This window comes from Diachasma alloeum, unplaced genomic scaffold (assembly GCF_001412515.2).
Source record: "Diachasma alloeum isolate Michigan unplaced genomic scaffold, Dall2.0 Dall_scaffold_01564, whole genome shotgun sequence".
Classification (NCBI taxonomy): Eukaryota; Metazoa; Arthropoda; class Insecta; order Hymenoptera; family Braconidae; genus Diachasma; species Diachasma alloeum.
The window spans coordinates 4,948-61,492 of NW_021681660.1; the positions used below are offsets into that span (position 1 = coordinate 4,948).

The 56,545-nt window shown below is 39.0% G+C and overlaps 1 long non-coding RNA gene across 1 annotated transcript; it reads left to right on the top strand.

The window, feature by feature from the left end:
• The first annotated feature begins 20,496 nt into the window (after positions 1-20,496).
• LOC107046603 lies at positions 20,497-47,948 on the top strand. The gene is made up of 3 exons (XR_001461581.1): positions 20,497-20,568; positions 20,645-20,794; positions 46,332-47,948. It is a non-coding gene; the product is annotated as an uncharacterized LOC107046603 (long non-coding RNA).
• Positions 47,949-56,545: the final 8,597 nt, after the last annotated feature.

Below are 56,545 nucleotides of genomic sequence, written 5' to 3' on the forward strand. Positions count from 1 at the left end.
AGAGAGAGAGAGAGAGAGCAATATCGTTGCGCTCTTTTGTCTCGTAGAATGGTGGGGCGGGCACACACACATATGCTGCATATCACATGGATGTGCGCCCGCTTAAAAATCACTCCCCATTGGCCCACCCTTAATTGCCAATAACTTTTTAGGGGTGAGTCTGATCAAAAAGTGCAAGAGGACTTTTCTGCTCAGAATCACCCCCTGATCCTAGGGTGTTCAGATGTACATGTACTTCTGAAACACCCTGTATATAGCACCAATCTCGAGAAGAGGAATATTAATTTTAAAAAGTTACTCAAAAATCCCGAACGGGAAATTGTGAAATAAAATATGAATTAGAGAGTCTCTCCAGGCCTAAGTTCACAGATTCAGGCATGTGTGACATCCGTCGAAAAATGCTTTATAATCCATTTTTCCTAAATAATTTTCTCTATGGAATAACCATTATTTCATCATTTTTAGGAACGCATATCTGTAAAGAGAGTCAAATGCGAAGATCCCAAAGGTTCCTTGTAGGAATAGAGAAGGTGGAATAATAGATTGAAAAGGGTAATCCAATCAAATGTAGAGACGATACCCATAAAAATTATCCATGTAGAATTAAATCACGAATGAATGAATTAATATTTTCTTGTTTTAAAATTGTGGAAACTATCAAATATTACAATTTAATAAATTAGAAAGGCATGAGATGTCTGTGAATCTCATTACCGGTTGGCAATAGAAAAATCAATAACACCTCTGAAAATGTATGAGAATGTGAATGGGGTGAAACCTACGTTTTGGGGCTAACCCGGAACCTCACCGTTTAAGAGGTTTCGCGGGTGACTAAGCTGCACAGTGACCATATAGCGGAAGTGTGATGCTATGACCCAATTAGGGGAAAAACGCCTAAAAATAACCACAAGTTATGATACGTCAATTAGGGGAAGCAGATGGTTGACTATTCCCTTCACAAAATTTGGAAGAACTACGCATGTCCAAACGGAAAATGAGGAGGCCTAATGTCACCTAATCACCAATCAACGAGCTCCATCGAGGGATAGGAGAAACGTCACCACCAATCCCCGAATAATATTCAAAGAAATCCAATAATTAGGCGGATACCTGCAGAAGACAATGGTAAAAACAGGGGGAAGCTTCTAGAACCTTCCACCCCTGATGACACACTTTCGATTCAATATAAAAAGGGACCCGCGACGCGGAAAAAGTCAATTCCACTACACGTTCCAGTTCTTCATCAACCCTTCAGTTGGCTACTTTCATCGATTCTACAAGTGCGATAGTCACAAGTTTAGAATTAGCAGAGACGCCCGTTCTCTGAGTTAGATAAATTCATTCAGTCCTAAAGTGGGGACCCAAGTAATTTTGAAGTAACAATCAAATGTAGAGTTTTTCGTAACTTTACTTATTTAAAATATTCTACGACTTTTTGTCAATGAATAGAATCTTTCATGATTCTTTGATAATTTATATTGCCAACTGAAAATATCGGAACTCAATTAACATCTTGGAACACAAATAATTATTATTCATTCATTCAAAGTAATTAAAACGAAATTATTGTAAACGAATAACTTTAGAATTAGGAAACGACAAACCTGTACAAGCACAACGAGAAGAAGGTCACGTAAGTTGTACGACCATCATTATAATTGTAAACTCACCAAAATTTCAGAATATAATTGTTCAGATTTAAAATTCTTTTATTTAAAACTAACGCCTTGTGTTTCCAGCCAAGACACTTTCCCATTGATAATACTGGGGAATAATTAACTTCAATTCAAGGGGACCTTATTATTCAACTCTCTAGTGATTTGTTTTCTAACATTTGCCAATTAAAATTTATTTCAAAAGTTTTCATACTTTTCATGTCATTTTCACATGACAACCAATGTCATAGTCGAGATTTCATCATTCCCGACATAACATTTCTTGGGGGCTCGTCCAAAGCTAAAACGCCTCAATCACCATATTGAGTTAATTTTCAAGTTGTTTCTAGACCAAAAGATAAAAAATCACAAATATATAAAAATAAAAAAAATTCTTGAAATTCCGTTCATCGCGAATACGAATAATTTTGCGCTGAAATACTTGATATTTGATAAAAATGTGTATAAATGTCAGGAAAACCTTTTTCATTTTTCGGGAAAAGTAAAACAAAGTATCGTACTGATATACCTCCCCGTGCTTCTCCTCCTAAAGCGCAAGGTGTTTCCAAAATTGAATCGAAAAAANCGAGGGATAGGAGAAACGTCACCACCAATCCCCGAATAATATTCAAAGAAATCCAATAATTAGGCGGATACCTGCAGAAGACAATGGTAAAAACNTCCAAAATTGAATCGAAAAAAGAATCTGTCGAGAAACCGCAAAATCCTGCCGCGTTAAGTGGAGCCGCCAATTATTTGATGAATTAGCATCAACTTCGCATGGGAAAGAACAATCGAAATGGAGAGAAGTGGTAAAAACAAATGAAAATTTTAATCTAGTCACACCAACTTCTAAATCGTCAACTTCCGACGAACGTAAAAATACTCCTTATACTCTTGTATATAAAAAACCACCTGGAGTAACTCAAAGTTTAAATGATCTTCAAAGAAAACCAACAACAGGGAATTTGAATGTCCGTGCAGGAAGCGGATCAAATTTACAGAAATTGAGAAACGAAGCCCAATTAAATTTACGAAAATTGAGAAGCAACGCAGGTGAATTGTTAGGTCCTTATACTCCCCCAAAGCGAAAATCTGTTAAAATAAAATATTATCCTGAAACAAGTCGAAGTTTAAATGATCTTTCGAAAATACCAGCAACAGGGAAGTTGAATGTCCGTTCAAGAAGCGAAGCTCAATTAAATTTACTCTATGATTTACCAGAAAGTGAAGTAGGAAGCGACGCGGGTGAATTGGTGGGCGCATATACACCACCAAAGCAAACGTCAAAAAAATTTAAAAAAGCATCAGGGCAAAATTTGACGACCGATTCGGGTTTAGGCGTTTCAACGCACGAAGGTATAATCGACGACGATTCCGAAATTGATGATAGTGAGGAATCGGATGATGAATTGAATGAAATAGTGATAGAAGAAATAGATCAAACATTAACGGGAGAAGAATTAGACGAAACGTTAAAAAATCGAAATCCAGAAAACCTTGAAATTCCAAATTTAAACGATACTAATCAACATATTCCGATAAATATTGTAGAAAATAACGAAGCAAATATGGTTGATACTTTGAGTGCAAATGAATTAATATCTTTAAAAGATGCTGTTTCATGCATCCCAGTTTTCAAAGGAGAACCGGGTGAATTATTCGATTTCATTAAAAATTGCGAGGAAGCAAAGGAAATGTTACCTGCCGCCGCAGAAGAAAATATTACGAAATTAATTCAAAGAAAGTGTTTGAGTCAATCGGTCAAAGATTCATTAAATGGTGAAAAATATACTTAAATTAAAGATTTAATAAACGCATTAAAAGCAATTTATACTCCCACAAAAACTGAATGGCAACTACAAGGAGAATTAGGCAAAATGTTCCAAAAATCAGAAGAAAAAATGTCGTTAATTTTTCAAGCAGATTAAGGAAAAAAGGTCAAGAAATTATAGAAGCTTATAAAATCAATAATCCTGCTGCGATAGCGGCCCAACTTACTGAATACGAAATGAAAATTAAAGATAATATCAAACAGTGCTTCATACAAGGCTTGAAGCCAGAAATCGATCAACGCATGCCAGCGTGTGCTACACTAAAAGATGCATATGATAGGGCTATCATCATTGAAAGAAAGTTAATAGTAAAAAAAGATTTGCGTGGTGAAGACCAAACAAGGAAAACCGACGTGAAACGATCGATTCTAAATCAGTAAAATTTGTAAATGATGGAAATCATAAAATTCACAATCATAATGATCGAAATAATTCAAGAAATTTTCAAAATCCAAATTTTAAACCTATTCCTGGAATGATTTGTCAAATTTGCAAAAAGAGCGGACACTCCGCGAAAACGTGTTTCATTCGTATGAACAATCCAAATAATAGAAATAACGAACCTTGTCAAATTTGCAAAAAAAGGAATCACACGACTAATAATTGTTTCTTGCGAAATAGAAATTCTCAACAAAATCAAATAAAATGTCAATTATGTGACAAAATCGGNCTAACCAACCACAGTTTCGAGATAATTCAAGTCTAACTTGCCGCTATTGTAAGAAAGTAGGGCATGTATTGGAAAATTGTCGTATTTTAGCAGCGAAAAATTCGGGAAACCAACGAACATCTTTCCAACCGGGCGCGAGGAAAGATGGTTTAACTCAGCGTCCAGTAACAACAGTTCAGGAATCGGAGTTGAGCGACGATTCCCACTAATTTCCGTACATTTCAAAAATAATCACGACATTCCATTCATTAAAATTGGATATACGAAAAATCGTAAAGAAATGAGATTAATGCTAGATTCAGGAGCTTCTCCAAATTTACTTAAAGCAGAATATGTAGATGCGGATATAATCATTGATAAATCGAACGTAATTGAATTACATGGTATTTCTAAAATTCCAGTTATGACATTGGGTAGTATGAATTTAGATGTCTTGGGAAAAGTGGCACCATTCCACGTAGTACCTAATGACATACCAGTTCCTTATGCGGGATTATTAGGCTCAAGTTTCTTCAAAACTACGGGAGCAAAAATTGATTACGAAAATAAGTCTCTAACAATCTGTATTATTTTGCTTCAACACTGCATTCAATTTTCGAATTCTCTGGAATTGTAGGTTCCAGATATCTGCCTTCTACAGAACAGTATTTGCAAAAAATTACTACACGCCGAGGTATTCTTCATGTAGTTAGTTATTAATTTTGAAGGAAAATTGTCACGTAGGAGGTTTGGTGGTGATATAAATAATTCTTTGGTAAACACTGCACAAACACTTAAAAAACTTCGAATATATTTACACAATAAATGGCAATAGTTCACGATATAAAGGGGTAGAGAGACCTCCGTCGAGGTGTTCGTCTGTGAGAGTCGCGCAGATAGTAACTTACGAAAATGAATTTTGGCGACAAGTTGCAATATGATAATCGGAAGGGATGAAAAATTGTGGAAAGAGAAAAATAGACATCTGAATTCTCTAATGATTGGAGGAAATCATTAGGATGGGAGGGACTATGCCCTAATGGAGTGGAAAAACTCGACAGGTCATAAAGGACATGGAGAGGGATATTTCTGGCGCCTGTTGGGCCTGTGCCCCAATTGAGAATGTCTGGAAAGGGAATATTTGGGGGGTGTCTGAAGGTCGAGTAATAATTGTGCTAAGCAGGAGGAAAGATGATTATTGCACTGGATAATAGATTATTTAGGAAAGCGAGCTATAAAGCAATTTTGAGTATAGAGTGTACTTTCAATAAAAGGGATTAGGACGGTTAAACGAAGTGGAAATATCCTTACGAGTTGAGAGAATTGAGGATTATTTCAGTAAATCGATTTAAATTCTAAAGAAAATGCAGTGAACACATTAAAAATGAGCAATATTCTAGAAATATTTGGAGAGATTTCATGTTTATATTATTCTCTGAACGGCACGACTAAAATAATTAAGATTTCTACGAATTTTTTGGGGGAAAAATACTTGAGTTATGAATGGAAAATTTTAGAGATAATTGAAAGTGAATTTAAGAAGAAAAAACTTGTTTTTGACACGCAACACAATCAATAATATAAAATATTCTTTTGAGAAAAGCGAAAAATTTGATGATGACATTACTTATATACCAGCTCGAAGCGAAGCAACATTCTTCATAAAAATTAAAAATCCAGAAATTAAAGAGGGATATATACCTCGTTTGAAAATTTGTGAAGGAGTTTACGCAGGCGAATGTCTCGTGCGTAACTCTAACGGTCGTGCTTATATGCAAGTTTATAATAGAACGCACGATGAAATAAAAATAAAAATATCGACTCTAAAAATCCGTGAATATGAGAAAATACAAAAATCCTCAAATCAAAATATCAATTTTGAAAATAATGAAGAGAATATTGAAAAATTTAAGAATAAACCTAGAATTTCACGTACAGTGATGAAAATCGTAAATCATCTGAAAGAAGTAGAAGTTTCTGATAGATTCGGAAAAATAAAAGAATTATTAAGATTGGATAATTTAGGAGAAAATGAAAGAAATCATGTCGAAAAATTGATTAAAAAGTACAGCGATAGATTTTATATACCTGGTGAACCACTAGAATCAACTAAAGTTTACCAGCATAGAATTCTAATCACATCTGATATTCCAGTTACAACTAAACAATACAGAATGCCACAGTCTTTAAAAATAGAAGTTGATAAGCAAATTAAAGAATCTCTTGTAAAATGAATGAGTTGTAATTGATTTCAGACAATTGAATGAAAAAACAGTAACTGATGCTTATCCCCTTCCAAATATTACGGATATTCTTGATTAATTAGGAGGCTCTGTATATTTCTCAGTTTTTGACTTAGCGTCTGGATACCATCAAATTGAAATGAATCCGAAAGACAGTTGTAAGACAGCGTTTTCCATACCTAGAGGTCATTGCGAATTTAATCGAATGCCTTTTGGGTTGAAAAATGCACTAGCAACTTTTCAAAGGTTAATGGACACAGTCTTGACTGGATTACAGGGTATATCAATGTTCGTATACCTTGATGATATTATAGTATTTGCAAGGAATCTAGAAAAGCACGAAAAAAGAATTGATGAATTAATGCAACGTTTGAGAAAAGCTAACTTGCAATTACAATCCGATAAATGCGAATTTTTGCGTTCAGAAGTAAATTACTTAGGACACATATTTATATATATATTTATAAGGAAATCATAAAATGAATTTTTTTTTATTATTGATTAGATCTGTTATCAGCCCATTAACCTATCGACATGAAAACGCTTCCTCTCCACCTCCGCGCACCCTAAATTATGTCCAAAATCCTAAAAAAGCATTGGAAAAATAAATTTTTTCTCATGTAGTTCAGTGGGTCTGTTATCTATCCACTAACGAATCGACATGAAAACGCTTCCTCACTACCACCCTTGCATCACGGATTATTGTCAAAATCCAGAAACGAAATTACAAAATGGAATATTTTCCTTTATCTCCAAATTTTCCACAACAAGACTGGGGCTTCATGCCACGTTTGATTTTTGGTGGCTCTGAAAAGGGCCGATTGCAATTTTATTCATGCTGGCAGTTGCTGAAAATGGCCTCCTCCAACAGACACGCTTGCAAGCATGAATTCGTCTGAGGACTTCCACCCGCACACGCTGGAGCTTTTCAGCATCAACATTGGCTATGGCTGCATGCAGCCGTGCCACCAATTCTTCCACGGTCTCTGGTTCTGTTTTGTAGACTTGTTTCTTTAGATAACCCCAAAGGAAGAAGTCTAGCGGCGTCAAATCAGGAGATCTAATATCAATGAAACTATGGAGCGGGCCATAGCGACCGAACCAACGTCCAGGGAATTGTTGATTCAAGTAGGTGGTGACTTCTCGAGCATAGTACTGTGGTGCTCTATCCTGCTGGAACCAGCGAGGTCTATCTCCGAGTGGTACAGCGTCCAGTATCTCTGGGAGCGTCTGCTCGACAAATGCGGGGTACTGCTGACCCTAAGAGAAACGAGAATGTGAAAAAAGAAATATTTCACTGGTTGAGTGTCGTAGGTGTGTCGGTGTGGGGAGAATAAATATTTACGTTCACGTAATCCGGAAGTTGTGAAACAAATATCCGATCACCGATTATTCCTGCCCACACGTTCATTTTCCACCGTGACTGAAAACTTTTTTCCCTCACTAGGTGAGGATTTTCTTTAGCATAATAATGCATATTATGCTGATTGAAAATGCCTTCCCTAGTGAACAGACATTCGTCTGTCCACATGATTTGGGCCAAAAAGTGTTCATTCTGGTAATACAAGGCCAGAAACTCTTGAAAGTAGCGCAGACGCTGCTCTGCATCTCCTGGCTCGAGTTTCTGAACGCTTGTGTAGTAATACGAGTGGAGAGAATTGTCCCTCAGGTTGCGATTGCCGATGGACGCCGAGCAGCCGGCTGCTTTTTTGAGCTCCCGACAGCTCGTTGTTGGTTCTTCCTCAATGTGCTCCAAGATCTCTTCCTCGACGTCAGGATGACATCGAGGTCTCCCTCCACCACCTTGTGGCAGCATATGATTCTCTTGCATGCGAGCATCGACAGCCTGAATTACATGAGACGGATGTCGTCGATTGGGCCATTTCTGACAGTACCTTCTTGCTGCTGAGATGCATGTCGACGTATTCATTCACTGTGTAATTCTCCATTTTTAACTTCACGTCTAACTCCGACGAATAATCAAACACTACTAAAGCTCCGAAACACAATATTCATCTCTTATTTTCTGTATTTATCGCTAGGGAAACCACCGAGGACTTCCAAGAACTCCCAGTGTTTACATAACAAGAGAACAAGAGACGACGTAAATAGAATGAATAAAAGTATCACAATATTGGTCATTTTAATTTACATCGTCTCTTTTTTTCTTTCGTACGTCAACATTGAAGGTTTGTGATGGTTCTCGAAGGCTCCTCCAATGATAAATAAAGGGAATAATAGGTAAATATTGTGTTTGAACAAGGAAGAGTCATCTTGATTTTTCGCAGGAATCGGATGTGAAATACAAAATGAAGAATTACACAGTGAACGAATACGTCCATATAATAAATGTGATGATATCTCATCTATGATAAATGCAAATGTAATGGAGCAGTGGCAACATAAAGTTATGGTGTGAGATATCCCAATGGACGACACCGTCGATGCTCGCATGCGAGAAAACGCCATGGTGTCCCAAGATTACAGAGGGAGAGTTCAACGTCATGTTGACGTTGAGGAAGCGATGAGTAAGACCCGACGACGGGCTGTTGAAGGCTCAAGAAAGCAATTTTTCAACTGCCGTAGACAGTTGTGAGCATTCGGAGAATTATTTCCACCCCTACCACCACACAAAAGCCCAGATCGACTCGAGCGAGGAGATGCAGAACAGCGTCTCACCTACTATCCAGAATTCCTGTCCTTGTATGACCAGCATGAAAATTCCTTCGCTAAATTTGCGTGGACAGACAAGCACATGAGAGCAGGCATTTCCAGTCGCCATAATTTGCATAATTATAAAATAATCCTTACTTCAAAATCCTTACTTGCTGATGGCAAAGAATGTTCAGACATATCGTAATGTGAACGTGTGAGACAGAATAGCGATTGATCGAGTATTTCGTTCTCAACTTCCGAATTGTGTCAATGAGAATATTTATTTTGTACACACCCACGAACATACGTCATACGACCGGAAAAATGTTCTTATCTCTCTTTTTTCTCAGTCAAAAAATGTATTCATCATGTAGATGTTTCTGGAAACACTGGACGATGGAGCAACAAATCCATGCTTAACACTTGAGTGGTCGCACCTCTCCACCGAATGTAGTTGGTTGCACGGCGGGATCTCCCCAGCCCGTGTAATTCTGACAGCGGCGTTGCCGGATCCATGTTTTCCCTCAATCTGAAGCGCGTCACGCCAGCTGAGAATGAAACGAGAGCCGGCAACGTCGCGCGTCAAATTTCTACCACGGGACTGGTCGTGCAATGAGCGTTACGTAGCAATTCTCGGACTTCGCTTCATTGCGAAATTCATTATAATTAATTCGACGACTTGAACACGACAAAATGATGATTAATGCCACAATAATATATTCATCAATTGAGGAATAGTTGAATTGTCGTTTCTTAAAACAGGTCAGTTTAGCATTTATCTGAAAAGTTCAATGCCTTTTTAGGATTTTGGAAATTATTTGTGGTGCGCGGGGCGGTGAGAAAGGGTTTTCGTGTCGATAGGTTGATGGGCTAATAACATACCTAATAAACCACATAAAAAAAAACAAAAATGAAAAAAAGTAATATTTCATTTTGCAATTTCCTTTTAGAATTTTAAAAATGATTTTGAGTGCGAGGGGGCGGTGAGGAAGCGTTTTTTCCTTCGTAGTTTGATGGAGTGACCTCCTCTACTGGGTTCCCGCTTTGTCGTAGTGAGGGGGCTCGGTCGCGGGCAGTGGAGGTCTTAAGGACTACCGCTGCCCGCGGTCGCTAAGAGGAGTCCACCCAATCCATGTGTGTGAGCGGCGTAAGCCATGGCCTCGGCCATACTGTGCCTAAGGATGCGTGGCACAGGGGGAGTTGTGTCGCTAACAGTGCCTCTCAGAAACCTGGGCGACATCTGAGAGTAGTCTTGGGTGTAACCCACCCGAGACAAGCCAAGCCCTGGGCAATCGCGGCAATGCACCAGGTGAAAACGCTTAACCGCGGTACTCGTGGGACTAAAATGGAAACCAATTTAAAAAATCTTAATATTGAAAAAGCAACTTCGGGTGGGGCCAGCGATGGCGAACACACGAAGTCTGACAAGGCTGACCAGTCTGGTACCGATGTGAATCGGGTCAGACTGAGTGGAGCCGAGAGAAGACGTCGCAAGAGAGCGAAGCTGCATCAAACCTCGGGGGCGATTGCAACCTTGACGGATGCAGCAGCGAAGGTCGATGAGGGAAGGGGGGAGGGGGCTACGAGGAAGGCAATAAAACGCCTTCCATCAGAGCGTACTACGCCAAGCCCCTCAGTCAGACCGAAAGAAAAGAGAATGAGAACGCAGGATCAGGGCACATATGCTCAGAACACTACGAGCTCATTCAAGTTTGCAGTTATGCCGGAGTCATATCCGGATCAGAAACTGGGCACTGAAGAGGTAACGGAGGTGAAGAAACTCCTGAAGAGGGCCATTCTGGCGTTACCTGACGGGGTGAAAGCACCCACCTTCAACGGTGTCTGGGAAAGAGAAGGTGTGGCAATGGTGTGCTGCACTGATGAGGAAACGGGAAATTGGCTGAAAAGCCTTTTCCCCGAAAACAAAATAGCTGGACTTACTGTACGTGTGGTCGCAGCCTCGGAGCTTCCCAAGAAGCACAGGGTTGTACTACACGTGGAAGACCCAGATCTAACCGCTCAAGAAGCACTGTGCTTCCTTGAGAAACAAAATGCAGGACTGCAGGCCAGAGAGTGGGTTGTCGCTCGGGGCAGTGAGAGTAGGGACGCGAAAAGTGCCCACTTCGTTGCGCTGATAGACGACCGATCACTCTCTGTTCTGAAAGCCTGCAACTTCAGACTGCACTGCGGGATTCAAAAAGCTACTGTCAAGCTGCTTGCGAAAGACCGTGGTGAAAGTCAGAAGAAGGGTACATAGAGGTACCAGGAAAGTAGTCATCATTATGGCTGCAACCCGGGTGCACATTGTACAGATAAATTTGCACCACAGCAAAGCAGCCTCGGCTACTCTAGTCAGGCTGTTAGCTGGGATGCAGACTGTCATAGCAATGATCCAGGAACCATGGATAGTGGACAATGCTATTAAGGGCCTCAGTGGTTGTGGCAGAATCTATCACGCAAACACTCAGGAGAAAATTAGATCTTGCATTGTTATTAAAGGACTAGACTCTTTCTTCTGTTCACAGGCTAGTGAGGGAGACCTGGCTGTGGCACAAGTGGATCTGGGCCTGGGACAAGGCGAGGAAATGAGCCTGGTTGTAGGGTCAGTTTACATGCCCTATGACTCGGCTGAACCACCTCCTTCGAAAAAAGTAAAGGACCTATGCAACCATGTGAAGGAAAGGGGACTTGAACTCCTGCTAGGTTGTGATGCCAACTCGCACCATGTAGCATGGGGGAGCACCGGCATTAACGGCAGGGGGGAAAGCCTCCAGGAATTCATAATGGGGGCCGGTCTAAACATCCTTAATAGGGGGTCAGAACCTACCTTCATAGATCGGAGACGACAGGAGGTCATAGATATCACTCTGGGGACGGATAGAGTGGCAGACATGATTGGGGACTGGAGGGTCTCAAAGGACCTCTCAGCGTCCGATCATCAAACCATAAGAATGTCCATCCACACAGTGAAAGAAACGGAATGGGTGAGAAACCCAAGACGAACAAACTGGGGAAATTACCGAGAGAGTCTATCTGACAATCTCAGGGATATCATCCTCAGATTTAACAACAAAAAGCAGCTGGAGGAGGCTTCGATTGCCCTAAACCAGGCCATCATGGACTCCTTCGAGACAAACTGCAAGCTTATCCCGAAAGGGCAGCCCACTGAGACTCCTTGGTGGTCAGAGAGGCTCGGTGGGCTGAGGGGCAAAGCTAGAAAAGCTTTTAACAAAGCTAAGAACATGAGAGCGGGCCCCCGTAAGGAAGACGCATGGAAAACTTACAGAGGCTTGCTCGCAGATTACAACAAGGCAATAAAGGCAGCCAAAGAGGACTGCTGGAGGGCTTTCACAAGCAATGTGGAGAGTCAATCGGAGACCTCTAGGCTGGCAAAAATCCTTGGAACAAACAAGACTCCATATCTAGGGAGCCTACAGGCACCAGATGGCAGCCACACGGAAACCATGGGAGAGACTCTGAAACTCCTAATGAACACCCACTTTCCAGGCTTCATACAGGCCCAGGAGAGAGATAAAGAAACAATGCAAAATCAGAGGGATGTCTACGAAACCCATGATTGGGCATTGGCAAATAAAGTAGTGCAGCCCTGGGGGGTCAAGTGGGCCATCAAAACCTTTGAACCCTTCAAGGCACCGGGACCAGACGGGATCTACCCAGCCCTATTACAGGAAGGGATAGAGACTATCACGGGACCCCTAACCAAGATACTCAGAGCTAGTATAGCCCTGAAACATGTCCCTAGTGTGTGGAATGAGACTAGGATAGTATTCATTCCCAAGCCGGGAAAAACCGGTTATATAAAACCAAAAGACTTCCGTCCTATAAGCCTCACATCCTTCATCCTGAAGACCCTGGAGAGGCTGGTGGATAGACACATCAAGGCCGGGCCCTTGGCTGACAGACCCCTCTCCCCCTGTCAATATGCATACAGAGAGGGACGATCAACAGATACCGCCTTACATCACCTGGTGGGACTGATTGAGGGACAACTGGCGGTCAAGGGTTTTGCCATAGGCGCCTTTCTGGATATTGAGGGGGCTTTTGATAGCACTTCGAATCCGGCTATAGAAAAAGCCATGGAAGAACGACAGGTGTCCAAGACTATCATTGCTTGGACACAAAACATGCTGAAAAGCAGAAGACTGTCGGCAGGACATGGGAGGGTATGTGTGGAGGGACGTCCGACTAGGGGCTGTCCGCAGGGGGGAGTTCTCTCGCCCCTGCTATGGAACCTGGTTGTAGATGGACTTCTAAATCAACTAAGTGAGGCCGGCTTCCACGTCATCGGTTTCGCCGATGATGTGGCAGTTGTTGTGAAAGGCGGATTTCTGAGGGTGCTAAGGGACCTGATGGCAACAGCCTTCAATATCATTGAGGACTGGTGCAGGGTAACTGGCCTATCGGTAAATCCAGCCAAAACAACAATCCTGGTTTTCACCAGAAATTATAAACTGGAAAAGATCCAACCTCTGAAGCTAAATGGCTCGGAGATTAACTACACCAGCAGAGTGAAATATCTGGGTGTCCTCCTGGATAATAAACTCAGCTGGAAAGAACATATCTGTACTCAGAGAAATAAAGTGTTTGCCTCTATGTGGGCATGCAGGAGAGCTGTGGGCAGGACATGGGGACTCAATCCTAAAATGATGCTCTGGCTCTACCAAATAGTTCTACTTCCGAGACTGTTATACGCTGCGGTCGTCTGGTGGCCGAGGGTGAGTAAGACGGAAACAAGGAACCTGTTGAAAAGCCTACAGGGAACCTTCCTGAGGGCTGCAACAGGAGCCATGAAATCGACACCTACTGAGGCGCTAGAAATAGCACTCAGTATCCCACCCCTCGACCTTAGGGTTGTGAGTTGTGCTACCACAACTGCATATAGACTAAGGTGCCAACTAGAATGGAAGATGACGGGCCAAGGCCATACAAGGCTTAGCCTAATCAATGATCGACCCTTCATAGGTAAGACGGATAGGATTCCTAGGAAGTATCATATCAGGAAAACTTTCAGAACGCGTATACCACCCAGACAGGAGTGGCTAGACTCGAAACGTAAACCAGGACCAAGAGAGGACTACTGGTTTACGGACGGCTCTGGCTTCAATGAAAGTTTTGGGGCAGGTATCTACCGTCTGAAAGATGGCTTCGGAGAGAGTTTTCCGCTGGGCCATCATTCAACCGTCTTTCAAGCAGAGATGCTGGGCATACTTAAGTGTGCAGAGTATCTGAACGCGAGAGACACAAAAAAGATGAAAATATTCATCTGCAGTGACAGCCAGGCGGCGATACACGCCCTGGAAAAACCCACTACAGAGTCACAGGTGGTGTGGGAATGCATGCAGGCATTGGACACACTGGGTAAAAACAACCGGGTCACCGTAACCTGGGTGCCAGGTCACCATGGGATTCTGGGTAATGAAGAGGCAGATAAGCTGGCCAAGGAGGGTACAGAAAGTGTGCCCTGGGCATGCCTGCTTGCCATGCCCTTCGCAGTGGGAAAAACTCTTATTAAAGATCATTTCCAGCGGGATCATGTCAGGCGTTGGGAGAAAGTTGCGACCTGCAGACAAGCGAAACTGCTTATGAGAGGGCAACTAAGAGTTAGGACCAGAAAGCTTCTGGAGTTGCACAGAGGGGATCTGAGGGTAGCAGTAGGGCTCCTTACGGGTCATACAGCTCTCAGAGCTCATCTGTTCAAGATGAAACTTGCAGAACAAGAAGACTGCAGACTGTGCGGAGGCGATAAGGAGGGCGTCATCCACATTTTATGTGAATGCCCCCTATTAGCACTCCGTCGCTATAAAATCTGGGGCCAGGCTTTCCTGAAACCAGAGGACTTACAACAAGCGGCTGTCACCAGCCTTATTAGCCTAGTGAGAAACACAGGGCTGGGGCTGTGTGACTGACCGAAACTAAGGCGGAAGTTACAAAAGATCGTATGATTTAGGTGACTGTGGGCGCTTTAAGTGACCAGCCGCACTTTTTCTATTCTATTCTTCTATTCTATTGATGGAGTGATAACATATCTAATCAACCACATGAAAAAAAAACAAAAATAACAAAAAAAAATTTATTTTATAATTTCCTTTCTCGATTTTGAAAATATTTTGGGTGCGAGGGGACGATAATGAAGCCTTTCCATGTTGGCAGATGGATAGCTGGGTAAAAAACAAAAAAAAACTGCATTAAAAAAATCAAATTCTCGTTCCGGTTTTTGCTCAATAAAGAAAAAAAATCAAAAGAAATCAATAATTGAGTTTGAATAATATTTTCGAAAAATAATTTGAGGCAAAAGAGGGTGAAAAGGAGGTACGGTGGATATGGGGTAATCAACTATCCCAAAAAGTGAAGAAAAAAAATTAAGAACACTTTTGAAAAATGAAGTTTCTGCCCTGAGAAAAGTAGTCACAGACAAAAAAAAGAGGCAGACAAAATCAAAAAATGGTCCGATCCTAAAACTGAAGAGGAACGTTATGCTTCAAAAAGTTTCCGCTCCAATATCCTTTCAGGGAAGATAGTAGTTTTGACACACCCTGTATACCTCAAACGTAATGTATGTTTAGGTTTTTCTATGTGTATCCGTTTTTCTATTGATAACTCATTAACAAACCGTGGGAGAAAGAAATTTTATTAGAGTTTTCGTCTTCAAATTCCCCCCCCCCCCTCCCGATCTACTTACACACTGTGCTTTCAGTAATGAGACACTTTGTATGAAGTTCTGGGTATCCTCCCTTGGAAAGCACAATGGATAGGAATGTATGAAAGAAAATTCCTACTGAGCAGTCACAATACTTTTTTGTACCCAGCATTGAAATCTTCGACGTCTATGAACAGTTTCATCTCCGTAGGTGTTACGTACTTGAATGTTAAAGAAATAAAAAATAATTTTCATTGATGTATTTACGGAAAGAGACTCAGATATGACGCAATTCTTGAACAAAAAAGGGTAAAGGATATTGACTGCAATAATTGGATTGACAATAATTGCATTTTTATTTGTAAATGTTTTAACGCGAAATATAGAACAATATTATTTTCTTGTCTGAGAAATTACCCGGAAAATGGAAATTTGAATCCTCTTTGTTCGTGGTACTTTCCCCAAGAGAAATATCACAGGAGGTACAGAATAGAATTTTGGTTTTTTCTCTCCCTCGAAAATAGTTTCACAGTGCGTACTCTCATAAAACATACCTTTCGGTCACCGTCCCCTACAATAAAAACGATTTTCTGAAATTTTGGTCCCTCACTTTACAACTTAATTCTTTGCAGCCGGGGCAATATAAGTATATTGTGCCCCTAGGGAGTAAAAGTATTTTCTGACGACTGTGATTATAACCCTCACCTTCGGTTCGGGTTATAACGTCACATTCGTCAGAAAATACTTTTACTGCCGTGTAGCACACGATATTTGATGCTTCGAGGACTGAAAACCGCGATTTAACCAAGCGAAGCGAGGTTAGAATCGCGGGTTTCCGTCCCTAGAGGCATAAAAACAATTTCTTGAAAATTCTCCTCCCTACAGTTTACGACTTAATCCGTTGCATTTCGAAATTTCTTTCCCTTTTCGTGGGTCATTTAAACCGTTGAAAATTCCCCAAATTACCTGGGAGAGAAGAGAGGCCCCTCTCCAAATTTCAAGGGACACCTCCCTCTCCTCACAATTTTCACCAGTTAGTAATGAGCATGTCCCTCTTGTTGAAATTTTTTGAACCTTAAGTACACGCCCTCGGAGGGCGAAGGTTGAGTGAGAGAAAAATTACAAATCAGTTCCAATTCCAATTTTCAAGGAATAACTTCGAAGCTTCTTCCCGCACATATTCGAGTCCTCTTATCTTCAATCTCGTGATTCAAGTCGTTCTATATTTGTTTCCAATTGCCCGGAGTTATTTTATATTTAATAATTGTAAAACTAGCAATCGAATTCTCGAGATTAATTTTCAAACATATAAATTAATTTTCTACGTGACAAAGTGTAAAAAAAAACTATTCGAAAGCTGAAGTGATTTTTATTACTGTGTAAAATAGAAACAAAAATTATTTGTGAGTAAATTTAAATATTGAGAAATGACTCTGTGTTACGGTGTTATCGTTATTTTAATCAAGTGAAAAAATCATAATTAAATCGAACTAATATTTTCGTCGTTTTATTCTTTCGAGTGAAGTTTAATTCAATAGCTCGAAAAGTGCATATGACAAAAAATATAATCACACGCACAGTAGGAGACGCTAGATATCAGAATCCATTATCCAAATCGAGAACACTGCAGAACTTGGTGGAACCGGATTTTAGTTGATTGTGTTCATTAGCATTTTCCCCCAAATACAGCATGACAAATTGAAACATTGGAATCCGTCAGGATTCCGAAAACTATTCAATTCGGGAATTTATTCACATTTACACTTCAGCGATCTGCCCAGACCGGTGAGCCACCCGCAGCTTATTTTATACCGGACAATGAGACCCTATAAGGCCAAATTCAACACATTCAACCTCATGGAAATAATGCTTGTCAAAGTCTCCCTCTATTGAAAGCCGATAACAGTGTTCTATGGAGATACTTCCTTTGTATTTAGATTTGCGCATAAATCCAATAAGATGGAGATAAAGTCTGAAGATATATTGGATTGAGCTCAGTCGCGGACAAGCTTTTCAACATAATAGACCGAACGGCTTATTTAACACGAAATATATTAAGAAGAAAATCAAAACTTTTTCTTCTGAAGCTTCATTTCATCATGAAGTACCATTCTGGTTCAAACAACAAAACGATGAACGTTATCATATATTTTCGTGAGTGAGCGGGATGGATAATTGTGGAATTTGACAGTAATTCAGATGATGAAACATGGTTACTATGTCTCTGAGCTTTTAATCATTTATTTATTTAAAAAATAAAACTCCGTCGGTCATAACCAGCAATAACTAACGCCATTTAATTGAAAACTAGTAGCCAATATTTCGAGTGCGGAAACCACTTCTTCTCGGGGCAAAATTTATTAATTTACAATAATCAACAGAATATAATACCATAAGTAAATATTTCTATCCAGAGTAAATATTGCAACGTAATAAAAAAATTTTTAAACGAAATTTAATTCACCACGTTACCTAATATGTTCCATTTATATTAAAACACCCATCTTCATCAACAAATAACTTAAATCTGTCATTTGTGGTAATTTGTGATATTTGGAGCGGTTGAAAAATCGTTAATTAGGTTTAAAAAAGTATAAACAATAATAAGACAAATTAGTGAAGAACAATCGACGGAATATATGACTGTAATTAACTTAGCAAAGATAAAAAAAACATTTGCCTTCAACAATAGATCCACAGAAATTGCCGATAGTGTAGTTGAAATCATTCAGTTCCACGGCAGAACATAATAAATAAGAATATAAAGGTGTAAATAAACGACACTTAAACCAATCAGAAAACAGCTTGCTGAGAATATCACCAATTGTCGTCTCAAACTTCTGCGAATGAAAATGGGCTCGATCAACCGAGAGAATGAATTGTCAAAGGGAGATTTGGCGCTTGGTGACCGTGGAGACCAGCTTCCTCAATCATTGAAAATGACTGCAGGAAATCCTGAAAACAACACTCAGAAAGAAATTAGTAGTACGTTTCGGAGTTTAGTAGAGATGATTGAACAATTTTGTGCAACGTGTCAGCTTGGCAATGATTGTACCAATTCATCAATTACTAATGAAGCAGGAAAAAAGGCTGCGGAGTGGTTGCAGATGACGAAATCAATCGCCTCAAGTTTGGAAAAGATTCTCGCTGGATATCCGGAAATTTATAATCTCGGTTCGATGCAAGGTATCACTCAAGACTTAATGCCTGTAGTTGGAAATGAATGCTCTACTAAAATTGAGGGGACCAGACACAACGACCATATCCTATACCCAATAGTCTCCGTCGAAGATGTACCAGAAAAGCCCGCAACATTCTATAAGAATGTTACCTACCAGATCAGTCGTAGTGATGGAAATAGTGTGTTTCATTTGAAAACACTGATGGACACAGGCAGTGGAATGAGTTTTATTAAAAAGAGATTCATCCCCATAGAGTTTATGGAAAATGCGGGTTCGAACAAGAACGATTTCGTCGGAGTTAATGGATCAAAGATTACTATATATGGTCTGTTGAGAGTGAACGTAATAATCGACAAGGTATTTAGAAAGGATCAAATTTTATATGTCGTTCCAAATTCGACGATGAAACCGGCAGTTATTATGGGCCGAAATGTGATCATCAGTTTTGGATTCAGATTAATACGAATTCCTAGAATACGAGACGATAGCCCAATGCGCATCGGTGGACATGACACTTTGAGCCATGTCTCTGAGTCAATGACTATCAATCCTCAGTTATCGGATGAAATTCAACACATTATTTACAAATTATTCAGGGAAGAATATTTCAAGTCGATAAGGCCTGCTGTCGCAGATATGGATATGGAATTTAAACTAAAATTTCAAGATCTGAAACCGTTTTATCATGGTTCACGAAAATTATCGGTTGATCAAACGGATAACTTGCGGAAAATTTTGAATTGTTTGGAAATAAAGAGTATCATCCGTCGGAGTTCTTCACGTCACGTGTCCCCAATGAGTTTGGTTAAGGTAATTAATGGGAGTTTACGATTATGTATCGATTATCGTCATTTGAATGAAATGGTAATGGACCAGGAACCAACTCGTCTAATCGAAGATCCAGCTGGTCACTGGAGGAATAAGAAATATTTCAGTAAACTTCGTTTGAAGAATGGATTTTTTCCCATTCATATGGCGGAGCAGTCGATTCGATATACTGCCTTTACAACGCCGTTTGGCGTCTTCGAATACGTGCGAATGCCCAGTGGGCTGGGAGGGAGTTCTTTGTGTTTTAATCAGTTCGTCAGACTCGTGTTGGCGAGTTTTATTGATTCTGGTGACATTGTTTACATTGACGATTTATTGATTGCAACGGAAACTATTGAAGAGCATCTGACTATTTTGAAGGGTTTACTCCCGGTATTGAATGCTAATTTGTTGGAGCTTTGTATAGATAAATGTGAAATATTGTTACCAGAAGTCAAGTTCTGGCAGTATTTAATCTCAGAACAAGGAATAAAGCCTAATCCATTCGATGTTATGGTGATTGGGGATTTTCCTCTTCCACGAGATATTCAAAGTGTTGCTAAATTTTTGAAGGGGATTTCACGCTACAGTAAATTCATTCCCGAGTATTCTCTTGTGGCACTGCCTTTGTCAAAACTTTTTTACCCTGAAGTTGCGTTTAAATTCGGAAGGAAACAAATTAATGCTTTTGAAATATTGAAGGAAAGGCTCTTCGAGGGACCTGTGTTGAGTATTTACAATCCTTGTGCGGAAACGGAGCTTCATACAAGCGTATGCCCACACGGATTCTACGCCACTTTGAAACAAAAGCAGAATGACTGCTCGGTTCGGCCAATTTCGTATTTTTCGAAGAAAATGACTGAGGCCGAAGCCTGTTATGAAAAGTATGAGTTAGAGATACTAAGCATTATCCACGCGTTGAGACATTTTCATGCTCATCTTCGAAATCTTTCGTTCAAGATCATGACGGATTTGAAAGCTCTCCATATCGCTTTTAATAGAAGAGGCACGTGTCCACGAATGCAGAAATGGATAGATGAATTGATACAATATGATTATCGGGCTGATCATCGATCTGATTCGATGTACTACTCTGAGTCGTCTGTTGAGGTAAGTGTTGTTAATCACTCAAATAATAATACCTTATTTTACACGGAAAAAACTATACCGACACAATTTTAAAATTTGATTCATCTTGACCGAATTTTTACTCGTCTCAAATTAAATTTTACTTTTATTCTACACAGAGAGAAATTTTTGATAAAAATTATCCCATCGTTCTATAAAAGTGTACCATGAGTCATCGCTTCTTCATTTCTATCCCGGAATTTAGTAAAAATTAACATATGATGATCAAATTCTATTCCACGTTAGACAAATTTTATCCTGATAAAAATAAAAATTACCGTGCCGGTAGAGTAAAAATTTCTGTACCGGTTCGGTAAAATTTACCAACCGTTCTAGAATTTTCGTTGTTATCTACATACAAATTATTGGACTGGAAGGGTAAAATTTATTATGCGTCAGGATAAAATTTCTCTAACGTGGAACAAAATTTGATTATTATACATCAATTCCCACTCCATTTCGGAATAGAAATGAGGAAACGATGACTCATGATTCACTTTTGTTACGTCATAATTTCACAGACTTACCTTGTATAAATCCGTAAATATGAATATAAAATTTTACCTGTTTTAAGCCTATCCGTTAGGATAATAGCTTGGGATAGGTTAAGTGCTATCAATTAATCCAGAAATAAAAACACAGACAATTAATTTAAATGGATTTTTAGCTCTAATCCAATATTTCAATCTTTTTAATTTTTTTTACAATATGTTACGAGAACAATAATTTTAATATGGAAATTGACTGAATCATTCCATTCAATGGTTCTATCAATTTTGGGTAAATCCTTTGAATTCTCTTGAATGAAATTAATTAATTGATAAAAAAAATATTTAATTTTTGTGTGCTCTCATCTGTTCTCTAAGTTTGACGTCAGAATCAATGAACAAATTTACTCATCTTGAATAAAATATTTAATATTTGTGATCTTCTAAAATTCAAAGAATATTTTTTCAATTCTTTCAATAATTAAAAGGGAAATTCTCTTAAAGAATTAAAATCCTGCGTGAATTGGAATAACTCACTCAAGCACAATATTTGAATAATCAAATCAAATGAAAATAATCGAAATACAAGCTGGGCTTGATCTGAATATTAGTATAATTAACACGTTTGATGGTATATTCAAATGACAATTATATTTTGGGTCATACGCAAAAATTATCATCATTATTATTGATCATCAAAATTAAATTGAATCCGAAGAAATCGACGTGAATGCAATGACATTTTTGTTAAAATATTTGTCCCTAAAAGAACACCCTTTCGACTGAATTTAGAACTTGAAATGACTTTAAGGAAACCGATCAATCATTTCAAAATAAAATGAATCGATGGAAAAAGTTCTATGAGACGGAAATCCAACAAATAACAAAAAAAAATATTGTTAAATTTTTCGACTCACGATTGCTGCAATAATTCTTTAGATTATTTAACAATTCGATGAATTTCAAGATGGCTTCGGATGCTGTCCCCTCGTGAACGTTTTCAGGAATGCCCTCGATAATTGCCCTCCGGATTTTCCTCAATAGTTGCCCTCAGGATTTTGTCTTCAGATGAAGATCTTCAGATGATGTACTTTCTCTTTTCGGTGATGATTTAAAGGGATAGATTGTTAATTTACGAAAAACGGAAGATTAAATTTTACTCCATGAAATATTTTTAAATCGATTCGAATCGTTATGAAAATTCAATCAAAATTTCAATTGGTCAATTAATTTATTTAGTGGAATCGGTTTCTTTAAAATTGTAATTCCCAAAAATCCGAACTAATTAAATTGAACCGAAATTTGATTGATACTGAAATCGATTTATTTAAATTTAAACCGAAAAATTAGTTGACACTGAAATCGATTTATTAATTTTGAAACGAAATTTTAATGGAGCGATTTATTTAAATATGAACCGAAAAATTGATTGAGGGATTTATTTAATTTCGAAACGAAAAATTAATTGACTGTTATGTCCGAAGAATTTATTAATGCTTCGGAGGACTATCTTTTAATATATATTTAAAAGAAAGCTCAAATTTTTAAAATTTTAAAATTATTGGACCACGCGAAGTTTTATACTCTTACCTTGGCAAAGGGGCTTTCTGGGTAGAAAAAGGATTTGATAACTAGGGAAAGGATTAAGTTCTCGAAAAATGTTGAACATCAAGAGATTTAAAATTGGTTTATGCTTTAATTATGAATTTAAGAAAAATTTAGGTTTACAAAACAGAATATTTAATTTACGAAAATCTAACAATTCAATTATCTTGAAATTTTCTACCTCTGGAATGATCTGAAGGATTCAAATTTGGGTTTACAAATTTCATTACTCACAATTCGGTCTGTTTTGTATAAGTTAATCGATGTATTTATAGATCCCTGGGTAAATCCGTAATTTCCTCACCAGCAATTAGTTGTGCTAAAGGCTATTATGGATACTTCCACGGAAACACTTTTTTCTACTCGTTGATGTATTTTAATAAATTTTGACAGTTGAATTTTAAAGTTGTATGAGGCTGTCCATAACGCGTCACAATAAACGAATTCCTTATATGTAGTGTGACCGGGGAATTTATCAAATATATTAAGATATCATAATTACCTGGGGATGGGGTTATTTTAGATCGGGGAATAACCTCAATTAATTAATAGGACCTGAAATGCAGGATTAGGGTACTTGAATCAACGGGTACGCAAACTGTAATTGAAATAATATTGAATATATTCTGAAGATTCTATCGTACATAAAATATCTACATAAACTGTTGAATGCCTTTTATCAATTATCTAGGGGAATGGGTAAGGCCAGGTTACTTCTGTACACGCGTAAAAGGGATGACTCTAGATGATATGCAAAAGGGAAAAATCTAGTCATGTCTAGGGGTGAAAACAACCAATCAATTCAATACAATGTTCTTTGAAATAATATATTAATTACTAGGGGTAAAATTGTGTAGGCTCACCGTTGGGGGGAAAGATTTAGGGAAATTATAACGGGTAAAGGGGGAAGGTAACTGGTACTCACGACGACTGCCAAATAATATTGAAGAACATTGGCGCCCTGGTTAGGTCAGGTCTTCCACGGGATAATTAATTAACTGGAGCCTCCGTTCCTTCTCTGGACTCCTGGGCATGGCCAATCTTCAGGCCACAATTTCACGTCTTGATCCGGAGCCTCTCGCTCCAATCGGGATTTTTACAAGAATTTCTAAATATTACTTTTCAACTAATACGCATGACCACGTGCTGACACCCGGGACTGTTGGGACAAGAGTGTCTTTCTTGTTCTATTTCCGCTTTATTCGGACCTCTTTTGCCCATCTGCGGGCTGTCCTGCCAGTAATTTCTCCTCAGGTCCAGGGGCGTATGATAACGGGGAAAATAACTTCAGTATCGGTGAGGGACGTTTCCACGAGAATTCCAGGGAAGGCACGGTTCCATTCTTTCGGCCCGTGGGCCGGCTCTGGTGATCTCTCTTGTCATGGGGTATCCGGGAATGTTCGGGCTCTCTTCCTCGGGGTGATCCATCTGCAGGTTGTGCTGTTCTCGGAATTTGCTTCGGGTTGAGGGCGTAGGGAGGGAATATCGAGGGAATTTCGGGTGACCAACGGTGGCGGGAAATATTTAGGAGGAAATATCGTATGGGGGCTCAGTTCACCTCGTCACAGTAGGAAAAGTCCCCACTCTCGATTAAATAAATTTTATTCCTGGATAATTTCAATTGTTCGTAACCTACTATTAATTCAGTATTATCCCACGTAATCGACGGAAGGATTGAAAAACCGGACCGATTAAGTGCTAACTACTTCCACCAGAATTGTTACTGCTCCGTCGCTGTTTCAAGACTGGTTAATTTTGATTTTTCTGACATATTTATGTGAATTTTGGGGTCACTTGTCACATGGGCTCCAACAAGTCCATTTTAAAAGGTGGAAAATGTCGTATGACTTTTCCCACTCTTTTGATTTCGATTGGGGAAGTAGTTCATTCGGTTTTTGGGATTTCAATTCATCGGTTTTCAATCGTTCCTCCGCGTATTTCATCACTTTTGAACTCGATTCCAATGTCTTTGGAATTTTTACTCGAGTTCAAATGATAAAATGTCCTCCAAATAAAATTAGAATTACTTAAAACAATTTCAAAATTGTTTTACCTTATTTTAAATTTAGGCATAAAATTTTTGGAAATTACGTGACACTGGAATCGATTGATTAATTCTGAACCGAAAAATTTTAATTGAGTGATTTATTCAATTTCGAACCGAGACATTGATTGAGACTGAAATTGATTTATTTAAATTTGAATCGAAAATTTTGATTGACACTGAAATTGATTTTTTTTTTCAAACTTGGAAACGAATTTTATGCGAACGCGAATACGAAAATTTATTATATTCACTCATTATTATATTCACTCAATCACTCGCGAAACACTTGGGAGATTTTTGGGGTTTTGGATAATCGCCGGGACCGAAGCTGGATCGGAACTGAAACTGCACTGACGATGCGTGGGCGATGCCCTTTTGCGTCATCGATTATTAATTATTAAGTGCGTGGGGGTGGGGTAGTAAGGTGCGGATGAGTGTTAAGTGTACTCTTTTAGGGGGAGGCAGTAGGTGGCCGATGGGTAGGGGCGCGTGGACGTGAGTTGATGGGTTTGTCGCGAGGGGTGACGTGATTCTAGGACAGTTTTTCCCCGGACAAAATTTCCCGGACAAAATCTCCCCGAAAAAGAGTTTCCCCGGACAAAATCTCCCTAAGAAAGGAATTTGCGATTAGGAAACCGGATCCGGCCAAAATAAATGCCCCTCTGCAACCTTTCTTATACTCGACACATCTCCAAATCACTCTCTTCGAATTTTCATCATGAAGGTTATTGAAATGAACAAAATAATAATTTAATTTTTGAGAAATGTAGCCTCTCTAAACTGTACATATTTCTTGGTATAAGAGTGGTGGGTGCGTATGGTCTGTATGCAGTTGTTCATGCTACAGTCGACGTCACCGAATACCATAGAGAAGAAACACATGGTACTTGAGGTCTCTACGAAGGTCTCTATTGTGGAAGGTTAGTCTACTCCCGAAAAGCGTGAAGAGAGGACCACTAAAATAAATGCTCAACTCCAACTCAATCTCTGTGTTTGGTGTCAAAGTTATTTTGTCTTTTTCCCTGATCCCATTATTTCCAATAGGTTATGGGCCCAGGCGACGTGCAAATAATCAATTTAATTTAATTGTGAGTGATTAAAAATTGTGTGATTAGACACTTGAGTGCATTAAAATTAAAATCATATTTTTCGGACATATTTTATAAATTTTATAAAGTTCAGTGATCGTGATAAAAATGGGTGAAGAAGAAACAAAAACAAAAAGAAACATTAAACCATTTAACGGTCAAAAATACACGATTTGGAAATTAAGAATTCGTGCATTGTTAGATGAAGAAGATGTGCTTGATGTTATCGATAAAGAGCCACCAACGCCTCTTGATGAGAAGTGGAAAGCATCTGACAAAAAGGCGAAAAGAATTGTGATTGAATATTCGAGTGATTCACTAGTTAAAAAAGTGGGAATACAAGGAGTGAGTGCCCATCAAATATTTGCAAACTTTGACTCAATTTATGAACGTACAAGTTTGGCAACTCACATGACAATTGAGAAGAAATTGTCATCTTTCAAACTGGAAAGTAACACAACTCTCACACAACATTTTATACGGTTTGATGATTTGGTAGTAGAACTTGAATCTGCAGGAGGTCAATTAAATGAAGCAAATAAAACTGCAAGATTACTACTATCAATACTAAGTTCGTACGAACCAAAAATTACTGAAATTCAAACATTAAAAGATGACGCAATGAATTTTGAGCATGTGAAAATTCAATTACTGGACTATGAAGTAACATTAAAAAACGATAATAGTGATTCAAGTGCAAAAGTGTTAAATGTGGAAGTTTCACAAGACAGTAAACCAAGACAAGACAATAATAATTACAAAGGGAGATGGAAAAATAATCGTCAAATATAAATAACAAGGGAAAAACTCAGACCAACACCAGAGAACCGTCCAGAGTGTTCAACTCCAGGAAAACAGTGGGAGGATTGCATTCATGAGTCATGTGGACAGGTTTTTAAATGGTGAAACAAGTGAGTGTGATAAAAATAAATCAATTTTCTTATTAGATTCTGGTGCCACGGATCATCTGGTAAATGAACTGGATATTTTTACGACAGTGAAGGACTTAGAAATTTCACTAAAAATTTCTATTGCTAAAAAGGGTGAATCGATCTTGGCAACCAAGATAGGATCAATTGAAGTGATTACAAATTTAGGGGTAACAGGAACATTACAAGATGTCCTGTACGCACCTGAGATACCACACAATTTATTATCTGTACGACGAATTCAGGAAGCTGGAATGAATGTCATATTCAGCAAAACTGGAGAAGTCATCATTAAAAGGGGTAACCAAAATGTTATAACGGGTAGATAGAATAGAATAGAAAATGCGCGGCTGGTCACGTAAAGCGCCCAGAGTCACCTAAATCATACGATCTTTTGTAACATCCGCCTTATTTTCGTTCAGTCACACAGCCCCAGCCCTGTGTTTCTCACTAGGCTAATAAGGCTGGTGACAGCCGCTTGTTGTAAGTCCTCTGGTTTCAGGAAAGCCTGGCCCCAGATTTTATAGCGACGGAGTGCTAATAGGGGGCATTCACATAAAATGTGGATGACGCCCTCCTTATCGCCTCCGCACAGTCTGCAGTCTTCTTGTTCTGCAAGTTTCATCTTGAACANTGAGAGGTGTATGACCCTTATAACGGGTAAGCCAATGAATAATTTAATACGCATTATTTTGGAAATAGATAAAAATGCGAGTAAAAATACGTGTCATCAAGCAAAGCTCGATGAAAATTTAATGCAAAAAACGTATAAACTTTGGCATGAACGTTTAGGCCATATCAACAAAACAAAATTCCTAGAAATAAAAAGGAATAATTTGCTTGATAATACTCATCTATTTAAGAGAGTAGATCCTATAAATGAGACATGTGAAGCTTGTATATATGGAAAGCAAGCACGACTTCCTTTTTCAAAAGAAAAGGATAGAGCTCATGTTACACGGCCATTATTTATTATCCACTCGGATGTCTGTGGACCAATTACACCCTCGACGATAAATGATAAAAATTATTTTGTAACTTTTATCGATGAATACACTCAGTATACGGTAGTTTACTTGATTAGCCAAAAATCGGGTGTATTTAATTATTTTCAAGATTTTGTAGCCAAAAGTGAGACACACTTCAATTCAAAAATTGCTCATTTATATTGTGATAATGGGCGAGAATATTTATCCAATGAATTCAAAGATTTCTGTGCATGGAAGGAAATACAGTATCACTTAACTGTACCGTACACACCCCAACAAAATTCAATAGCTAAACGAATGAATCGAACTTTAGTTGAAAAAGCCGGTAGTATGATATACGGTGCCGATTTGAATAAACAGCTATGGGGTGAAGCAGTTTTAACTGCTACATATTTGACAAATTTAACTCCTACAAAAGCCATTCCACAAGACAAAACCCCTTACGAACTCTGGCACAATAAAAAGCCAAGACTTGATAATTTAAAAATTTTTGGGTGTACTGTATACATACACGATAAAACCAGAAAGAGTAAATTTGATAAAAAGTCATTTAAAGGTGTACTTGTGGGCTATGAACAAAATGGTTATAGGCTATTAAATACTGAGTCAAATAAAATAATCACAGCTCGTGATGTAATATTTGACGAAGTGAATTTTAAAAATTTACGTCCTTCCATGCACACTAAAGAAATCGAGAATGAGCTAAACAAAAATACTCAGAACTCAGAATCATTTAGGTCAAAATGGAGAGAGTGAAAACAATGGCATTCCTTCTCAAGTGAGAACAGGAACACAGCAGGGAATAACTAACCCTCCAAGTGTTGACGCTAGCCCATGTGTTGACACTAACTCTCCAAGTGACATAAATGAAAAAGAAAATATCCCAGTCGAAGATGTAAACGGAGAAACTGAACTCCGTCGAAGTCAAAGAATTAAAAACATGCCCTTGATTTCTTACAATGAAGACCATTGTCTCCATGCTTGCGCACAGTCGGTAATAAATGAAATTCCAAAATCTTCCAGTGACATAAAAGATCGTGGGGATAGACCTCAGTGGGAGAAAGCAATAAAAGAAGAATTGGAATCCCTTTTAGAAAATAAAACATGGTCTTTAGTCCCTCGTCCAATTGATAAAAACATCGTAGATTGTAAACGGGTCTTTGCCATTAAAAATGATGCCTCGGGAAATCGATTCAAATATAAAGCTAGATTAGTAGCAAGGGGTTTCAGTCAAGAATATTTATTAGATTACGATGAAACATTTGCACCGGTGGCGCGAATTACAACGTTCAGATTCATTATTGCTTTTTCTAATCAATATAATTTACTGATTCACCAAATGGATTTTAAAACCGCATTTCTAAATGGTTATTTGAAAGAAGAGATTTTTATGGAAATTCCCGAAGGAATTGAGGCACCAGAAAATTATATTTGCAAATTAAACAAAGCTTTGTATGGCTTGAAACAATCAGCTCGGTGTTGGTTTGAACGTTTCGATGAAGTACTCAAGGGACACGGTTTCATAAATTCTCCAGCAGATCGCTGCCTATATTTTTTTGATAAAGGACATATTACAAGAAATATTTATGTCATCCTTTACGGAGATGATCTCATAATTGTCACTTATGATGGAATTATTATGAAAAATTTCAAGCTTTATTCAATGAAACAATTCTCAATGAAAGACATGAACGAAATAAATCTATTTCTTGGAATTCGTGTTGAAAGAAAAGATAATATCATAACTTTAGACCAGAGTGCATATTTAGAGTCAGTTCTCAAGAAATTCAATATGATTGATTGTAAAGAAGTTAGTACTCCATTGCCAAATAAATTAGATTATCAAGCATTAAATTCTGATGAATATTTCAATGCTCTTTGCAAAAATCTTATTGGCAGTTTAATGTACGCAATGTTATGCACTAGACCTGACTTATGCGTATCTCTGAATTTATTGAGTAGATTTCAAGTTAAAAATAACAAAGAACTGTGGCAAAATTTAAAAAGAATTTTGAGGTATGTCAAAGGGACATTGAAACTTTGACTGGTTTACGAAAGAAATGATTTTGAAAATCAATTGACTGGCTACGTAGATTTCGATTGGGCTAACAATGAAACTGACCGTAGAAATACTACTGGTTATTTATTCCAATTGTTTGAGAAAAACACAATTTGCTGGAATACATGAAGACAAAATTCGGTAGCGTCTTCGTCCACTGAAGCCGAATATATGGCACTCTTTGAAGGTGTAAGAGAAGCCTGTTGGTTAAGGTCTCTGTTATCTAGCATTAAATTAAAATTATCAGAGTCAATAGTAATTTATGAAGATAATGGATGTATTGCAATAGCAAATAATCCTACTGATCACAAAAGAATAAAACATATAGATATTAAATATCATTTCTCCAGAGAGAGGGTAGAAGAAAAGGTAGTAAAAATTGAATATATTCCAACAGGTAAACAACTGGCGGATGCATTTACCAAACCACTGCTGGCTACTCAATTCACAAGTATCCGCAAACAGATTGGCCTGAGAGAATATTAAAACTTCCAAATTCAAATAAGAAGATGTAATTGAAAGCTATAAATGATATTTTATTGTATGACAATTTAACATATGTAAATCGTGTGACGAGGCAACCTTTTTATTTTTTATTATTTTTATACTCTTTTATCGCCCCCAACTACACTGCCCCTTAATACTATATATTTGGCCACCGCTGGCTACCTTATCTTTCCCCCCACAACTACTCTAGTTCCCTCCCCATCTCACCCTTCCGTCCCCCTCGACCAGCAACGACGAGACCCCAGGATGGAGAACAGTTCCGGCCCTAGACTAAAAGTGGAACACCGGCACCCCAGGAAGAAACCCCGAAGAACGCCCCCTTCACCTCAGGCACCCGGAAAGCGGATGACGATTCCGCTCCTGGCCCACCTCGATCTGCCCCCCTGCGAAGAAGACGTTGACGGGAAGGAAAGCCACTCGTCTCACGACTGCCCCAGTTAACGCGTCGTGTCAATTGTGCCCAGAGAACCATAGCAATGTAAAGAGGATTGTTGGAGGATCTTGGACCTCATCCCACATCGGAGAGATCAGCCAGGAGACCCTGAGGTGGAGAGGAGGCTCAGCATCCCCTGGAGAGGACCCCGAGAAGGCCCAGGTGTTAATTACCCCGGACAGTTCCCCAGCATCGAGAGGACCTGTGAGTACGAGTTATTTTCCCCTTTTCCCAGTCACTATTTCTGGAGTCTTATCTTCCCGTTCCGTCCCCCCAGCGGTGAGCCCACACTTTTGTTCTTCTCCCCCCAGTGAGATAATTATTGTAAGAGTCGAGACGCCCCTAGACACGACTAAACTCCCCCCTTCTTTATTGATTAGAGCCTTCCCGATATTGCGCGTGTTAGAGTCGCTTGGCCTTACCCTCCCCCTAGATCCGAGTCAAAAGGCCTCACCATCTGTATGTAAATTTGACTGGAAATATATCATTTTATTGAATTTACCCCCTCTTATTTGTTACGCTTATTTGACACCCCTAAAACCCTTTTCAGGATTTTTGCTTGTCAGATAACGCGGTCACAATAGGTAGAACTGTATATCTGTAAATATGTAAAAATGTACATATGTAGATATTTATATATGTATAAATAAGTATATATGTATAAATAAGGTTATACATGTTTAAGATAGACATAATGTACATCATGTATTTGGTTTGATTGGGTTTTTCGGGGTTTTTCCATATCCTATGCAACGAATGTTGAACCAATTTTTCTTATCTTCCCCATATAGAACAAGTTTATTAAATTCAATTAAATTAATTATTTTGAGTGGGAGTATTGAAATGAGCAAAATAATAATTTAATTTTTAAGGAATGTAGCCTCTCTAAACTGTACATATTTCTTAGTATAAGAGTGGTGGGTGCGTGTGGTCTGTATGCAGTTGTTTATGCTACAGTCGACGTCACCGAATACCATAGAGAAGAAACACATGGTACTTGAGGTCTCTACGAAGGTCTCTATTGTCGAAGGTTAGTCTATTCCCGAAAAGCGTGAAGAGAGGACCACTAAAATAAATGCTCAACTTCAACTCAATCTCTGTGTTTGGTGTCAAAGTTATTTTTTCTTTTTCCCTGATCCCATTATTTCCAATAAAGGTTATATATATCCTTCCTCATTCACTAGAATCTTGCCTCCTTTGTTTGATTTTGTAAATTTGAGCACTCCAGGAAATACAAAAAAAAGCACTAACAACGGCCAGAATAATTATTTCCAACATTCTGAAATACAGTAGAACACACTTGTATGTATTCAACTGCTTGTCCTGGGAGCTCAATCCCGACTACCCAATTATCAACGATGGGAATAAAATGAGCCGAATTTTATCACCACCGACAATTACACTCGTACACAAATTGCTTGAATAGCAACACACGAACAGGGATTAATCCACACATATAGTACTAAAAGTAGAGTGATATCTTGGGGATTGAATTCATACGGATTGTTATTTGCGGAAAATTTACCTCTCAGAAAACTCGTTGAAAGGAATTTTTTCGAGGAAATTTCGCAAAAAGCAATTGTCCGGGGAAATTTTTTTTCCAAGGGGATTCTTTCAAGGGGAAATTTTTCTTCGGACAGATTTTGTCCGGGGAAATTTTTTTTCAGGGAGATTTTGTCTGGGGATTTTTTTTTCAGGGAGATTTTGTCCGGAAAATTTTGTCCGGGGAAAAACTGTCCGACTACCGGGTGACATGAGGGGAAAACCGTGTTAGGAGCGCGCGAGGAGTTTCCAGACGTGAAGGATGAGGGAGGGGAACGTGGGGAAAATGGTGTGACTGTTACGAGGTGGACTGCCTCGCAACAGCAACCCGAAACCTGGATGATAAGGCCCGCGGTAACGGGTATTTTACCACCCGGGTGGTATGCATCGCGAGAATGATCACGTGATCAGTAGGTATTCGAGGCCGGAGCTGAATCAAAAGTGGTGGGGGGTCCCCCACTCCGTTTTATTGGCGGAAAGGGGGGGGTCTAGTTTCTGACACTTTTGAAATTCTGATTTTCCTAGGAATTTTGGGGGGGGGGGGCACTTCCTCATGCTGACTAAGGAAGAATGATCTTCGATGTGCTCATTCTATTGTAATCTGAGACTTATCTCTAGAATTGTTTATAATATTCTTCGAAAAGTTGCAACTATGGTTTTCCATTTCATCCTAGCTAGCTAATTTTGCTATGCGATGAAAAAATTATTCTACCATCATACCATCATATGGTCTACGCTTACATTTTTCCTGCATTTTCATCAATTTTGAGGAGGATCTGCGGAAAACGATGAGGGAAGGGATTATTTATTGTAATGACAGCACATTTGATCGTGTGATGAGTGCTCTATAAAAAGGGGATGCAGTCCACTGAGTATCATTCACTCTCAAAATTTCAAACGCAACAACCGTGGAAGGCAAACAGAAGAAAGTAAGATTTAGTTCAGAAGTTGCCACTCATTATATAATAACGTGGGATTTCGCATATCGTACTGCCCGAATACGACCTTGGGAGGAAATTGCTCGTGCATACGTACTGCACGTTTCATACGTAAAATCTATGCAGTGAGCTCTATCATCAATGNCATTCACTCTCAAAATTTCAAACGCAACAACCGTGGAAGGCAAACAGAAGAAAGTAAGATTTAGTTCAGAAGTTGCCACTCATTATATAATAACGTGGGATTTCGCATATCGTACTGCCCGAATACGACCTTGGGAGGAAATTGCTCGTGCATACGTACTGCACGTTTCATACGTAAAATCTATGCAGTGAGCTCTATCATCAATGCAATACTTCAAATTGAGCATCCTGAAAGAATTTGGTGTGATCGATTCGCGTCTTCCTTATCAATAACTAAATCATTATGGAAACGCTGAGTGCAACGGAATTTACCGAATTATGTTCTATGCCTCCATATGTTTGTGATGAATCTGACATCATCTTCCTACTACACTACATTTTCCTACTTTATTTTTACTCATCGATTTAAGCTCTTCTTCTACTGCCAGTGTCCAACTGCTCTTATCTTTTCTTTGCATCGCGTCTTTATAGTTAATTGGAACTGAATTAATACTGGCAAGAAGAGCATGGTAGACCTCATCAGTGGACTCATCCCCATTCAGTCTATTCTCACCTTGTGACAAACTAGCCAGAAATACTCCAGCTTTCAAGCTCGCATCGATTGGCAAATCTTCAAAGCTTGAATCCTGTACTGACTCACCTGCAGGTTTGCATACCTTAAGACTTGGGGTTTCCTTCCTTAGTCTACCCCTCTTTCTCTTCGTCTCTCCCTCCGATTTGGACGTTTCATTCAAATCGTTCACATCTTTTTCAAATTCTACAAACCATTTGTCTTTGTTTGTTACGTCTTGAACTTCTGGGACGTTCTTAATCTCACTTTTCTTGTACCTATTACCATAGACCTATTTCTCGTTAAATCGTACATGCCTACTTTCGTAGAACTTTCCTTCTTCTGGTTTTAGTAGTATGTATCCTGTTGGAGTGTATCCAACCAGAATACCTCTCGCACCTCCTGCCCTGAATTTCGATCCTACCTTTCTCTGTACTTTCATGTACGCTAGGCTTCCAAATCCCTTAATCTGATCAGCGTTGCCAGGTCTCGTTCAAGAAAAGCAGGAGGCGCCATCTAGAAAAAGCAGGAGGAGTGGGGTCAAAAGCAGGAGGCAAGGATATAGTTCAAAACGAGAATTTTCAAATAAGATTTCTCTAATAATTTCCATTTTTCACATCGATTTGACGAGTAATATCCCTTTTTATTACAAACTCTGTAACTTTAAACTTCCTCTGACGTTCGACTATGACTAGTCAATGTTGTTTGGCACCGTAACTTATATTTCTATTTCATTATTTTAAATCAACCGAGTCAACTAGGATCTTTTTCCATAAATATCTTGAGTCATTCTTGCCCTCAGAGATTCAGTGATTGGAAAATCGAAACAGGATTTATGACCGATAAGGCGTTTTGTGTGCAGAGATCCATTGATTGTCTCAGTGATGAGTTTGTTCCTGTCTGCAGTTTTCATTTTGTTAACTTTAGAAAAAATTCTCTCTGCTGCTGCGCTTGAGTGAGGCAGACTGAGCATTGCAAAAGAGAACTCCGACAACAAAGGATACATTCGGGTCCCATCTCCTTTTTTGATGAGTGCCACTTCTGCCCAGAAGGCAGAAATACTGGAATTTTCGAAATTTAGAGATGAAGAATTACGAACGCTGCGCCACTCAAGATCAACGCACTGTAGCTCATCCGGGCTGATGATATTGGGAAATTTTGATACCAATGGTGCAATCGTGTCCAACTCCTTGATATTGTCAGGTTTAAGGAAACTGAATTCTTTCAGTACAGTGTCTACAAGGGGTACTCTTACCAGAATCTGTGTCACAGCTTCAATATAGAAATTCAAGCAGACTTTACGGAAATCATTCACCAATTGAGGATCGAGGGTTGGATTATTAGCAATCGCCACAGCTACTTTTGCTCCATAGTAAATTTCCTCCAATTTTCGAAAATTCCTGGGATTTTTGTGATCCAATTTAATGATTGAGCAACTTTTCATAATTTCTGGTTTGACATAAAATTCCAAGAATGTCTTGACGCTACCTTCCACCTGTTCATACAAATTACAAATTTGTGGCTCTTCTGATGGCATCAGGAGATTTAGATTGTTGAAAAGTGGAAGAACGAATTCCAAGAAATCAAGATACATTTTGATCTGAGGATTGTGCATATCATTTAGAATTTGCTCCGGCATCTTCGAAATTCCCTGAGTGATTGCATCAATAAAATACAATTCCAAAGCTGCCCACTTCTGGTTCACACGAAATACAATCTGGTGAAGCGACAGCCATCGTGTCACTGCAGGGTGTAACATTTTATGAGGCTGCATGTCAAGGAATTCCTGAAATTCTTTGAAAACATTTTGTCGTTTCGGTGAATTACTGAAATGATTGTAGATGTTATAGAGCAGACATTCAGGTGTCCGAGGGAGTTTTGATGCTGCAGCAGAAGCACAAAGCGCAAAGCTATGGCAAATACACTTCATTATGAATAGATTGGGAATAACTTGTTTGAACAATGCAGAAACCGAATGATTCTTTTCCATCATGGCATTTGCTCCGTCTGCGCCGAACCCAATCATGTTAGTCTTCCAGCGTATTTCATGACGATTCAATTTTTTAGTGATAGCGATAAATAATGTAAATGCCGATGTGTCAGTGACCGGAAGAAGTGCGAAATGCTGATCAGTGACCACAGTAGAATTATGAGAAGCGATTCTGACGATTACGACGAAATGCTCCGTGTCTGATATGTCCTTAGACTCGTCGATAATTATGCTAAACTTCTTCTTCTTCATCTCCTCAACCAAAATTGACTCAGCCTCTTTCCCCAAAACGTTTTTCACAATTGCAGTGGCTTTAGTTCGTCCACAGGACAATTTTTTCGCAACTTCTGAGTCAGGACATACAGACTTCATGAGAGGAACTAAATGATCAGCTGACCGAAACGATGCACCATGCTCAGCAATGTACGCTGCAATGCGAATCTTACCATTCTTCACGTTGTTGATCAACTGTGAAGGGCCACGGAAACATGTCAATGATGACAATGTCGGCTGTTTCTGCTGAGCAGTGATGTTATTTTTGTGTTTGACTGTATTGAGGTGACGACCGAGAGGCACTTTGCTAGCTTTGATGCTTATATCATCACCACATGCTCTACAGTACGCATGATTCTGATCTTTTTTACTAGGTCCAATCCAACTTTTGTACTCCGGAGTTGTCTCCCACGACTTGACATACTTTTGATCGTATTAAATACTGAACGAGGTCGATAATGTCTTCATTTTTTTCCTGGCGGGCTCACCAGAATTATTTTCATCTTCTGAATCCATCGGCACTGAAATTCATTCTCGAAAAAAAAAATTTAATATTAATCTAATATTAAATATTGTTTACTTTCACAGTCACAAGAGATTGACAGCTCAGTTTCTTGACTCCGATTGATTCTCCAATCTATCACATATCTGTTGATTTGACCTAACGAAAGGGTGGAATAGAAAGATATGAGTTTGTAATGTATAAACTGATTTATTGCGAAGATGAATAAGCAGGGGAATCTAACAGAACCAACACGAGTTTGAAACCAGAAGTGGTGAAGCATTGATTGACTAATGGAGATGGATATCCCTGAACGAAAATTACGATTATGGCGATGATTCGCCAGAGATGGCGTCACTCAGTACCGCCACGTGGGAAATTAGGAATCTAGGAGAAAAACTAAATTTTTAGGAATAATTTTTTTTGTCCATGAATGGCTATGGAATTAGCATGAGAAAACTGGAGGGTTTCTTAAAAAGCAGGAGATTTTCACATGAAAACAGTAGAGCATGAGATTTTTTCAAAAAGCAGGAGATCTCATGCTAAAGCAGGAGGTATGGCAACGCTGAATCTGATTCACATCAAAGCTATGTCCCGGCTCAAACTCTTCCAGTGGAGTTCTCATCTCATTAGATTTATGAGGAGTTCGATTGAACGTATATGCAGCGGCAGACAGAGCCAGATCCCACATATTCTCCGGCAATTTAGCGTCGAACATGTAGGCATGCACCTTTTTCTGGATTGTCTGGTTGTATCATTCAGCGACTCCATTGTGTTCTGGAGTATCAGGACTTGCCAGTTGTAATTCCACGCCTAACTTTTTCAATACCTCTACTGTATGTCCCCCAGTAAATTCCGTTACTTGATGTGATCTACGGTACCACACCTTCGCATCGTAACCCAACAAATTTCTGCCACTTTTAACCAACATTTCAAAGCAGTGACCCGTTTGACTTTTAGCCTTCATCGGGTATGCCATCGCAAATCTTGATTTATCGTCAATGAACACAGATACCTGTATCCCTTCGGATATGAACTCGGAGATATTGGTCCCATTACATCAGAGTGTATTATCTGCAAGGGCTCTTTTGCTCGCCTTCTCACCTTAGAAAATGGCAGTCTGTTGAATTTAGAAGCTAAACACACTTCACACTCCATTAATGACTCATCGCAAATGACGCCTTTTAACTCTTTATTGCCCAGGAAATTAGCTTGCATAGCTTTGAAATATGCTATAGATGAATGACCGAACCTAGCATGCCACAGCATGGCTTGACTATTACCCTGAATTTTATTTTTCTCAACTCCAAACAGATCAAAAACCTCACCGCTCTCATCTATTTGTGCCTCGTCTACCTTATCAATCTTTCCATCCCAAATTGAATAATCAAAATTGGATTGTTCGAATTGATTTTAAATCGGTTTAGGGGTTTACTTACTATCCGGTTTGTCATCTCGCCCGACTTCGGATTGCTCATTATTTCTTACCTCTGTAGACTCTTCTTCAATCCGTTCGTTACTCTCAGTTGGAGTTTCCATCGCCGAAACCTCATTCTGTTTGACTGTGACACTTCGCGTCATGTGTTTTTTCACCTCTATTTCACCACCTACCGTATTGGCTATAACTCGTCTAGTTGTACTTTTCTGCAGTTTTCTATTGAATGGACTGTACTTGTTTACTTCCAAATCTACTATCCAATATGGTTTTCTATACACGCCTGAGATAAATGACTCATTTCATTCTGGATTGAAGATATCTATTTTCTGGACATCTAGGTATATCTCAAGACCCATCTCTGCAAATCGTCTTAGAGACAGTAAGTTCGCCTGAAGGGCCTCAGCAAATATTACCTCATTTACTTCAAATTTTTAGCCGTTTAACAATTCGATTCCTACCTGACCTACTCCCTCCGTTCTCAAATCCGCTTGTTTATTTTTATTCGCGCATTTGATCACGCCTTTACTTTGTTCGTCGAGGGACTTGAAAATTAGTTTCGAATTTGTTTTGTTAAATTATATTATATATAATAATATAAATAATTATAATTATATAAATTTGTCTTTGTCGAAACAAACACCTACGTGCAATGCCTGACCTTCACAAAGCTCATCATCCACTTCCATGCACTCTCCTGTCTCATTCGAATCTAACTCACCCTTCTCTTTGTAGTCTCCTCCTGAGGTTTTGCTTGAGCCCTCCTTATTAGGCTTTGTACTGGTGTTGGGCTTCGAGTACTTGTTATCTCCTTTGCCCTTCAGGTTATAGTATTTCCCCCTTTTCGCTCCTTTTGGGTCATTCGCACCTAAACCCTCTGACCTTCTCTTCAATGACCCACCACCACGCCCAAATTCCCGAAAACTATTTTCTCGCGAACTGGTGTGTTTTATGTTAATTTTTAGCTTGTTGTTTATCTCACCTGAGTTTAGGCAATCTTTAATTATGTCAGTAGCCTTTACAACTGTAACACAGTTTGCCCTTACCCTTTTGCCCGGACAGTTTCGGCCGAGGTGCCCATAGTCCCCGCACTCAAAACATCTCTCCTTAAATCCGGTGAGGTTCGCAGCTCTCACCTCACTGCTCCCCTCCCCAGACTGTTTCCTTGATGCTTTTTCCTGCATAACAACAAGTTTTAATTACTCATAAGTTGGGGGCTGCTCACCTCTAAGTTTAGCTGAGGACTGTAGGTACTGTACCATCGGTACAGACCTCATGATGGCATTATTAAACGCGTTCCTCTTTTCCTCATCGGATAAAGGGGTGGCGTCTGCTGAATTTTCGTAAGTGCAAATCGCCTCCTCAAACTTCTCACAAAACTCGACTGCTATCATTTTTCCAATTACATACTGCATATTGGAGATTTCTTTCCTCACCGTAAATGAAGATACATTAGTTTCGTATCTTTTTATCTGTTTGAGTTTATTTAGAATAGCTACTGGATCTTCTAGTAATACTGCTTTAGAGTGATAGTTTTTATCGATGTGATTGATCAATATGTCTCTCACCTTAAATTTATGCTCATCAGAAGTCTTTAGTACTCCACTGAATTTTACGTTACTATCTAAGACATGCAGTCTGTGAGTTTGTGAGATCTCACTTCTGACTTAAAATAGTCATAGAAGTGTTCAAATTTAGTGTTACAATCTAATTTGTAGTCTCGTATAACTGATGGTCCTTTGTTAAGGATCTCCAGTGTTATGGCTTCAGCAACTTCTTTAGCAGTGCTATTTTCAGTGCTTCCACCACTTTGACTTTTTTTCTCGCCTCAGATTTTTCCATTGTCTTTTGATAAGATTTCAAATTCTCGCTTCTATTTTTTCATCCTCATCTAGATCATGGCCATCATCTGGTAAATCTCACCCATTTCTCACCTTTTTAGCAGGGTCCTCAGTTTCAGCCCTCAGCGGTGTCTCCGTCCCGTCATCGACACGGGAGAGTCTGTCATCCCGGCCGTTGCTCATCTCGCTCATCTCTTTTTTCATTTCCTTGATGCTGTCTAGTATCCAGCCACTAGTGTTGGTTTGAATATTCAAAACCTTCACGAGTGTGCTGGTCACAGCATCAAGTTTCGAGCTCACCGATTCAAGTCTGCGTTCCACTGAAATTTCAGTTCTTGGTTTGTTCGCGTGGTATTTCATTGGATTTGTCGGGTGGTTTTGTAACGTGGACCTTATTTTAACTTTAGGTTTCACGTACTCGATTTTTGTAATCTGGGATTTACTTTTACCTGCTTTGAGGGCCTCAATTACTGCTGCTTGTCCCGCACCTTGTTCGGCCGACGCACCTTCACTTTCCTCACCGTCCTCACCGTTCTCATCATCCTCCCCGTTCTCACCGTCGCTCTCCTCACCTTTGCTCATCTCACTGAACTTGGCAGTAATTGGTGGTTGCTCCTCATAGATTTTGGGCATGATGGGAGGCTTATTGGCGAGGAGCTTCTGCTCATGCCACTCCATCAGTAGTCTCCAGTGGTTCTCTGTCATCATGCTTTTGGCTGTTGTGATAAATAGAATCTATGAATATCAGTATTATCATTTGTATTTATTTTAATTTTTTCTATTTTCATTGGTTTTATCGAAGTAATTCTCGATTTGAAACCCCTCCTCTAGCCTGTCTCTCCTCCTTTCTTTTTTCTCTCATTGTTATCTGCGGTATCATGGCCGTCTCACTCTTAGCTGTGCCCCATTCGAGCTAGGACTGCACGGGTAACCATGTAAAACCCCAGTCGTACAGCCGGTCGATTGTGCAGTGCCCTAATATATCCATCTGTACACTGACTAGATGGAGACACTAGGCCGCTACACCGTACCTACCGCCCGCAATTTTTGTGCGAGCGAGGTGTTCCTAAGCGGTCACCCATCCAAGTACTAACCCAGCTCAACGCTGCTTAGCTTGGATGTCCGCCGGAGCAACACCTCACCCACCTAACCATTACAGTCGGTTATTATCATTTGTATATTATGCCCCTTTACCGACCAACCGAACACAAGTATAGTCAGCTTCAGGACAGTCAGACACAGACGAGATACGAACACAATATCCCCTCTATGTCCGACAGAGCTGATCAATTTCTACGCACTGAACACAAGCACGCTTCCATTGATCACCCCTTTGGAGCAACCAAACTTCAGATTTTATTCTGAATTTTTANATCATTTGTATATTATGCCCCTTTACCGACCAACCGAACACAAGTATAGTCAGCTTCAGGACAGTCAGACACAGACGAGATACGAACACAATATCCCCTCTATGTCCGACAGAGCTGATCAATTTCTACGCACTGAACACAAGCACGCTTCCATTGATCACCCCTTTGGAGCAACCAAACTTCAGATTTTATTCTGAATTTTTATCTGGTATTTTTGTTTAATTTGATCATTTTCAGTGCTTAGTTAATTTGTGATTATATTTGCTAGCTAATATCCTCACAAGCACTTGGATCGCATGCATTTCTCATCGTAATTCTCCTTTTTAATTCATCTTAACTCATCAAACTTATAACACTTAATTGTGTCTGTTCGTATTAACACGGTCTCCTCTACTAACTCGAGGATGACGTCATCTCCTTTATGGAGTTCATCAAATCCAAAGAGGAACATGAATTGCCTCCGCAGCTCTCACAAGTCGTCACCTATGCTAATTTATTTATGATTTTGTATTTCGCATCATGTCAAATTTGAATTTAGATTTGCCGCCGGCCGCAGTTGCGATACGCGCGCGCTGACGGAGAGCCGCGTGACCCCTTTTCTTTTCTACATCTCGCCATCTCATCATTGGCTTGAGCTTTGCGTGTGCTGCTTAAGGGGTAACGGAACCCGTCGCACGTAGAGGTTAGGGGTCCCCCCTATCGGTATTGCAGGTTCCCGTGGTTTTTTGGATTTTGTACGTGAAATGTACAAAAGCCCATAAAATATAAATAAATGGATATAAATAAATAATAATGGTATGGAAACATTCTACATCATCTTCTGACTCGTAAAAGTACTTCCCTCTTACAATTGGTGCCCTGTAAAGGACATGTTACCTCCTGGATACCACCCAATCATCATAAACAAGTTTTTACGAAAATTACGCAACAAAAGTACGTTTTTGTACTCAAAATCTCTGTCTTGGACCTCACTCGATCGCTCTCTTCTCATGGAATAGCCATCGACTAAGAAAAATCTATAAAAAATCGGTTTTTCTACCATGACTTGGTAGATTCCTACAAATAAAATGGCGTCGGCCTTGCCCTGGTCCTTGCCGCTAAATAATTTGCAATTTTTTTTCGCATAAATAAGAAAAGCATGAGAAGAGAGCGATGCGTTCCGCTACTCTCAATACGGGAAAAAAGTTTCATTGATTCTCATTGTATAGAATCCAAGAAAACTTGTTTTTGGTAAACGTCTTTTTGTGGTCGGTTCCGTCACCCCTTAACTACAGCCACTCCTGGGCACTATCCCCACCAATGCTGCACGCGCACCCACTACGTTAACCGACTCTCTATACTGTTCGCGTCCCTCACCGATGCTGCATACTTGGACGCTTCTCTCACCGATTCTCTATGTATTGGACGCGTCCCTCACCATGTTACAACTCTCCCAACTCATCCCTCAATATATATTATTCCCACCTATTTCAATCTATTTTTATTTTAATTTTCTTTGGGATTTTCAAGTCCCTAATTAAATATTTTATTTTTCTCCCGGATTTTCGTTTGATGGTTTGGTCAACGTTTGTTGTCCACCATCTTGTCTGCTAGCGTCCACGTTATTCCCGCCAATCTCCCCGCGATGACGCAACCCCTGTTCGTTTTCTGGGAGACGCTTACCACCGGTATAGCACATTCAACCGTACTTACGCCTCTCTCCTTCTGGCTTTTCCATCTTTCCAGCCTTCCCTTGCCACCTCAGACTACCAGACACTTGAAACTATGTTCCTGAGGGTTTGTCCTTATTTTTCACTATCACTTTTATTTTTCGTTTCTCACTTGAGTTTTTATTTGCGCTAGGGAGCGTGCTCTGGGCACATAACCTGGTGAATAGCGGGTGTGGACACAATAAATAGTATACGGGTTTTATTGTTAGTACACTGGTTTATCGGCTACAACACGTCTCGCGTCTCGCGTCTCGCAGTAGAGTAAACTCTCACAAGTTACAACCTGATGGAGAGAAGATCCACGCATGCGCAAGATCTAGTCTCCCCATAACGAATATATATGTCATACGCAAGGGCCTAAGCCCAGTGGGACCGGGAGCTGGCGCCATCTTTCCAACAATATATATTTTTTTGAATTCAGAAATTATTATTGTTTCCAAAAGCTGGAATTAATAATAATTTTGATACGTCGTTATGACGTAACACTTTTATAGAACGGTAGGACAACGCAAGGCACGCGTCTTGATTCTAGGGATACACGAATTGGTGAATGTATCAATGTCAATTCGATATTAGTCTTTTCACTGCACTAAGGATTCTCTCGATATTAAACTTGATGATTGACTCAAAATAATTGATAGTCAACTCGGAATTATTTGATAATTGAATCAAATAGAGACGCTACATAGAGCGCTAGACTCAATGTAATACTCGGTGTTGTACTCGATACTCGGTTAGTTTGATAATGTACTTCAGAGGTAAATCTCTGACTAACCGATGTATACTTTTGGACGAGTAGATTGATACTACTTAATTTTCATATTTGGCGATTTGCTTCGTGATTTGCCCGTGAACCCGAAGGGTCCCGAAGTCGGTCGAGATTTTCCGTTGAGCCCTGTAACGTTAGATAATGACTTATTTGCTGCGTTTCAAACAAATGTTTTTTGTAGAGCCGATTGAAAGCTACAATAAATGTAATTATGAAAATTTCGCTATCCCCCTTGAATTCGGAAATATTCCCTAAAAACTCAACTGGGAGATAAGTCGACTTAAACCGTTTTACCACTTCGCTACTAAAATATGATTTGGAAAAGTCTTAATTTTGAGTGTGAAAGTCTCAATTCAAGGAGTTTAGGTTTCAGTTTAAACTTTTTGAAAGTCTTAAGGATATTCAAGTATCTTTTACAAACTGGCACAGACCACACACTATAAATTCAACCATTTTCAATCATCAAATTTGTCAATTAAAGTACGCGAGAAAATTTTGAAGTAAATCGCGAATATTGGACGAATATTAGAATATCATTTAAATGATATTTTGCACTAAATTATAATTTTTTTAACCATTCGTTGTTTATAAATCAATAATTGAAAATATTCAAACTTTGGCAGAACCTCATTTTTTAGACATGAAATTAATTTTTGGCAAAATCAAACAGTCGTTTTGATTTAACCACATTCGACCCCACTCTCCCCTAAGTCATTTAGAATTCTTTCCGGAAATCCACAGGAACCAACTTTTGCGTGGTATTGTCTTGGGATATACCTTAACATCTATATTCAAACTCTACGACTTACGACTGCAAGCTAACCCTGAATGAGACCTCGTCGTCTTTCTAAACATTTCTCGACTTCTTCATGAGTCTACAACTCCAGCACGGTGTATGGCTAGAGGGCCCAATGAATTTCTCATTTGCATTTTACTTCGGTGAGAAACCCAGGTAGAAATTGCGACTTGCATTTGGCTAGCTGCTAGGTTGCGATGTTAGTTACAATCCAACAGCTAGGTATCATGGTATCTCCCCTAGATGAAAAATTGACCGAGAACCACTTGAATAATGTCCTCATACCCCCTTCATTCCGCCCCTTCTTATTTAACAACATTCACAAAATGTTTAACAATAAGATATACAACTATGGGATCAAGACTCTGTCCAGAGTTGAACCCAGGGTTTCTATAACATTGTTGAAATGAACTTTGGCAACTCTTCTATACGAAAAATTGATCCAGAATCACTTAAATAATGTCATGATACCCCCTCTCGCCCCTCCTTTTGATTTAACCACATTAACAACTTGTTCGACGATAAAATATACAACTCTGTGATCAAGACTGGAGCCAGAGTTGAATCCAGGGTTGCTCTAACATATATGAAAAATAGACCTAGAATCACTTGAATAATATACTGGGACCCCATCCTTCCCCCCTTCTTTTGATTTAACCACATTAACAACTTTTTCGGCAATAAAATACACAACTCTGGGATCAAGACTGGGTCCAGAGTTGAACCCAGGGTTGCTACAACATTGTTAAAATGACTGTTGGCATCTCCTAGATGAAAAATTGACCTAGAATCACTTGAATATATCCTGATACTCCCTCCCTTCTGCCCCTCTTTATTTAACAACATTCACAAAACGTTTAACAATAAGATATACAACTCTGGGATCAAGACTGTGTTCAGAGTTGCACCCAGGGTTTCTATAACATGGTTGAAATGAACTGTGGCAACTCTTCTATAGGAAAAATTGATCTAGAATCACTTGAATAATGTCATGATACCCCTTCCTTCCCCCCCCTCTTTTGATTTAATCAGATTAACAGCTTTTTCGACAATAAAATACACAACTCTGGGATCAAGACTAGGTCCAGAGGTGATCCCAGGGTTTCTATAACATTGTTGAAATGATCTTTAGCAACTCCCCTATAGGAAAAATTGACCTAGAATCACTTGAATAATGTTTCAAAACGCCCTCCCTACTGTTTAACAATATTTATAGCTCCTTTAATAATAAAATTTATAACTCTGGGTCCCACTCTGGCTCCAGAATTTGTGCGACATTCGGTTTGGAACCTCACTCTGGGTAACTTCCCAACTCAGACTGGGTTTGTGGAGACAAGACGATGTTCCAATTCTGGGTGTGAACCATCAGGGAAATTAGTCAGTTTTGTAAAAAAAAATTCTCCCCAACATCCCGTGTTCATTCGAACTTAATTTTCCATGGCGTTATCCATTTTTACCATAATTGTACCAGCAATGTGCCAGGAAACTTATATGCGCAATTTTATTTTTCAGGAGCCCTTATGATTGGACATGTAGGAGCCAGAGAAAAGGATCTAAAGGCTGGGATGGGCAGAAGTGGGTCCAGAGGAAGCTGATCAAACTTGGACCTCGATCGAGACGGACCACGAAACTCTAATATCACCGCAGATTCTGAGGATTTGGAATCGCATGATGGAGATAATAATTCTGATGCCTTGTGGAGCAAGAAATCCTCAATCACATTTGAAGACATGCTAAATACTTCGGATGAAGCTGGAAACATGTTCAAAACTCAGGATTGGATCAGTATGCATTCTATAGTTTTTATTTTTTATATACTGCTCTACGAATTTATTTAATACCAAAAAATAGATTTTGCTCGAGGCTTAAATTGATTTATTCTCCTTGAAGATGTATTTGTTAATGTTTAAAAAGTAGTCTAGTAGAGAGATTTGACCCTCTTATTCGGCATCATATTTACAGGGTGACAATTAGGAAATTACCTAAACTCATCGTTTATAACTTTGAAATGAGTGCCAGGAAAAAAAAAGAAAAATACATATGAATTGAGTAAAGATGTCATTTTTATTTGGAATTAGTTTCAGTTGAATCAGAGACTTCTAATAGATACTTATTGAGATTTGAAAAAAAGTGACAAATTGAGCCAGGAGATAACTATTAATGGTAAATATTTTCGAAGTGATCTCCAATCAAATTTACACAATAATCAAGCCGTTTTCGGAAACTATGAAAAACTTGTTCAATCTGAGATGGAGAAATACCAGAAATTTCGTCTCTGATGGCTTTTTTCAAATCATGTTTGGTCTCGGGTTTTTCCGCATAAACATTATCTTTCAGGAAGCCCCATAAGAAGAAGTCACACGGGTTCAAATCGGGTGAATAAGGGGGCCATTCCATACCTCCAGGCGCAAACTTTTGGTATCCTAATCCGATAACGCGATCACAATACACTTCATAAATAGCTTCAAATACGTTCTTAGTTCTATGCGGTGTAGCACCATCTTGCATAAAATAATAGTTCTTAACCAATCCTCTTCTTTTAGCCAAAGAAAGAAATTTAGTTTGTAGCATTTCTTGATAACTGTTGCCTGTAATGGTTCCTTCTATGAATTTTAAGTGTATTGTTTTGATTGAAATAGCTGCCCAAACAGTCACTTTAACAGGGTGTAAAGACTTTGCCTCAGATGATTGCGGATTTTCGAGACCCCAAAAATGGTAATTTTGTTTATTTACATATCCATTTAAATAAAAGTGAGCTTTGTCTGTAAAGATTATGTGCTTGATGTCGATCTCATCATTTTCAACTTTCTGTCATAATTTTACAAAACTCAATTCTTTTGTTTTTGGAATCTTCTGTCAGCAAATAATAGGTCGTAATTTTGTAAGGGTGTAACTTGAGGAAATTCTTCAATATTAATCTCAGTGTCTCTCGGTTCAGTTTCAAAGTTGCCGCTGCTTTTCGTATCGAATCCGTTGGATTATTCTTGAAATGTTCTTCGATCTTGGCAATCGTATCTTCTGTCGTAACTGAGTGTGATGGACCGAGAAGATCATGACGACGGTCCTCAAGAGTATAATACTTGATGAAATTATCAATTACTCTGGGAGAGAAAGTAATAAATACTTGAAAGTTTTAGTCAAAAGTGAGGTTATACGATGAAGTCAGATAAATTTTTTTTTATTCTCACCTTCTGAGGGTGTTTTGACTGGCTACTTTTTTACTTCCAAATTTAGTACGAAAGCCTCTATATGCTTTAGTATAGTTTTTACCTGTAGTATAAAAGCACTCGATAAGATATACTTTTTCTTCGTTTGTAAGGTTACTCATTTTGAAGTACACGTAGTGCTTCTTGTAGCGTCTCAATAGAACCTGACAACACTCTAGTATATATCTAATGGACCTAAACTTCCGGGTCTCAATAGGAATGGAAGACATGTGGGTATACTTTAGGCAACTTCCCATCTGCCACCCTGTACTTCTCAACCGAATTGTGAGTTCATAAGTAATGAATATTCATTTGTTCGTACGCAAGCTTACCATTAATTAATAGTTACAAAGCCTTGTTAATACTAAGTAATTTTTTCTATCAGTGTAATATTTAAATGTTTTTTTTTTGTATATACATTGAACCTGAATAAAACTAATAATTCTATGTACACTTTGCATCCTTAATTCAAATATATCTATACCAATATGAAAGTTTATGCGACAATGTAAGGAGTCTACTACAGCAAGGTCGCATCTAGACCCACGAAACCATGCACTGAAAGGTTGTCGCGCAACCCATCCACCGCGCTATTCAGCGTAACAGATTCGTGTAGTGGATGGCTAACGCGGCTACCTAGCTGCTGGATTGTGACTAACAGAGCAACCTAGCAGCTAGCCAAATGCAAGTCAAAATTTCTACCTGGGCTGGGAACTCAATATCACCCTAAATTATGATTACATGAACGTAATTTACGATTTAGAATTTGTAAATTACGCTCAAAATCCCTGTAAATTACGCTTACCTAAACGTAATTTATGGTTTCGTATTCGTAAATTACAATGATTTATTCCGTTTTTTACGTTTACTCATCCGTAATTAACGAAAAAGAACAAAAAAGTTATTTCAATCATAAAAGACGATGTTTTTTGTACATTAGGCATAAGTAAATCATAAATTACCTTTAGCAACCCGTAAATTACACTAAGCAAAACGCAATTTATATTTGGGTTTTTCTGTGTTAACTTTTCAGATGCTGAATTTCCGGAGAAACGGACATCTAAAATTATATACACTATTAGAATTTTTTTGAAATTTCATGGAAAATATTATAGTAAATCTCATGAGAGTGACATTGAATCGGATGTAGGGAAAAAAAGGTTATGAAATTTCAAGTTTTAAGTGGAATTCACGAAAATTCATGAATTTTCAGTGGAACATGAATATTCAGAAACAAAATGACATGAATTATCAAATTTTTCCTGAATTTTCACAGAATAATTGAACGAAAGAATTAAGTATTTCAGAAAATCATTGGAATAATTTGATTATTCAATAACGAGATTTCCGGAAAATTCAGACGAAACAAAAATTTTTAATAGCGTAGCGTAAGATTCATTAAAGATCTCTATATAGAGGATTCACCTCCAGTTTTTGAAAAGGATTTCCCCACTAAAGAATCATGAAAGTATTCGAATATCCACAAACCGGAAGTCACGAATAAGAAACTCTCACAAGTGGGATGAAGTGGGTGCAGTTCACCTTCATTCCATACAAACCCCCCTCCCTTTCCAATTCCCCAGAGGACAAAGATGAGCAAAAAAATCTAGATTAATCACCGGACTCCACCGAACCGATTGACTGAAATGCTGCAGCCTAATATAGTCCTCAAACGTCATTAAATTCGCAGCGTAAAAAGTCGAATGAGAATAAACCTTGGATATTCAGAAATATCCCGAAATATCTTAGGAGTTATTGCACTAAAGTTAGATCGTCAAAATGATTAATGTAGAAGACGATCTAACGCTAAACGTCACAATTGTTTGTTCAAAACTTTTTTTCTTATCTTCGGCTGTTTTGGCTGAAAATTAATCCAAACGATCACGAAACCACGAAAAACCAAAATTACCATTGGATTCGAATAAAGCGACTCCGGAAATGTATAATCCAAATTCTTTTTAAATTCAATTCCACCAACAATATTGGAGTTTCACCAACGAATGGGCTACCCATCAAGTTCTCCATGTTGCAATGAACTGGAAAAAAATTGTCATATTTTTTCGAAATTTTGTGAATTTTTTCAGATTTGGGGGCGTCCATAAATCACGTGATCCAATTTTGGCTCATTTCTGACACCCTCCTCCCCTGATGATCAATCATGACATTTCGTCGACTCCCCCTCCCCCGGCATGTTATCACGTGTGTTTTTTTTCAAAGCTCAGTATGACAAATGATAGCTTTTGAAAAAAAAAAATTTTTTTTTGTTAAAAAGACAACTGTTTTACACACGTCTAATGAACGAAAAATAATTTTATTCCAGAAACAAATCGTTAAAGTATGAGTCATAGTTTTATCTCTTAAGTATATTAATTTCAATAGTATAATGTTTCGATATTTGATATCGATCAATCTGCAAATAGTTCCTCTTTGGAAATAGCCTTTTCTATCGTGTCTCTTTGGGAAAAGTCTTCTCTATATTAGCACGTTTCGTACAGAAGAGACTCTGAATTCATGAGTCATCATCAATCCAAGGATTGTTAAAACATTGTTTAACAGTAACAAACACACTACTGTCAGGGTTCAACAATCCGTTATTGTCCAGTTGAATCATATCTTCGTTTTGTTTATCAGTCAACTCAACATTTTCAATCTCTTCTGGTCCCATCTGTTCATTGTTCGTTCCCTTAGTTTTCTTATGTAGAGCAGATTTATGGATAGCAACAGCTTTCTTGGAACAAAAATACAATCCACATTGTTTGCATGTCCTATTAGCAATCAATTCAGGATTTTCCTTCAAGCTAGGGCAATACATATCATATGGTAACTCACGACACTGAGATTGTGAAGGGGTTAAACCTAAAGATTGTCTCAATAAGAACGGAGCAAAGCTCTTTCCGTCATGTTCAGCTGGTTTTGGGACATTTAGTCCGTTAGGAGGCCCCTGAATAATTGGACTGGGAATTGGTAAAAATCTGTCTGGGAGTACTACGCGTAGTGAGCTTCGAAGTTCTTTACAGCAGTTTTTGTCATCGCACTTCACAACCTGTTAGAGAACAGAATTAGCAGATACAGTGATACAACGAATTGTTGATACATAAACAATTAACTACCAGAAACAAAAATCTCTCATTTCCAATAACCTGGAGTAAATATTGGCGTTGTCGAACGTGTTTACTGCACCACTCCTGTGCGGGCATCGATGGTACTTTACGCTCATTTGAACTCGACCCTACGAACTCTGCAAGTACATCTTGCCCATCAATCACGACGTTGTTCCATATCTCAGCTAGAACTTCACCAGCTTTTACAAAGTTCTTCTCTAGATCAGTGTCGATGGTTTTCCCTTGACTGTATACATATGGTGAAATTACTCCAGATAATTCTCCACTGAGTGGAGCCATCCTCCTTTCGACTCTATTGAGAGCACTTCTTCCAGGTGCACTAGTGAACATAAACAGTCCGTCCAAATCGTGTTGATTGAAGTGATGGATAGCATTCGCCAAAACTTTTGGATACCGAGGATTTTCGTCAGGGCCTCCATCAGAAGAAATCATAACAATTGGCTTAACATTTACTTTTTGGCCACGGATGATCTCTTGAAAATTCACGAAAGTAGTCAACTTTTCTAAATCAACAGCGTGAGATGAGGCCGTGGAAGAGGAGTGTTTGCCACTTCGGATAGCAATATAGGTAGGTCCTGAATATGTCACTGCTTCGGGCCGACCCATGGTATCACCTTTGATGGCGCATGCAGCGTAGACACTGGGAATCAACTTATGTTTGGCGGAAACTACCCAGTCATGATCAGGTAGAGACACGCGGTACTCGACGTGCATCAAGGGAAGAGCTTGTTTATTAGCCGCCGTCAGACCTATCGGACACCTTGCCTTATCGTCTTGAGAAATGAAGCAAACTTACCCTGGCCCGAGAATAGACGCCACGGTCTCCAGAGTTCGTATGGTAGAAGTGCAGAAGTACTGATCGGGGTGTGCTTTATAGTGGTCAGCTTCAGGACGACTCAATTTCACTGGAACTGTCACCACGTGACGCTTTCCCTCAAGAGTATTATACCGCCTAGATAAAAGGCGTATGTAAGTCCCACTTCTGGAAATCTTGAACCCTAGCTCTTCTAATCTTGAGTGGAGATCTGTGAGTGTTCGACAGCTACGCACTATCACACACCGGCGGCGCTCCTCTGCAGAAGCTCCAAATATAGCTAATTCCACGATAGGCTTTAATAACTCAAGTTGAGTCTCTTCCAAACTTGGGCGACCTGGTTCTGTACGTAGATTGAGGACTTTAGCTACTTCAGGGTTCTCGTTGCAGACTGCCGTGAGTTTCGATTTCTGAGTTTGTTTGTGTTTTTTGGAACTGAGACTGTGTTGACATTTTTTGTGGAGTTCTTTCCTTTTGCCTTCAAAATAAGTCAGATTTTAGATTTTGAAAATCTGACCATGTTCAGTGCCCTCGGCGTTCATGGAATCCCTACGACGAACAAGTAAATCAAGTTGAGTTTCGAGTAGAGAGATGTCATTCTTCAATTGATCCTGAGCTGGTGTGGAGTACATAGTTTTGTGTCCAGGCGACGTACCAATGGAATTAGGGATAGCTTCATCATCAGTCTCTAGTACATGTGCTTTCCGCTTTCGAGTATCTAGAGTAAAGTATTTCTCTTAAATCAAACAGCTCTTTATTAAGATAACACTGACCAGTTGGCACGATTGCGGATCAACATAATGATAGTAAAAAACACCTGATGTAGATGACACGAGTCGACCACCAACATCTCCAATACTGTTATCAGTAGACTGACAGAATTTCTTACAAATTTCACTGGACAACTTACTTCTACGATCCTCCCTTGTCGTCGTTCCCTCTGTATTATTCGAGTTCTTCTGTGCATCGATCCCACAAAACAGGGAATAGAAAATTATTTCAAAGAATGTATGAATTTAAAAAAATATAGAAAAATCAATCGATGAATTCCACGAATCGTTGATGAGCGATTCCTCGTATACAATCTTCCAATTAAATAAAAAAAACGGTCACGAGAATACATTCGTGAATTTTTTTTACTCACCGATTGTGTTGCACCTGAAAAAAATGATAACAAATTTGAAGCTCTTTGTTTGGTGATTTTTTGTCGGTACTCCACGAGAAGATTGCCAATGAATTTGCTGAATGCATGTTTGGAAACGTATTTTGTTTTAGCCTCTGTCCAAATTTTATTGAAATGATTCTGAGCTTGCTGTCCAGATTTTTGAGGGTACAACGTTCTGTATAATTGAGACAGTTCTGTGTAATTTGAGGAGGTATTCGACATTCTGTTTATTATCTCCAAAAACAGTCGGGAAACAACGGTGGACTACGGTCTGTTGCGAACCATATCCAACACTCGACTACGAACTATGTAATGCTCACTCCACAATTCTACGAATAAACTAACGCAGCGCAACTAATGGCAAATTATTGAATTCGGTCGGTAATATGACATACCGATTGATGATAATGATGGTGAGCGACTGTATGTGTCAACAATTTGATTCGGTCTTTCAAACTATTGAAAATGTATTTACCGAATAATTTCTTGGGTATTTAAATAAAAAACTACACATGATATCCCCCAAGACCCCCCCTGCCCCTTTGTAATTATCCGTGATATCTGTTNCCCCCCCCCCCCCCGCCCCTAAAAAGTGTCAGTGATTAATGGACGCCCCCTTTTTAGAACGTGGCGTTTTTTTCTAGCTGTCAGGATGAACAGAAAAATAACTAATCATAGAACAAATCCAAAAAAATTTAAGAGTGCTTCTTTTAGTTAGCTAAACCTTATAAAAAATCGTGATCAAAATCTCAGGGGTCGAGATCACGAGCTGGTCGAGTTCGTATGTAATATCCCATATGTACTTCCAGTGATGTGTCAATCTTTCATGTGGACAACTGGAGGTGGACAAAATTGCCGCGCACATTGCTGTGTGTAGACTTCTGTGGTGGCTGAGGCTCAACTAGATCCCAGCGTTACCGACGGAGCTCGCCCTCAGCGCCAACGACGGAAACAATTGCTAGTTCCGAGATCGGACTAGCCTTCACTGAGATTCGCTCTCTAACTGCCATTATCATTCTTACCGCGTTTTTGTCAGTCTTCCACAGCTGTGGCGTCTCATCTCTTTTGTATTAAATAATTAATAATAAGTGTTTGGACTGAATAAATATAAGTCGTTTATTGTGAACACATCGTCATTTATTTATGTGAGACCTAACTCATCTCCATACTTCAAAGCGGTGAACTACCCTCTTGTGGTATGTGAAAATGCGTATGCTCATATAGATGTGGGCATTTAAGCTCTGACCCAACTTTTTTCTAGACATGGTCAATACTGCCACTTCTCACCAGCTTTTGCACATTACCAACAACAAAAACCGCAACAATAAAAAAGCATCATACGGCCCTACTCCTCCCGGACAGCGAAGAAGCCTTCGACTCGATATGGCACAACGATCTAGTTCTTCAACTTATAAATTACAACATCCCATGCTATATTTGTTCAAAGCCCACAAATTCCTAACCGATCGGCACATCCGAATCAAAACTGCCTCCTCGCTGTCTGAACCCATCAGACGCATCTTGGCAGGAGTTCCCCAAGACTTCGTACTTTCCCCCACCGTCTTCAATTTACTTCATTTCAACTTGTACATTCACTCTCAGAACATCTAACCATTAAAGCTCCTGAACAGTAAAAACCCTGAGCGTTACAAAATTCGACCGTCAAAATGTATGATCTCTACACATTTTAGCACAATCAATCTAGAGTTCATAGTGCCAAATAGTCTACACAGCATGAAATTCATACCAAAATGTTCAGAAAATAACCCCGAACAACATATGAAAATGGAGCAGGTCTAGGTTTTTCGCTACTATTGGTAATTAATGAAAAACTGATGAAATTTTTCAGGTTGACGCCAAAAACACTCCTAACTCATGTTTAACACATCCGATCGACAAAATAAAAATATAAGAAAATAGAGTAGATAATTCTCTACAAAAATCAAGCGATAAGTTGTTTTCTAGGACCAACAGTTTACTTGTAATTAATTCACAAAGATTTTTTTTATGCAGAATTGTCCCATACAGCTTGTTGACAACGTAAGTCCCACCCCCTGCTGCGCGCGTGCATGACGCCATTCTGCATCCGGCACGTGCATGTTCGGCATGTTCAGTGTTTACAGACCTGCAGATATTCTACGCTAATCAGGAACTCCATTGAGATCAATCATGGAGTCAATTCCGTCCCTTTCAATGTTTTTTATTTATCAGTTGAAATTAAAATACTTATAAGCCCGAGAACCAAATCAGCGTCTCAAAGCGATTTTTATCCATGCGAACTATTTTTGTAATTATTCAGTACATATTTATTAACGCGTCTCAGCCGGGAAAATAAATCTGTCTCAGAATTTAAATGCCAAGAATAAATACAATAATTGTGCTAACACATCTATTCGACATAGTACATTTAACCAATTGGCTAATGATCGTTCGGTTTTAAGATTGCGATCTTTTTTAACTTTCACCTCTTATCAGGGGTAAGGAAAGAGAATTTGACTTGAATTTTTATATCTTCAACTTAATCTGGAAGGGGGATATATGCAATGAATTTTTTGCTACAATTTATTCTTCTTGACATTTTAGATGTGCAATACCTTCTGGAAAATTATTGAAACCAAGATTGTTTCTGCGAAAAATTCTATATATTATTATATTTTTTGTCTTGAAAAGTACAGAAAATTTCAGCTTAAAATTCGTATTGACAAGAATTCAGAATTCAGATTCGTATTGAAGAGTATTTTCACTCACCCACTCATTAACAAAGCGGGAGAAAATCAATGGAAAAATTCCTACAATATTAGTTGAAAAATTGAATTGATTTTAATTTTACATTTCGATATTTTGCAAGTAGAGATGCTAGGTCACTAATGACCTTTTTTCATTAAAATAAAAGTTTTTCAAATAAAAAAATATATATGTGGTGACTGTGTCTCCACTACATCTCTGTCATTCAGACACGCACACACATACACACTCAATTTTCCTCTTTAGACATTGGGCCAATTCCCCAATTTTCCTGTCGAGACATTGGGCCAATTCCCACATTAGAAATCCATTTCCGTAGCACAAACCTCATGACCCGTTTATTGCCATAATCCTCCATGCATCCTAATCCCTCATCATCACCTGTCGTCCAAAATCCCTCGTCCGTCCGACTGGCGCCCGTGACGTCACGACGGAAATTCCCCCGCCGGGACCGCCGAGCCAATCACGGCTCACCGGCGGGAACTTACAGCGCCGAACCAATCGGAAGCCAGGATTTTACTCATCCCTTCTCCAAATTTTCCACCAATCACATCCTTGCACTCTCCTTAAATACCGCACACTTTCCACACTCATCATCAGTCAATCATCCACTCGACATTCACTCATCGCTCAACCACTGGACAACACATCAACAGAGAGGACAAGTCTTCTTA